The sequence below is a fragment of the Bos javanicus genome, chromosome 1 (assembly GCF_032452875.1).
Source record: "Bos javanicus breed banteng chromosome 1, ARS-OSU_banteng_1.0, whole genome shotgun sequence".
Classification (NCBI taxonomy): domain Eukaryota; kingdom Metazoa; phylum Chordata; class Mammalia; order Artiodactyla; family Bovidae; genus Bos; species Bos javanicus.
Genome location: NC_083868.1, coordinates 142,974,559 through 143,035,506, shown reverse-complemented (window position 1 = coordinate 143,035,506; position 60,948 = coordinate 142,974,559). Strand labels below are relative to the sequence as shown.

General features: G+C 48.5%; 1 protein-coding gene and 1 long non-coding RNA gene across 8 annotated transcripts; one reads left to right on the top strand and one right to left on the bottom strand.

The window, feature by feature from the left end:
- Nucleotides 1-2,358: 2,358 nt before the first annotated feature.
- On the bottom strand, nt 2,359-46,664 carry PKNOX1 (PBX/knotted 1 homeobox 1). 7 transcript variants are annotated; one of them, XM_061422650.1, is made up of 13 exons: nt 46,575-46,664; nt 31,162-31,239; nt 25,855-25,923; nt 24,815-24,921; nt 22,551-22,678; nt 20,366-20,537; nt 18,514-18,684; nt 14,952-15,051; nt 13,867-13,964; nt 12,435-12,563; nt 8,434-8,510; nt 6,187-6,359; nt 2,359-5,461 (listed from the first exon to the last, which is right to left on the bottom strand). In XM_061422650.1, exons 4-13 carry the CDS (start codon nt 24,863-24,865, stop codon nt 5,250-5,252), a joined length of 1,311 nt encoding a protein of 436 aa, XP_061278634.1. In that variant the 5' UTR covers nt 24,866-24,921; nt 25,855-25,923; nt 31,162-31,239; nt 46,575-46,664; the 3' UTR covers nt 2,359-5,249. The 7 variants fall into 7 exon arrangements, with proteins under 7 accessions (XP_061278634.1, XP_061278652.1, XP_061278643.1 ...); XM_061422668.1 differs by having other exon boundaries at nt 31,167-31,239; XM_061422659.1 differs by lacking the exon at nt 46,575-46,664 and adding an exon at nt 31,468-37,358.
- On the top strand, nt 46,642-48,445 carry LOC133250899 (uncharacterized). Its single transcript, XR_009737452.1, has 2 exons — nt 46,642-46,732; nt 47,558-48,445. It is a non-coding gene; the product is annotated as an uncharacterized LOC133250899 (long non-coding RNA).
- The last annotated feature ends 12,503 nt before the right edge of the window (nt 48,446-60,948 follow it).

Sequence of the window (60,948 nt, the reverse complement as noted above, 5' to 3'; positions counted from 1 at the left end):
CCACTCCAGTGTTCTTGCCTGGAGAATCCCAGGGACGGCAGAGCCTGGTGGGCTGCTGTCTGCGGGGTTGCACAGAGTTGGACACGACTGAAGTGACTTAGCAGCAGCAGCTATGATCAGCTCCCACGTTACCTTCTGCTGGCTTCACACCCCCACTCCAGGACCCCTGCATCTGGCTTGGCCCTGGCCCCGCTGCCGTGACGCTGCTCTGATCAAAGCCGCCCTGGTTCCCATCCAGTGTCCTCCACACTCAGCTCCTCCTCTAAACTTTCCCCTCTGGCTTCACTTCCTGCAACATTTCCTCCAGCTCTATGGCTGTCCTCCTGCCAACAGAACTCTCTGGCTGGAAAACTCAGGTCCACACTCACAGAGCATACACTACTGAGGGCTTCACCTCTCATCTCTGACACGGACTGATCGTGGTGTTAATATTGGAAGGAAACTGAGTGAACGTGAAGCAAAATGTTTAAAATATACCCGATTTTTTTCTACCAACCATTTTCTAAAGATGTGTAAGCAACTAAAGCCACTAATTTCATTAAAATGTTCCTTTTCAGAAATACTGCAATCAAAGAATTCCTGCTTTATCCCTATATATTAAACCCATCATTGGCTTTTACAGATTGCATTTTTTAAAAAATGTCTCTTTTCTCCTCCATTTATTTAATTTTTTGGCTTCACCTGGTGTGGCCTGTGCGATTTTGGTTCCCTGACCAGGGATGGAGTCTGGACCCCGGGCAGTGAAAGCACTGAATCCTAACCACCGGACCCCCAGGGGTTCCGCCCAGGGCCCAGTTCTGGGTTGTTTCAACAGAGACATAAAAAGTGGGAGCACTTGTATGAGACAATGCCTCAATACCATTTGTATGTAAATTTTTCACCAAATCATTTAGTTAAGAAACACTAACTAGTTATTTTTAGACCAATTAGAGATGAGACAGACCTGGGCCCTGCTTTGCTGAGGCCGGCCCTGGGCCTGGGGGTCAGTGTGATGCTCAGAGTGGTCACTGGAGGTTGGCCGTAGGTTGAGACGCCTGTCCCCTAAGCCGGCATTCATTGTCATTAAGCAATAGCTCTACTGTTTAACGAATTTTAGTTTAAAAATGGTACAGAGATCTTAGGTCTTAGTGAAAATAAGAGGGTCTGTCCGTAAAATGGCAAAAATAATTTGTGCAAAGAATTTCTTCTTAGAGGGTATAGAGCACAGCATGTGGGCTAAACATAATGTACATTATTTAGGACATCTGCATAATGCAACAGAATGCAAAACACTGAATATTTGGCCCAAGTACAGTTATTTTCAGGATTTGCCAGGTCACTGCTTTTTAAAAATGTTGTTTATTTTTGGCCATGCTGGGTCTTTGTTGCTGCGCTCGGGCTTTCTCTAGTAACAGCTGTGGTGCACAGGTTTCTCATTATAGTGGGTCCTGTTGCAGCATGGGCCCTGGGCACACGGGCTTAGCTGCTCCTCGCTATGCGCAATCTTCCTGAACCAGGGATCCATCCCAGATCCCCTGCATTGGCAGCCGGATCCTTAACCACTGGACCACTGGGGCAACCCCCAGATTGATATTTACTCATTTTTCTTTTTAGAGAATATTATTAGTCAAGTATTACTTTGAGCTACACTAAATCTTGTAAACCAACTTCTTCTTGATATGAAGGAAGCACTTAGGGGCTGAAGGCTGGGCCAAGGTCTCACTGGGTAAAATTTCACGCCCACCCTCTCACCTCTGACCTGAAGGAGTTGGAGACAGAACAGGGTGACTGTCTTCTGCCAAACCCATGAGAAGCGTGTCTTAAAACAACACACTTCACCACGGTCATTCCTCACTCCAGCCAAGTCCACAATTTTACATGCACTTAAAAACAATACTTTAGTCTGCAGACTTAAGCCTCTACGTACAAACGTTAGCCTCTACGTATAAACAGTTTGGCAGCTAAAACTCTCTGACAGTGGTTTAATGGACTCTTCAGCGCACCTGGAAATTTACTGGCAGGAAATTTCACATTATGAACTACAAAAGGTAATACCTTACTGATGAATTGTTTTCTTCTCATTACTATCAGAATAATTAGATTTAGGGTGAACTACAATAAAAAACAAACTGAAGCTTTCCATTTTTTTTTTTCCTGGAAAACCAGTGACTACCTCAAGAAACTTAGAAAACATTCTTGAAGATGCAAATGGGCCTGAGTGCTCCAGGGTGGTGCAATCCTGATTTTTTAGAATCTGTGGGGGTCACGACAAACCCCAAGTGTCACCAGCAAACATGTCAACATCTGAATGTTGAATGTCCTTAAAATGGAAAAGCATCTGTGGTGACATGAGTTTTAGAAAATAAAACGTCCATGAAGCATGTTTCTGTTTTTAATTTTTTTGCTTTGATAAATCAGTTGCTTCACAAAAATCCCTTTCAAAGACAACAATCCAAGAAAACATTGTTACAGCATTCACATTTAAAGATTGTCAGTTCACAGACCAGACAGAACTAAATTAGGGGAGGGTGGCGGGGTTTTTTTTCTGTCCCTAACTACCAGAGGCGGGCCGTTCTCACTTTCCCCGGATGTCTGAGCTTGTCTAAAAGAAAAGGTGCTCCCCCACTTTCTCGCCCCAGTCAGAGTCAGGTCAGGTCGTGGGCAGGTTATGTGGAGAAGACTCTGGGACTCGGGCCACGGCGGCTCCAGCATCAGGGCCCTGTGGTCTTTGAGCGAGCTGGGGCTGTGGCCCACCGTACGTTGCACGCTGGACAAACACTTACACTGTTTTATTTCTGGAATCAGAACACGAAAGCTGCATTACTGCAGCAGCTGGAGTGTGGCTGGACATGGCCCAGCCATCTGCTACCCACTCAAGAGCTGAACAGCAGGTAACTCGACACGTTCAACCTGGGTTGCAAGACACAGTCAAAACCATCCTTCAGGGAAAAGAATTTAACAAGAGCAAATTCCTTTAAGATGAGAGCTCAGCAGGGTTGTGCTCTCACAGATGCTCTTAAAATCCCAGGGGCTGGAAAATGGGTCTTTATTAGGTGCCAGCTAACTACCAATGCCCCAGACAGTGGCTTATGAACCAAAACAGTCTGCCTGTTGGGTTAAGATCCCATTAGTTACTCATGGGAAGAGCCTGAAATGCCCCCTCTCGAATGATCTTTATCCTAGTCCTCTGAATGTAGCGACCAGGATGCAGACTCCAGCTGCAGGGAGCAGGGACTGCGACCCCAGGCACCGACTGCCAGACCCCAACATGTCCCTGATGTGGCCCCATGTCCACGCTGCTGCAGCCTGTGCAGCCCGAGCCCTGTACCCAGGCTCCAGGGAACAGGATTTCTGCTTGGGGAAACTGACCAGGAGTGACCACCAACCTGAACCTGAGGTCAGAGGGACAGAGGGAGGCGAGGGAGGGAGAAGGTGGCTGGCCAGCTTCCACAGGGTCTCGTCTTAAATCCTAACTTTGTTGGACTTAAAACAATTTTTCAAACTGCTATAGTTTAAAAGATGTGACTTAAAATATATAAAATTGTTTAAAAGGAACACAATAGCTGCTTAAAAATGTTATTCTCTCCCCCAAAAGAGAGTCAAGTTTTTCTTTTAAATCTCCTGAAATATTTTAAAAGAAATTCCTCTGTATTTCTTGCTTCCTTCTAAGTTATCCACGAAGTACTCTCCTATGACTAACTTTAATCATTAATAATTTGGGAAGAAAAAGTCAGTTCCAGAAAAAAAATCTGCACTTGCTCAGAACACTCCTGGGTAGCCTTGGTCCACAGCCAACTACTGTCGCTGCTTTTCAGGAGCTGACGACCATTAGACTGTCCTTCAGGGCTTCCGGTGTCCCACTGATGGTGACGCAGAGACGTCTTCTGTGAAACCAGGTCCTGCTTCCTCTCTGAGAAAAAGCCTCACTTGAAAGTAAACTGGCAGATGCAAATCCAAACCCAGAGAAACAAACCCAGTCTGCTCTGTGGTCCATCTGGTCACCAGGAGCCGAAGTCCCACCGTTATCCAGATGTGATGTGATCAAGTCAGAGGAAGAACCACCGACCGAGTGATGACGAGCCGCCGGCACCCCACCCCCAGGCCCTGCCGGTTCCTGTCCATCCTGCAGTGGACATGCACTAATCGTGTAACAAAGCCAAGGGTCTGCTCTTTGCCTGCTCTGAGCCAACAGGATGGACACTTTATAGTAGTTTGTGACACACGTTCTATGCATAACATACGCTGACCGAAAGCTCCTAAGACAACGCCCAGCTAACACGGCACATCACCACTCAACCGTGGTCAGACTTAAATCAGACGGAAACAGTCAGCAAAAGCTTTTAACTGACCACCGGCTACCACTTAACTTAGCTAAGCCCTACTTAGCAAATACCTTGAGACGCACGTTTAGATAAAGTGTAAATTGCAATCTGAGCAACATATTGACTAAAATGTGAAGATATCAAAATTTCATTAAATAGATGTTTCTTTTATAGTAGAAAATGTGAATTAATACCCTGGGAGAGCAGAGAACCAGAATACTAGCTAACTGGGGGCAGGTTCATCAAATTTGGCCAATTCAGAACATTCCAAATTGAGACAGTCAATAAGTGTGTACTGTTTCTCCTCTAGAATTTACCCTTGACATAGTCATAATCCAATTCATACGGAATTTATAAAAATAGCTTTTTATCCAATAATTCCAGCAAGGTAAAAATAGGAGTTTCTTTTCATATATAGCAAATGACACAGGCTCACGGAACATGAGAACGGAACCACATCTGAGTCACCAAACATCCACCACAGGTCACACGCGGTTTATTGTGCTGTCACCCGCCTCGCACGGGCGGTCTCCAGGTGCAGAGGCTTCTTCCTAATCCTGGGGCTGACAAGTAAACCAGCCCCCTGAGGCCTGCCTTACCCACAGAACGAAATTAAAACTGCGTAATCGCTCAGAAAATGGAAGCACTAGTCCTTAACCTAATCAGGGGCTCATGGAGGGGCGGAGGTGTTTGTCATTCATCACATTTTTAGCGTTAAACCTTTAAAGAATTTCCTTAAAAACTCACGCACACACGCACACACACACACATGCACACACACGCACACACACCTTGAAAGAAGTCGCTGCACCGGCAAAGACGCCCTGGAAGCTTACTATGAAATACAAAAGTGCACTCTTCTATGCCTACATATAAAACATATTAGAAATAAAACTGTGTAAAATGTTTGCTGTGCAAACTATAAAAAGGGGCGCCGGCGGCCGGGCCCTACTGCAGGGAGTCGCTGTTCTCCAGGACCAGCCCGCCCAGGTGGCCGGGCGCCAGCGCCGCCCCGCCGTCCCCCGTGCTGTCCACGGAGTCGTCCTCGCTCTGCTCGGCCATCATCACCTGCTGCACCGCCAGCGTGGCCCCGTCCGATGACAGGGACTGCAGGCTGTCCACGTTCATGCTCACGGGCGCGGTGATGGTCACGACGGCCCCTGTGGCACAAAGCGGCGTCACCGTGCCATCGGGGTTCAGCCCGCTGGGCTGCGCAGCCTGGCTTCCCCTGGCTGTGTTTCTGGGACCATCCACAGGGATTTAAGGAATGTCTCTACTAGGATCGTCCCAGACCCTGCAAAGCTAAGCTCTCTGTTTAGAGAGGGTCTGAGGGTCAGGATGGTAAAGGGGACAGACGCCTGGGGTGGAAAGCAAGCGTCACACAGAGGAGAAGGGACCCAGGACACAGGGGAGAGGCCTCAGAGGACAGGCAGGGGTGGGGGGACTGAGGTCAGAGGACGGCAGGCCAATCTGCGAGGGAAAGTGGACACCCGAGACACATGCTCCTGTGCTCCAGCCCAACAGCGGGGAGTGGGAACCACCAGGTACCCGTGAGCGGGACGCGGACTAGAGATGCTAGGCCGTGAAGGCTCTGTGCCAGGAAATCGCACAGCTGGATGAAGCCTGGGGGGACACAGGGTGAAATACCAGGCAGTGGGCGCATGACACACACACACACCCTGCACTGAAGTAGGAGGGGCAGAGAGAGACAGGAGCGGCCTTGGGCGTCTGGCCACGCACTCCGCTCTCCTGGGCACACCTATACTGCTGACGGGCACCTGGACCAGCACTGTCCCCACGGTCAGACGCAGCAAGACTGCTGCTTGCCCCTGGTTTACCACCTCACCCGCACCTGCAGGACAGGGTCTCCCAGCCCGGTGCCCACCTTCAGACACAGTCAGCTCACTGGCAGCTGGCTGTGCTGCTCCCGAGGCAATGGAGTCAGGCCAAAACCTCTGGACGGGTCTGTTCTGAGCAGTCTTTTTCTTTGTTTTTGGAGTTTCTGAGCAACTAGAATCCAACATCGGCTGTAGGATTCGTCTTCTTGCGTTGATGAACCTGCGTGAAGGAAATACTCATGTCAAAATGGCCTTTCCAAGGCCCTGTGGCCTCAATGACAGGCCAGGTGCTTCACAAACCACATGAATGTGACCACGTATTCCCTGCTGTAAGAAGTGCTTAAGAGTAACGCCAAGCATCTCATCTAAACTTCCAGAGAGTAGGGCTGTTTTTAGAGTAATTCACTTGAATAAAGACAGACTGTCCCACAGCGTCTTTTCTCCACTCTGATTTATCCACCTCTGTGAACTGGGTATTCACGATGACACAGAGGATGCTGTTCAAACTGTGGATGTGACATGCCCTTCTCTAAGGAAGTGGCAGGGTAGAGCAGCAGAACCAGGCACCCTGCAGCCTCCGACCCGAGGCCGGAAGGCGGTGCATCTCCGAGCGCCCACCCAGTTAGGCCCTGAGTGTGGACAGATGTCCGGCTCTGAGGCTGTCTAATTGTGAAATACTAAGATTCAAAAAATCTCCAATTGCCCAAGGACACATTCTAATAATAGATATGAACAGGCTGACACTACAGAGCTCCGTTCAGAGACTCTCGCTGGTCCCTGCGGCTGAGTGTGAGCCGGACTGAAGGGTCACAACAGCCCCTCAGCACACCACAGACCCCAGCATGACCTGGGAGATAAGCCTGCTGCCATCTCTACGTCTGTCCATCCTTCTCCGTCAAAGCTTCTACAAGGCACAGGCGTGAGCTAATGATGGGTGTGTCCAAATTCACTCCAAAATACAATTTTTGCAAATATAAAAGGAAAGTCATAAAAGGTAAAAAATAGCCACTAGAAGACTTTAGAAATTTTAGAATTTATAAAAGACATGTATCAAATTGTTATTAATTTTAAAATGAAAAGCTGAGGTCAAACCTTCTAGAAAAGACAATTCTGTTAATAGCACAGAGGAGCAAGTTAGGAACAGCAGGGGCCCACAGGTGAAGAGGCTGACAAGCCGCCAACCATCAGCACATCCAGAGACATCGCTCTGTCCTCTGTCCGTCACCCATCCGTCAGTCACTGAACCAAAACACAGTTTCTAAATGGGATGCCATGAAGACAGTGGAGACTGTGACAGAGAAAGACTCAAAACTCACAGCAACGAAACACTCAAAGCCTTTCAACTCTTGTTAATGCTCTGTTTAAAAGATCCAACAGGAAATAATCCAACACCATGGCTTATAGTTGCCACTTAAGTCAAAAATAATAGCTCAAAGGCAAGATAGGAGAAGTACTTAATACAGTGCCAAAGCATACCTCCCGCATGTATAACTGCGCAAAATGGAAAATTTTTATTGTTTACACTGGAATCTACCTGATCTTCAAATTTAAATTTTAACAGTTAAAATGAAAATACAGCAATGTTAATAAGTGGTAGAAGCTGTGTCTTCTTTTACGCATGCCAATGCTATTAAGCTGAAATCATTTCCTACGTCTGACTGATGAGTAAAATAGTAAAAAAGAGGCCAACGACTAACAGCGCAATGCAAGCGCACGTTCAGAGCCCACCGCCACTTAGTGACATCAGTGCCTCTAATTTAAGGGGAAGCGGTCAGGATCCAAGTGTCCACAGTGACGCGTGACGCCAGAGCCACAACAGGGTGCTTCCTGTAGAAAGTACACGTTTCCTTCTCAGGACCCCTTAGGCCTGCTGGGACAGGGCCACTGTGGCCAGCCAGCTCGGGGGCTGCCTCCCCACATCACTGCTGAACAAAGGATACAGGGTCTCAAAAGCAGGGGGTGGGGGCTACCAGTGATCAGGTGAACTCACCTCGGCTGTTCATGGCCCATGGAAACTCGTCCACAAAACATCACGGTTTAAGGGGGGTCGGGGGAGGCCCTGGAGAAACGCGTTTCTGATTGAGCGAATATATCATAGTGAAAAGTCCTTGGGCATCGGTCACAAAACTTAGGTGAAAGTGTGTGCGATTTATGCTTAAGTGTCCTGCCGCCAATCCCAGACTCTGATAACAGAGGAATGCTTGTGTAATTCACCCAGACTGTACTATTCACTGGTGTCAGGATTTCCAGGTGTGCTGTTGACAGCAGAGTCTCAGAAAGTGGGCGCGTCTTACCAGTTGTTAACTTGGAGTAGTGTCAAGTTTGTCTGAGCAGCAATCTGTTTTTTCTCATCTTCTGTCGGGTATGGATGCTGAAAATAAAAAGGAGTGTCACCGTGAACTTTAGTGTTTAAAAAGGAATTCAAGACCATCCTGGTGAAACAGAAGCACACAAATAATTGTTAGTAAAAACTGGTATGAACAGTGCTTTTAGCTAAAACTTTAGTCTTATATTTGTTTCCAGAAATGCCTAAAACAGAATGAAGCCTTTTTCCCAGCTGCCCAAGAACACAGGGGCTGCACAGCTGGTGGAAGCCCAGGCAGAGCTGTCGTCCAGACGGAAGTCTGGCTCAAAGGCCGCGGGGAAGGTAAGAGATGAAGGTAAGAGCACTGGAAGTGGAGGGACTCCGGGGGCTCTGCCAGGTGCTGTTCTAAGCCCCCGATACAACCTACGGTTCTTCTATCAGCTTCACAGCTGTCATTTCAGAACCGTAAACTGTATCCATTTAAAGCAGATAAATGGCTGTGTTTTGACCCACAGCACAACAGATAATGTGATCACCTGTGTACATCCTACATAGGAATCCACTGATTCTGCACACTCACAGACGAGGAACCCAAGCAGGGCAGGGCACACCCTCCCCATCCTGGGCTGGTGGAACAGGAGGCAGCAGGAAGAGGCCCGGACAGACTGCCCCAGGCCATCACGTCCAGGTGACACGTTCTGTCACGGGAACTGTGAGCATGAAGTGGACCGGGATAAACTGCAGTCACCTAACAGCGTCTGCTAGGCTAACGAGCGCTGTCGGCAGAGAGCTCAGCTCGGGGCTGGGGAAGGGGTGTCTGCTATTTCCTCTTTCTTTCATGGATGACTGAGATATGTCACTTAGAAAAAACAGAATTAAACCAGAAGTAAATACAGACACACCTAGGAAATACTGCAGGTTCAGTTCCACACTACCTCATTAAATCGAGCATTGCAATAAAGTGGGCCACAAATTGTTCTGCTTCCAAAAATGTATATAAGTTGTGTTTACACTATACTGTAGTCCAGTAAGTGTGTAATAAGCATTTTTGTCCAAAAAAAAGTACACACCTTAATTAGAAGAAACTTTATTGCTAAAAATCACTAACCATCATCTGAATCGTCAGCGAGTCATGATCTTTTCACAACTGCTAAGTCACTTCAGTCATGTCCGACTCTGTGCGACCCCATAGACATCAGCCCACCAGGCTCCCTTGTCCCTGGGATTCTCCAGGCAAGAACACTGGAGTGGGTTGCCATTTTCTTCTCCAATGCATGAAAGTGAAAAAGTGAAAGTGAAGTCGCTCAGTTGTGTCCGACTCTTAGCGACCCCATGGACTGCAGCCTACCAGGCTCCTCCATCCATGGGATTTTCCAGGCAAGAGTATTGGAGTGGGGTGCCATTGCCTTTTCACAACAGTCACATCAAAAATGATTGAGCACAGACCATCATAACAAATATAATAATGATGAAAGAGTTTGAAGTAAATATTGCGAGAATGACCAAAACATGATCCAGAGACACAGAGGGACCACATGCTGTCAGGAACAGCACCAACAGATCTGATTCATGCTGAGCTGCCACAAACCTTCAACTCACAAAAATCACGACATCTGAGAAGTGTGATATGCTTGTATCAAAATTCACAGAAGCACCAAAGGAAGGTAATTTCTATCTACAGGAATAACATGTCCAGAGGTGACTATTGCCCGCATGGGGGACCAGAGAGACACCTACTCTAAAACCTACATGCACTCAAGTCCCTCATTTTCCACCAACCAGGACCTCAGAGAGTGGACAGCGCCAACAAGAAGGAGGTGGGAGTGTGTTTCAGTTCTTAAGTGAGCATCCTGTGTTGGAAAAGTAACTGTGTATCCTGGGGACAACAGAACAGCAGCAGATTCATCTCAGCAGCGCTCCATGCCTCACACTGACTGATAGTAACTCACTTTCATTCCACAGGAGCACACACGGAGCCAACTGAGAGCTTCTGGGAACAGAAATATCATTCTTGTCCTCTAAAAAGCTCATAAAATAAAAAGGTGACAGGAAGCAAGTACACAAACCAGGAAAAAAAAAAGTAACAACTTCTGCCTAGAGTGTGAGGAAAAACCACAAAGGGAGGATAATATTTACAGGCAATGAGGGAAAGAAGACATAGAAAATGTTTACACGGGAAAAAAATTGGCGTTTTAAAATGAACCTATGAGCAAGGTCTATTTTAGAAATGATTAATACATTAAAGGAAACAATAGGAAAAAACTCAATTCCATTCTGTGTGTAATAGTCCAATCACTACGTTACAGACGTACTCACCAGCTCTAATAACCACAGTGTATTAGAAACACGTTCGATCTGCTTTCTCACCAGGTACCTAAGCTTCTGGTGCTTTGGGCCCTCATTCACCGTGTTAACTAGCTGGACAACCTTCCATCAAATCTATGGGTCCTGATTCACACACCACCTCATTCCCCATTATTATAATGAACATCACTGTGACACTCAGCCATGAAATCTCCATTTCCTTCTGACTCTTTCTAAGACCAACTTCCCCATGAGGCTGTACTGCAGCAAACAGCAGTGTTCTCCTTCCACACAAGTGCGTGAGCTGCGCCCTCCCACCGGGGCCCAGGGCGCAGAGCCTGACCCAGGCAGAGGAAAGAGGCTTAGCAGGGACCAGGGCCAAGCCCCAGAGGGACACAAGGCGACAATCGGGTGCTGGCCTTGGGGATCCCAGTCAAGGGAGGACAAAGAAAACGCCGAGGAACAACCTTGGCCTTAGCCCAGGCGGCGGGCACCTCTGGGGGGTGAGGGGGACTGTAGAGACCTGAGGGCACCAAGGCGCACTGGGCAGAGGCAAGGAGGCAGGGGCAGTGAGGATGCGGCTGCAGGGGTGATGACTGTCGTGATGCTGAGGGGCAGGTCTGGGCCCACCGGCTCAGCTCAGGAGCAGCCCCGGGCAGGACCGTGGAAGGAAAACCTCGTGGACGGAAATGCCTGGTGGAGAGGGGCTTCCTGCCAGCCTTCCTGGCCTCCCGCCCCTCTGGATGCCAGAGGCAGCCTCCGCATCTGCCCACAAGCCCCCCTGCCCCATTCCTCCACCTGGACAGGCTGTAACTTAGTGGGTGAGCACTTTCCTACCCCCACCCCCTTCCACCTACCCCCACCCCCCAAAGGTCAGCCTGTCCTTCCCGACCCAGCAGCTAGACCACTGTCATCCCTGAAAACTACTCGGGGTCACCCCCTCTCCTGAGTCAGGGGTGTGAGGACTGCAGCTTGGGTGGGTCATGAGCGAGTCTTCCTGTGAAATCAACAGACCAAGCTCTGCTTCACAGTCAATAGCCCATCTGCCAATCACTCTGCCCACAAGCTCAACTCCCCACCTCCCTTTCAAATCCAACATACATAAAGTGTTGAAAGTGTTAATTGCTCAGTCGTGTCTGACTCTTTGTGACCCCCATGGACTGTAACTCTGCCCATGGAATTCTCCAGTCAGGAATACTGGAGTGGGTTGCCATTTTCTTCTCCAGCGGATCTTCCTAATCCAGGGATCGAACCTGGGTCTCCCACATTGCAGGCATTCTTTACAGTCTGAGCCACCAGGGAAGCCCATAACATACATAAAACATAACTATTTTGCAAGGTTTTGCCTGAGAGCACCATTTCTCTGCCCGCTTCTCTAATCAGCCTCCCCTCCCCCAGGTACGTTCCCCAGGCAGTTCTCTCAGGCTCAGGCACTGTTAATGTCGGCTGAACTCAGGGATTCCCTCTCACTAGTGGTATCCCTGGTTGATTTCCGTTTCCTGAAGCCTTTCCTCCAATTCTGGGTAGCCCCACTTCTGCTCAGGGTCTATGCACTATGGGCAGTCAGTAAAACACCGATTCTTACAACCTGGCCTACCAGCCCATGTAAGTCAATGTTTCCTAGACAATAAGCAGAAAGAAAGCATCTCGAAGCTGTGCTAACGGGGCAGTCACGTCTGTTCTCACCCCAATGTGCTGAAAGAGCCAGGACCGCATCACGTTGGTGGCGTGCTTCGGCAGGACCCCCCTCTTGTTCTTAGATGAGCCGTCATCTTGATGCAAGATGCTGAGATCTTGGTTTAACTGTAACTGAAGCTTTTAAACAATTGAAAATAACGTTAGACAGCATAGTTAATCCCAGCACACCCCACCAGGGCCCCCGTCAACTCTATTTACTCTTCTGTGAGAAACCCCACGGGGCTTGTTTCTCTGCTCCTAGCCCTGATGCCCTGGAAGTGGCAGACACCCGGGACATGGCAGGGAGGGGACAAGGGCGGGGGAGGGCCTGTGGGGCTGGCCAGGACTAGGGCAGAGGGGGTTTGCTTGTCAGCCATGCTGCATGTTAGAAGGGGCTCCACTGACCCAACCCACACTCTGCACGTCTGCTCTGTAAACCAGAGGAAAATTCATATTCTCCCTTAATTGACAGCACGAATGAACCTCTACAAAACAAATAAGCACGTGATTTAAGAGTGCGCTTCCTCTAATTCTTCGCTATGATGCTAGGAAATGCTCTGCAAGCCAGCTCTATGTTCAGAGCCGCTGTAAATGGAAAGCTTCAGGGAAAGCAGGCTCGTGGCGGGGCGGTGGAGGAAGGGCTCTAGGGGCCTAGCCCCACCCTCCCCACTGCTGGGCCTGGGCAGCCACTCGTGTTGTGGGCCCGTGGGCCCAGCAGGCCCCTTGCCCAGGCCTTCTCATATCTGCTTCTGAGTTAGGAAAACGTTGACATGCCTAGGGCTGGGTCTCAAAGTGGCCAATAAGGATGTAGAAGACACCCGTGCAGGCCAAAGAGAACTAATGTAAACAATGGTCTGAAATAAGTACTGATAACAGAAACACTGCTTCTGATGTAAACCCAGCAAAGTGGTGGTGGGGGTGGGGAACAACTGAGTGTGTGTCTAGAATAGAAAGGAGACTGGCCTTATTTCACCACAAAGGCACAGAGAGGGCGGGAGGACTTCAAGGTGGGCACACCACAGCATTTTAGCACCGTCACTACTGCAAGCCCAGCCCCACACCCTTAGCTAGAAGCCTGCAGTCTGCCGTGAACCTCCAGGGGTCTGGGGAGGATGCATCTACACAGCCTCCAATCTCCAGCAGTGGAGACAGCTGCACAGCCCACGTGGTGGGGAGGGGTCCCGAGCGACCTTTTCCTCCTTAGGCTTCTCTGAACTTTGCAACAATAAGGCAGATGAAAAGTGAAAAAGACAGGCAACATGGACATTCGGATTAACTGGGAAGTACCTGAGGAAGCAGGTCTGGGACAATGACCTTCACACAGAGGGCAGAGCTTGAGCCCAGCTCCACCTGTGCCCCCACACTGGGAACACGCGCCCCACCCGCCCCCTGCACTGTGAACACGCACTCACCCGCACCCCGCCCAGCCCCTTCCACGCACCTGGGAGTTCTGGATCCGGATGGTGCCAGGCGACAATGCCTGTGTCACCACTTGGCCTTGGGGAGTGACAACTGTGACAGGCTGATAGACTGTACCCCCTGGAAAGGACAAGAGAAGTTAAATCACCCCAAGCCTCAACAGTGAACACCATGCCTCAACGTACTCATAGAAGAATAAAGTCGTAGCTTACGGGCTTTGAAAATCATTTCAGACGGTCACCAGCACCTTGCTAGTGGACCTGTCACTTCCAGGGTGGGGCGGAGGGCAGCCAGGGCTCCTCATGAGACAGTGTGGGGGGTGGCTGGGGGAGGTGGGGAGTCCGTGAGCCCCTTCCTTGGCTTGCCTCTATTTCCTGGCACGTCTTAAAGGACTCGAGCAAAGGTCTGAGATCACATTTCTTTTTACTCTAGTTGTTTCTTTCATCCAATGTGCTTTCATCTTCCTGGGGAGGTTTCCTTTTGTGCGATTATGTGGGGGGTTCAGCATCAATTTCACTCCCTCCTTCAGCGCGCTTGCCCTTTTCATGATGGTTCTGATGTGCAACGTCTACTAAAAACCATCACAGGAAGGAGGACAGTCTACAGTTCCTTGGTGTATCAAGAACAGGTAATCCCAACATTAAGACTGCATTTTCACTCCTTGTCATCAATTAATAATACGACTTATGGAATTCCAGCTGAGATATTTCCTAAAAGATAAATCCTAAAAGATGATGCCATGAAAGTGTTGCACTCAATATGCCAGCAAATTTGGAAAACTCAACAACTTAAGATTTTCCAGGTGCTGCTAGGAGGACAACTAAAAACTGTGCTATTTAAAAATTTCAGGTGGTTTTGGTATGTATTTTCAACTTCTACATAAAACCTTTCCTTCCCATATTTTTTGACAGGGAAACACAGTTTGCATAATATATTTGTTACTGAGAATTAACAAGAACCAGACATTCAAAGAGATAGAGATGCTGGTGGTCCTGTACTGGGAACTGGCATTAATTAGAAACCTTGGTTATGTGCTGCTTCATTCTAATATGAAGGACTTTCTTCTGCAAAAGCTCAAGGAAAGTGTCTCTTTCTCTATCATCGTACCTGCCACTGTTGCCATGGTGACATTCCCCTGCTGCAAAGCGGATGCTGGCACCACGATTCCTTGGGGGCTAAGAGTGCCTGTGATGGCACTTTGAATCTGCTGCAAGTCAGAAACACACAGTGAAGAGGTTATCAGAAATCAGAAAACCTATGGTTAACACTTCACAGCAAGTGGCATAAAGGCATCATTAATAAGGGAAAGATGCTCGAGCAAAGAGCATCATCAGATGACAAGTCTTCACAAGGCAAGTGCTACATCCGTATCTGGAAACCAAGAGATGCAAAACTGACTGTTAAATATGATGATCAATACTGAGACAGGACTTTCAATTTAGCTTCCAAAGATTATCTTTCACCTCATCAGCATACTAAATACATCCTATGGCCCTGGAGATATAATTAGGAAGACAAAAATTACCTGATCTCATGACACACCTTTTCCATTCAACTTAGCTCAGAGTTTTCCAAGAATCAAAGCCTCCTGGACAAGATGAACTATTCAGAAGACGATGCCACAGGCTGGGGCTGTGGCAGGGGGTGGAGGGTGGGGGCGCACCCTGGGGCAGCAGAGTCTGTACCTGCCCTTCCCACTGCGCAGAGCACATCAGAGCCCCCAGGGTTCAGGTGTGTAGGGTGCTGGGTCTGCACCTGGCCGACTGCAAGAGCCATGCAAATATCTGTAACACCACACTGGAGGATCTACTCATCTGAAGTCAGATCCAAATGGGCTAATTTATCCATTTTCTGTGATGGCTTCCCTGGGAGTTGACAGAGGACAGGCTCTTGGCACCTGGCTTCCAGCACTGGTTTGGCACAGAGAAGGCACCCAGACATTTGAGGGGTTGAACAGCCTATGTGGATATCCTTCAGAGATAATTCCTCTGTGTGCCATCGCATCGATTTGAACATAAAAGCTCTGGTCAGTCTACATCAAGTTTGCTACATAAATATAAAGCCATCTAAGTCAGTCATCTAAGCTCCCACATCAGGAACATAGAAAAAGAGGAGCCAAATGAGACCAAAGCAAGCAGAAGGAAGGAAACAATAAAGATGAAAACAGAAACAATGAAATTGAAAATAGAAAAACAGACAAAGCAGAGATAAGAGCTGGTTCTTTGCAAAGATCAATACACTGACAAATCCCTAGTAAGACTGACAGAAAAAAAAAAGAGAGAGACAGAAAAAACAAATTACCAATATTTGGAATGAAACAGGGCCTAAAAAGACCCTAAAGACATCAAAAGATGAAAAAGGAATACTACTGTAAACAACTCAACATACATAAATTTGACATCTGCAAAGTGCAAAGTGCAGCATGAAACAGATAATCTGAATAGCCCTATAACTAATGAAACTGAATTAGTAATTTTAAAACTCCCCAAAAAGAAATCTCCAGGTCTAGGTAGTGTCACTGGAGAATTCTGTCAAGCATTTAAAGAAGAATTAACACCAGTTCTACATCTCTTCCAGAAAACAGAAGAGGAGGGAATACTCTCCAATTCATTTGATACCAAAGTTAGCCAGACTGTACCAAAAAAGATAACTAAAACTAAGATCATGGCTTCCTGTCCCATCACTTAATGGCAAATAGAAGGGGGAAAAATGGAAGCAGTGACAGACTTCCTGGGCTCCAAAATCACTGCAGATGGTGACCACAGCCACAAAATTAAAAGACACTTGCTCTGTCTAGTCAAAGCTATGGTTTTTCCAGTAGTCATGTATGGATGTGAGAGTTGGACCATAAAGAAACCTGAACACTGAAGAATTGAAGCTTTTGAACTGTGGTGTTGGAGAGGACTCTTGAGAGTCCCTTGGACGGCAAGGAGATCAAACCAGTCAATCTTAAAGGAAATCAACGCTGAACACTCACTGGAAGGTCTGATACTAAAGCTGAAGCTTCAACACTTTGGCCACCTGATGGGAAGAGTCAACTAACTAGAAAGGACCCTGATGTTGGGAAATACTGAGGGTAGGAGGAGAAGGGGGCGACAAAGGCTGGGGTGGTTGGATGGCATCATCGATTCAATGGACATGAGTCTGAGCAAACCCCAGGAGATAGTGAAGAACAGGGAAGCCTGGAATACTGCAGTCCATGGGGTTGAAAAGAGTCAGACACGACTTAACAATTGAACAACAACAATTATAAAATTTATAAGGAAAGGCAAAGGAACTAGAATACCAAAAATAATTTTGAGAAAGAATAAACTAGGAGAAATCGACCTACCCAGTTTTGAGACACATATAGCAGCAGGAATCAAGACTAGACAGTCTAGATACACACAACAGAGAACACAGAAATGGGCCCTACTAATATACCCGACTAAGTTTTGACAATAATGCACAGGTAATTCCATGGAGTAAGTACAGCCTTTTCAACAAATGGCGCTGGAGTGAATAGACAAACATCGGCATAAAAACAGACCTCAAAATGGGTCACAGGTTTAAATGTAAAATATAAAATTTTTAGTAAAAAAAAAGTAAGAGAAAAAAATCTTTGGAATCTAGGGTTAGACAGAGTTTTTAGACTTGGCACTGAAAGTGTGACTCATAAAAGGAGATTCGATAAATAGGACTTTATCAAAATTTAAAAGGCTTGCTCTGCAAAAGACCCTATTAAAAGGATGCAAGATAAGCTACAGACTTGGAGAAAATATTGGCAAACAATATATCTAATGAAGGACTTGGATCTAGAACGTTCAAAGGTGAACAATTTTTAAAAAATCCAGTTGGAAAATAGGCAAAAGACGTGAGTAGACATTCTACCAAAGAGGATACACAGATGGAAATCAGCATATGAAAAGATGGCTGTTGTCTCCCTGATGGTTAATGCGAAAGACAACCACAATGAAATGTTAGCACACCCTTTCAGTGGCTAAATACAACAGTGCCTCAACGTGGATGAACTCTAGAGGACATTATGGTAAGTAAAATACACAGAAGGAAACACGCGGCATGACTGCCCCCACACAAGGCACCTAGATCATTCAAGTTCCTGGAGACATAAAGCAGGATGGAGGGGCCAGGGGCTGCGGGCGGGGAGGGCGAGGGGTCAGCTTCACAGGGACGGGGCTTCAGGCTGGGAGGGGAGGGTGAGGGGTCAGTTTCACGGGGACGGGGCTTCAGGCTGGGAAGATGGCACGTTCTGGAGATGATGGTGAGGATGGCTGCAGAACCCTGTGAGGCTGCTTAATGCCCGAGCTGTGCGCTCTAAAATGGTCAAGGTGGTCAATTCTGTGTTGTGTGCTTTACCACAATTTAATACATTCATTTACAAAAAGAGAAACAAAGAAATGACTGGTGCTCCACCTTGGGCTCTGGGGTAGGACGCAGTCAGGCCCACTTGGTTCACGGCGTGGAGCCCAGGCGGGAGGTCTCTCTGGCCTGAGGTGCCGTGTGTGTTCCCAGCACAGACCATGTTTGGAGACCTGGGGGCTCCTCAGAGCAGGACAGCCAAGTACAGCCCCCACCCACCCCAATCTTGACAGGGCTAGTGGCCTTGGATATGATTCACCCCTGCCAACACCGCAGTGCCCCAACAGGCGTGCAGCCCTGACGTAAATACCTGGGACTGGACGGGGGAGTATGGGCTGCCGGGTTCCCCACTCAGGAGAGTCTCGCTGTTCATCTTCGTTTTTAGACAAGCAATATAGCGACTGCAGAAATCTTTGCAGAGTTCATTAACCTTTTCCAGCTCAAGAAGATGAATACGCAGAACCTGGATGGCTTTTACCATCTAGAGGCAAGAAAATCGAAACTTTCAGACAAGAACCAGGGAGCACGAGGGTAAGCGGCCATCATCACCACACAAGTCTCCTGTACAGACACGGCCGCCTGGGCTGCCAGGACCAGGAAGAGGAAGACATCAGAGCTGCCCCGCGGCTTGGTGTCAGGCTCAGCGTAGTGGGGGAGACAGCAAGCGCAGGCTGGGAGCTGCCGGGCTCAACCTTGGTCCCCTTGGTGACTCACCCTCAGTCTGCTCCTGTTCCTTCATCTGTAAATGAGGAGGAACCTGTGCCCACCTCCCAGGCGCTTCTTAATTTTGAAGAAGTTCAACTTACCAACTCTGCTTGCAATGGATTCTGCTTTTGGTGTCAAGTCTAAGAACTCTCTGCCTGGCCCTAGATTAGCCCCAGATCCTAAAGATTCTCTCTTACAGTTTTCCTAAAAAAATCTTCAGTATTATACAAAGGCACTAAATTTGGGAGTAATTCGCCTCCCAGTAGTACATAACGTGGACACTAGTGATGAAGCAGTACCACAAACACCACTTCCTGTGAACCCACAACCTAAAACTCAGCTCCATCCCCGTGACCTTGGTGGCAGCGGTTCAGGCATCTCCGAGGAACGAGCCAGCCAGCCAGCTGATGCCAAGAGTGACCGTGTGCCAGCCCTGCTGGACCTGTGTGGGGCATCCAGCAGGAGGGCCCCGGTCCCTGCCAGCCTGGCCCACACTGGCACTCCTGCTCCCTCCTCACTGATGGCAGCACATGGAGGGCCAGAGGCAGGGAGCGCACATGGCCTTCATCCCCAGAGGGCGGGTGCTGTTGGTTCCAAGATGAGGACTCAGACTCAAAGTCAGACGCCTCATCTAGAAAATCTATCTAGCTGTAAGGGTGAATACATACTGAGAAGTTAAAAACTACACCTAAGACCAGTGCAGTTTACCCAGCGAAGTTTTCCAAAAGCTCTTCCCTGCTGATGAGGGCCCTCGGGCTGTGGTCTGAGAGCTGGCTGACTCCAGGGAGGATCTAGTGGAGGAACACGTCCCAGACACAGGCTGCCAGAGCTGCCAGCGCTGGAGGGCACTGCTCCCCTGGGGCACCGCAGAGATGTCACCCCAAGGAACTCTCCGCGGCCTTCAGAAAGCACAGAGAACCCAGAGCTTGGGAGCACTGCACCTGGGAGGAAGGCGCCCTCATGAGCCAGGCTGGCTCGGACAGAAAGGCCAAGGAGGCCATGAGGGGCGCCAGAGGCTCTGTTAAGCCGGCCCCTGCTCTGTGCTCATGCCCTGGCCCGCTCCGCCCCAGGTCTTCACACAGTCTCACCTACCACCAGTGCTGGCCTCCAGAGCAAAGCCAGGCTCCACAATGAGGGAAGAGCTGAGAGCTGAAGCTGGGCTCAGACACACTGCCTGGGAAGCAAGGCAGGGGGCATGACGATCCCAGAGGACCTTCCCAAACACTCGGGAGGGACTGAACTCCTGGCCCACTCAAGTCACAGGCTCAAGCCATCTGGCTGCATTACTACAGAAGGGGTCACCGGAGAATGCTCAAGACCTGGCTGATCTCAAGAAATAGAAAATTCCTCTCTTCAGCAAAACCAAAAACAATCCAAAGTTCTAATTAGAAATGTACATTTTATTGAACAGGTTAAATTTAGAAGAAATAAAAATGAAAACCGCAAATTTCACTTACTAAATTGTCAGTTTCTGGATCTTCACAGAAGAAGGGCTTTCCCTCCTTCTCCTGCTTCCTCACAAAGTTCTCAATGTCCACATCGAAACTGGCAGAAGTCGTGCCTTCTGAGCCCTGTGTAGACTGTTCACATTTTTCAAACAACAAAGCTAATAATGGAAACAGTGGATGCCTGGGGGAAAAATGTTAAAATATGTGTTCTACATTATCATGAAAACACTTTAGTATGTATATACGCACTGTTCTATATAAGAGCTCTGCTGAGATACAACTCACATGCCACACAATTCACCCACTTACAGTTCATAACTCAGTGGATTTTCATATATTCACAGAGTTGTGCAACCACCACCATAGGCAATTTTATAATATGTTCACCCCCCCAAGGAAACCCTGTAGCTGTTTGTAGTCACTCTCCCTTCTCCACCAAACCCCAGCCCCAGGTCAGCACTAATCTGCTGTCTTACAGATTTGCCAGTTCTAGACACTTTATACAAATGGAGTCATATATTATGCAACCTTCAGTGTCTGACTTCTTTCACTTAGCATGATGTCCTCAAGGCTTGTCAGTGTTGGAATATTATCGGTCAGTACCTCGTTGTTTTTTCTGGCCACATAATATTCCACTGTATGGTTAACACCAGTTGCTAACTCCAGAGTTTACATTAGATCTATATTCCATTTTGAGTAGATTTTTGTGTCGGATGTGAGCTTAGGGCAAGGGTCTTCTCTCTGCTCATCGCGTCCAGCTGCTCCAGCGCCATTTGTTGGAGAGTCTACCTCTCCTCCACTGAGAAAATCAAGTAGACAAATTCTTCCAACTTCATTCTTCTTTCTCAAAATTGTTTCAGCAGGTCTAGTTCTTTGACTTCCATATAAAATTTACAATCAACTTGTCTATATGTATAAATACATCTTGCTAAGATTTTCATTGGAACTGCTGCAGAGCTAAAGATCAATTTTAGGACATCTTTACTATGTTGAATCTTCCAATCCATGAACACGGCATGCTCTTTTATTAAGGATTTCTCTGATTGCTTGCATGGGCGTTTACAGTTTTCAGCACAAAGTTTCTGCATGTGTTTTGTCAGATTTACACCAAAAATTTTTTGGAGCTCTCATAACGGTATTATCTTTTAAACTTCAGTTTTCAATTGTACACTATTGGTATAAAAATAGGACTGGTTTCTATGTGTTGCTGTTGCAACCTGTGACCTTATTAAACTCAATTGTTTCATTCTGGAAGTTCTTTGGTAAATTTGGGGATTTTTTTGGGGGGGGGGATTTTCTATACATAGACAATCACGTCATTTGTGCATAAAGCCAATTTAATTTCTGCCTTTCTAACTGGATATGTCTTTTCTTTGTCTTGCCTCACTGAACTGGCTAAACTTCTGTCACAGAGATGAACAGGAGTCAGGGTGGACACCTCTGCCTTGTCCCCAGACTTGAGGAAAACATTCCATCTTCCACCATTAAGTATGATGTGAGCTATAGGTTTTTTTGTAGTTTCCCTACATCAGGTTAAGAAAGCTCCCCTCTGTGACTGGTGCACTGATGGGTTTTAGTTATAACTGGCTGTTGACTTCCATCAAATGCTTCTGGGCATCACTTGATATGATCATGTCATATGGCTCACTGGTTGATCTCTGAATGATGAACCAGTCTTGCTTCCTGGGATAAACTCCACCTGGTCACTAATATTCTTCTCTTTCCATGCTGCTTGATTTTGTTAATATTTTACTAATGATTTTTATGCCAAAGTTCATGAAGCATACTGACTGGTCTTTACTTTTCTTTTTCTGTATTGTCTTTGTCTGGCTTTGGTAGCAGAGTTGATTCTCCATTCATAAGGTGAGCTCAGAAGCACCCCGTCTTCTGTTTACTGGGAGAAACTGGGTAGATTTGCTGTTTTTCCTTCTTTGTGGCAGAAATCTCTAGTACAACCAGCTGGGCTTAAAGACTGCTTTTTGTAAGGTTGACTAAAATGTAGACTTATATTCCAAAACTTTTTTTTAAAAAGTATATTAGCAATAACATGGTAACCTGAGAAAACTTTCACCCCAGCATTATTACATTCCAGCCCACTGCTCTGCCCATCCAACAGCTCACTTTCGGTTTAACAGGCCTCCATCCTCATCACTCCTCTGAATGAACACCCACACACTTCACATCTCACCACTACCTATAAATGGCCTGCTTGTCTGCATCCATCGGCGTCTGGGACCCCACTGGGGGAGGGCTCACTCCTTCCACATCTGGTTCAGAGCAGTTGGGGTCTTGCTCCGTTTTTAACTCTGTGACTACCTGCATCTGTGAGAGGAGGGAGAGTATTTTTGTTACTAAAAACAAAGGAACTTGCTGCTAAGTATTCTATTCTCAAAGCAGTGGAATGGCAAACTGCCAGGTGGTTATATAACTGGCAGCAGTAGGTAAGGAATATCACCAGCAAAGCTCCTTCGAATGTACTAATAATATGCTTTTAAATGGCTAAAAAAAAATAAAAGGTCAGATTTCCAAACCATTTAAAAATGGAGAGGACTGATGTGTGAAACACTTATTATTTTCAAAACCTCTGAAGGGAACCAGTCCACATGAGATCTGACCCGTCCACCTCTCCTTGCTGTAACATCCTCACAGTGGGTAATGCTGTGGGTGGAGAAGGATAAACAAACAGTCCACGCTCTCTTATCTTGTCACAAAAACAACTCAAGCCTAAGACACTCCATATGTGTGACAGGGCTGGAATTCTCCCTTACCAGGCCTTAAACTCAGGAATACACAAGGTATAAAACTTTAAGGAAAGTCACTGCATCTAGAAAGCAAAGACTAGCTGTGTTTAAAGAAACAGTTTTAAACAAAAGAGGAAGTCTTAAAGCTATTATCATTGAAATTGCTTTGGCTGGCTGTGCTATTTGGAACTTAGATGAAGAATATTTAAATCCCTAAACATAAAAGAAATCAATTTACAAATAAAACAAAATCACTCCATTAACTTCTCTTATCCCGGAGCAGATCGGTGCCCTGGCTTCTTCAGGGCAGGGGTGTCTGGGATCTACCTGCCCCGCCCCCAGCTGCTACCCCTTGCCCCTCAAGGAGGTAGACTCTTGGTGGAGCCTGGGTGGGGGGCTCATCCTCAGTCCATAGAAGAACCTGAGTCCTGCCAGGAGGGCAGCCTGGCGCTCGGGGCCACAGCCCTGCAGCCTGGCTTGGGCTTTGTTCTCGTCTCTCCGACAGAACAGAGCCAGCAGGTCACTCCATGATGCCTCTGGATGAAACGGCATACTTGGGAATAGTTTCTCTCTTAAAAAATAAACCAAAACCGAAAGCAACTGACTAAAAAAGCCCAATCAAACACAGTATTTCTGGAGAGAAGTCTGACAGGATTATTTTTTAAAAAGCTTAAGATTTATTTCAGGATTTTTAAAAATGATTGTGAAGAAAGAGCAATCTAACTGCTCGCCCTCAGAGGGCTGTCTAAGTAGACGTGGTCGGTCTATATTGTAGAAAATCAAATGCTTACTGGAAGGAACACTCACAACGGTTTTCCACATCCTGGGAGGTGCGGAGCTATTACAAGCACGGGCCCAGCCCTCCCTGGACTCACTGCCTCAGGGCGGGGGTCAGCTGCAGGGCAGCAGAGGTGAGAACATGTGAGGGTCCAGGGTCCCCAGGGCACAGAGCCCCAAGAAGCGGCCACAGGGACACCATTAGATGTGCCTCTGAGAAACAAGATCGCTTGGAAACAGCAGAGGACTTCTGGTGAAGACAGCAGCCTGAAACAGAATTCCCTATCTCTGAGAAGTAAAAACACTTAATTTAAAAAGTCAACAAAGTTGCTGCAACGGGAAACATCCCAAGAATGGCACGAAACTGTCCATCAAGGAAAGACCTAACTTGGAAAGGGAGGGGCACAGCCTCCCAATCTCACCACAAGGGGACTGACAGGTGGGTGAGGCGCCCCAGGCTTGGGTGCTCTCTAAACCCTCAAGCAGGGAGCCGGGTATCGTGACTGCCTCCTGCAGGGATAGGAAAAGTACAGACAGAACCCATGTGTCATCAGACGAGTCCCCTCCACCGCCCACGTCCGGGGACAGAAACCAAGCAGGTGGTCCAGCTCCACTCGGACCAGCAAGCGGGCAACACAGGAGTCTGCGATCATCACCACAACCAGCTTTTCTGTAAAACCGACATTTACTAACATTAAAAAGGTAAATTCCCAAGAAACTCTGATTTAGGGGACTCACAATTACTGAATCTTGGTGTTATTTAGGAAACAACTTGAACAATTCTACAGCTAATCCTTCGGGGCACCAAGATGAATAAATGCATCGAGCGTTTAACATTGAACCTGCCCGCAGGGAGACGTGTGTGAACACACAGGCACTGCTGGTGCTCCAGCGCCAGGTCGGTGGGCTGCTCAGGGTGTGGGGAGGGTGCAGCACTCACTTGTTGCCCATCTGGATAGCTGTCTATGCTCAGTGTCTGTGTTGCCATCATGGTGAATGAATTCCTTATAAAACATCAGATCGTCTTGAGTCAAACGCAAATGGTGTCTGGGAAAACAAAAGCAGAGAAGCATCAGCCACTAAGTCACAGCGTTGCTGTCCCCTTACTCCATAGCGCCCATATACCTTTTAAAATACGTTATTTCCACACGGAAAGTAAAAACCGCCCTTCACTACGGTCTAAGACAAACACTACGCAGCACTCCGCACCTGCCTGGTATCACACCTTAGCACCTGCCTGGCCGGCTGCGTCAGCTCGTTGGCAGGCATTTGGGTCTCTTCCTCACTCACCGAGCAACAGCTAGGAAAGTCTACACGTGCAGGACACTGTCCTGGGCCCTGGGGCTTTCCCAGGACCACAAACAGGAGGGACACCAGGCAGCACACGGAGACTTGGGCAGGGTAACATGACAGAGGGCGAGCGTACAGCTGGCGGGTCCCCGGGCCGTGTGACACAGCCTGCCAGGAGGCCAGTCTTAGGCAGGAAAGACACAGGAGGGCTTGGAGGGGCGGCGCCAGGCACCGGCTCACATCCACATGCAGTGCAGAGGTGGACACTGTCATCCACCTGTCAGTGCACACTCAGGTAAAGGAGATGAGGGAACCAGGTGGGGACAGAGGATGACGGGGGCAGGGGTAGCTGCCCATGCCACCCACAGGCAGTAGGACAGTGGTGCTGTGTGCAGAGGGACAGCAGGGTGGGGGGGGGTGTGGCAGTGCGCCGTGGGGCACAGAGCAGGTCACACTGGCTCACGGTCCAGGTGAACACGGTGGTCTTCCTGGGGGGCAGGAAGTCCTGGGAAGGTGAGCAGGAGGGCACAGGCTTCAGCTCAGGACAGGCCCTCTGATGGTGTGCAGGGCAGACTGAATGACTGTGGTGCCAAGGAGGGCGGGGGTATATGCACAAGAGCCTCGGGAGCACAGGCTGTGCAGAGGGTCTGGCTGGGCGTGGGAAGGGTCAGGAGAGTTGACGGTTCTCACCTGAGCAACCGGCCAAGCAGAGCCGCATGTCCCGAGGTGGAGCCGAGCGTGGGGAGCAGGTTCTATGACCTGGGGGGAGAGAGCAAGAGACAAGACATTGCAAGCTTGAGACGCTTCTCAACATCCACAGGGGAACCTGAACAAGTGAGGCTGGGCCACAGGGACAAGCCCGGTAGCCATCATGGCGTGGCCAGCACATGCAGAGGTCGGACGTGTCCTCTAGGAGGGCCCAGGTCCTACCCCAGGCCTGCACACAAGGCCTTACTTAGACACAGGGTCTTCACAGATGTCATCGTGTTAGGGGTCTCGAGAGGGGTGTTCTGAAAAGGGGGGAGTGGAGAGGCTCTAAGGGGCAGCCAGGTGAACCCCTGTGAATTGGAGGCAGAGACTGGGGTGACTGCGACAAGCCAAGGACTCCTGGAGCCAGCCGGTCCTCAGGGGATGGAGCCGGGAGGGGCCTGAGCCACTCACTGACTGGTGTCCCCCTGACACAGCTTCTGGGCAGGTCTGCCATGCTCCCTACAGCAGACCCGGACGAAACACAGCAGAGGCCCCAGAGAGTTCCAGGCAGACTACCAAGGCCACAGCCACGTCGGTCTCGGCGGGAAGCCAATTCTCCAAGGTCTCTTTCAATGACCCACCAGCGGGGTGGAACACACTGCAGCCAAGCCCACTGCTGCCTGATCCAGGTCGTGGGGGTCACGCTTCCACTCTTTCAACTTCGGGGGCTTTCAGAATGCCCGCAATGAATACCAGGGACAAGTCAAAATTTTATCAACAGAATATATAGATGTGTAGTCCTTCTCACTACCAAATCTGGTTAAACCTTCAATATGGGACCTAACTGGGTACAACTGTTCTAAAAGAGAATTTTGAAATTTGTGTCAAGAGTTTTGAAAATACGTGCACTGTCTACAATGGAAGAAACTGGAAGAAGTGGGGGGTGGGGGTGGGCGAAGCAACTCCATGTGACCAACATTTCATTGAGTAAAGATGGGGAAAGACACAGATGTATAGAACAGTCTTTTGGACTCTGTGGGAGAAGGCGAGGGTGGGATGATCTGAGAGAATAGCATTGAAACATGTATATTATCATATGTGAAACAGATCGCCAGTCCAGGTTCGATTCATGAGCCAGGGTGCTCAGGGTTAGTACACTGGGATGACCCAGAGGGATGGGATGCGGAGGGAAGTGGGAGGGGGGTTCAGGATGGAGAACACATGTACACCCATGGCTGATTCATGTCAATGTATGGCAAAAACCACCACAACATTGTAAAGTAATTAGCCTCCAATTTAAAAAAAAAAAAGGGGGTAAAGAGTGCCAAGGTGACCGACACTGCCACAGGACACCCAGAAAGCCAGGAAGACCAGCCAGCAGGTGGCGCTGTCCGCGCGAAAGGGCAGTCCAGGTCCAGGCCAGCCCGCGGCACTGAGGCGGCAGCAGCAGAACGATCCTCCACCTGGGCAGTAACACTGACTGGCACCTGCGGGCGGGCAGCGGAATTCACGGGGTTCACGCCAGCAGAGCTGCTTGGGCATGGGAGGAAGGGTCTGCTCTGGTCAAGGCCTCTGCCAAGCTGCTCAGCTACAGGCCCTCCCAGATCACAGATAGGCCCTCCCCTATTGCACAGAAAAGTAAGTTACTATTATGTTCAAACTCAAACAACAGTGTCTTCACTTCTTTTTGGAAAATATCATACTCCATTTATAGTTACTTAAAAATATTGGCTATATTCCCTGTGCTGTGCAAGATATCCTTGAATCTTACTTTATTTAAAAAAAATATTCATCTATTGCTTATTTGGCTGTGCCAGGCCTCAGTTGCAGGATTCGGGATCTTTAGTAGTGGCACACGAACTCTTAGTTGCAGCACGTGGGATCTTGTTCCCAGGCCAGGGATTAAACCTAGGCTCCCTGCATCAGGAGAGCAGAGTCTTAGCGAAGACAGGGAAGTCCCTATCTTGCCCATTTTACTCCTAGCAGTTTGTGTCTCTTAATCCCCTACCTCTGTTTGCCTTTCCCCTCTCCCTGCTGGTAACTACTAGTTTGATCTCTGTATCTGTGAATCTGCTTCTCTTTTGTTATATTCACTAGTTTATTTCTTAGATTCCACATATAAGGGAACCATGCAGTATTTGCCTCTTATTTCACTAAGCATAATATCCCCCATGTCCACCCATATTGTCTCAAAAGGCAAGTTTTCAATCTTTATGGCTGAGTAATATTCCATTGTATACATGTACCACTTCTTTACCTACTCATCTGCTGAAGGATGCTTAGACTGCTTCCACATCTTCGCTACTGTACATAGTGCTGCTATGAACATCTGAATCAGTGTTTTCGTTTTCTTCAGATACATGCCCAGGAGTGGGATCGCTGGATCACACGGTAGCTCTGTTTCAGTTTTCTAAGGAACCTCCATACTATTCTCCACTGTGGCTGCACCAATCTATATTCCTACCAATAGTGCCCACAGGTCCCCCTTCTTCCGAGTGTCCTCACTACTTACTGTCATGTGAGGCTCCAACTCATTGGAAAAGACCCTGATGCTGGCAAAGATTGAGGGCAGGAGGAGAAGGGGATGACAGAGGATGAGATGGTTGGATGGCATCACCGACTCAATGGACATGGGTTTGGGTGGACTCCGGGAGTTGGTGATGGACAGGGAGGCCTGGCGTGCTGCGGTTCATGGGGTCGCAAAGAATCAGACACGACTGAGCGACTGAACTGAACTGAACTGAGGCTCCAACATACAAGTTGGAGAACCACCAGCCCAACAGACATACAACACCCTGGTGTTCAAGGGCAATATGACATGGGCTTTGTTTATTTTATTCTACAAGTTCCATCCAGTTAAAAAAGGACACATTAATGAAAACTGTCACTTTGATACCCTTTCAAGAGTCCAGCCAGACTAATACAAATGAAGAAAATGCAACTTTCCAAACTTCATGTACAGAAATCTTAAAACTAATTTAAAAAATACAAAATTTAAAACAATACATCCTTTTTCAGCTGGCAATTATTAAATCTAAAAGAGTGGTGCGTTACTTTGCTAGCAAAGATGAAGTGAAACCTGCTGCTCTGAAGGAGTCCCAGGTCCCACTAACAGCAATTTGTCAGAAAGCAATTTGACCATATGTATTTGAAGGGCATGCTCAATCACTAACTCATGACCGACTCTTTGTGACCCAATGGACTGTAGCCCACTAGGCTCTTCTGTCCATGAAATTTCCCAGTAAGACTACTGGATGGGCTGCATGGGTTGCCATTTCCTTCTCCAGGGGATCTTCCAGAACCAGGGACTGAACCCATGTCTCCTGTACTGGCAGGCAGATTCTTTACCACTGAGCCACCAGGGAAGCCCCAACCACATGTATGCATACTAAATCACTTTAGTCATGTCCGACTGTTTGCAACACTATAGACTGTAGCCTGCTATGGTCACCTATCAAAAAAAGTTACAATCTTCTCAAAGTCAGCTAAGAAGACAGCATTAGTGTTGTGACCTTGAAGGCAGACAAAAATATGAAATGTGAGCCAAATCTGACAGGCATTTTAACATTTCTGAGCATTCTAGTCCAGGACAACTGACAAATCAGGGAAGAACCAGAGGTAGACAGCCTGGCCGAGTCCCAACAGGTGGACAAGACCTTCCTGCTCGGAGCAGATGGGAAGGTCTGAGCTGGCTCAGTCCACAGGGACTGGAAGAAGAGGTGCGGCATGTGGGTCAAAGGAGGCCCTGGCTTGGCAGCACCCCAGCTCCCCACATTCCAGCCCACATGATAACCCCCAGATGACAACCCCGACACGCCTGAGATGACCTCCCTATTGCCTCAGTGGTGTCTCTAAGCCCTCAGGGAGATTTAGATTTTGATATTATTGTGTTTAGCTTCACAGAACAATCTGTGTATTTGCCACTTAAGTTGTTGGCAGTATTTAAGAAAACTTGGCAACTTTATCTTAGACATCAGCTTTGGTTCCAATTTAAAAGGTGTACTGAGTTCCTGAGTTTACACATTTCTTTTTTAGGGAAAAGGTATGAGAAAGTTACTAAGATTGCAAACATTTCTTCCCTTATGCAAGTTTACTGACTGCCAGGGGCGATTCTAGGTCCTAAGGGTACAGCAGTAAACAAAATCAAGTTCCCCATCCCATGGAAGCCACTTCCTGGCAGAAGGCTTGGGAAGTGTGGTAACTTGAGACTTGCCACATGTGTGATTTTGGGTGACTACATCTACTAGAGAAAGTTTGATTTAGTCAGATAGTTAAGATGCTTAAAATGAAAAAGGTCTCTACTAAAAACTAGGTTTTCAAGCTGCATAAGGAGATTAAAGTTGTATATGCGTGCATGGTACATGTGAAAATGGTACATGCAGTCTGACCATCTTGATTTGACCAAAGGCTGTCTTGTAGGTGAAAGATCAAAACTGACTAAACTGATAAGAGAATAATAAAAATTGTACATAAAAGCATAGAGAAAAAAACAGGCCTGTAGCCTCAATAAACACTGATTTTATTTTTTTATTTTTAAAAATAATTTTGTTTATTGGCTGTGACGTGTCTTCACTGCTGTGCAGGCTTTTCTCTAGTTGGAGCGAGTGGGGGCTACTCTCCAGCTGCGGTGTGCAGGCTTCGTGTTGCGGTGGCTCCTCCTGTTGCGGAGCACGGGCTCTGCAGTGCTTGGGCTTCAGCAGCTGCCATCCTAGAGCACAGGCCCAGCAGCTGCAGCACACGGCTTAGCTGTTCCAAGGTATGTGGGTATCTTCCCGGATCAGGCATTGAATCTGTGTCTCCTGCATTGGCAGGTGGATTCTTTACCACTGAGCCCCCAGGGAAGTCCATAAATGCTGATTTTAAAATACCGTCAAATAAACTCTTCTATGCTCTAAACTTCATTTCAAAGGGCATTAAAAACTCTTGGAAATGTATCCCATTGTTCATTGCAGCACTATTTACAATAGCTAGAACATGGAAGCAACCTAGATATCCATTGACAGAGGAATGGATAAAGAAGTTGTGGTACATATACACAATGGAATATTACTCAGCCATAAAAAGGAACACAAATGTCAGTTCTAATGAGGTGGATGAACCTAGAGCCTATTATACAGAGTGAAGTAAGTCAGAAAGAGAAAGATAAATACTGTATTCTAACACAGGCATACGGAATCTAGAAAAACGGTAGTGAAGAATTTATTTACAGGGCAGCAGTGGAGAAACAGACATAGAGAATAGACTTATGGACATGGGGAGAGGGGAGGAGAGGGCGAGATGTATGGAAAGCGTAACATGGAAACTTACATTACCATGTGCAAAATAGATAGCCAACGGGAATTTGCTGTATGGCTCAGGAAATTCAAACAGGGGCTCTGTATCAATCTAGAGGGGAGGGAGATGGGAGGGAGGTTAAAGAGGAAGGGATCATATGTATACCTATGGCTCATTCATGTTGAGGTTTGACAGGAAACAACAAAATTCTGTAAAAGCAATTATCCTTCAATTTAAAAATAAATAAATTAAAAAAAAAAACAACTCATGGCAAAAAAGCCAGATGGAAATGATGTGTTTTATCCACATTCATAAAAAATGGAAACAGAACCTACACACCAGCCACAGGGCAGTGGGAGAATCCACAGTGGTCCCGACCATCAATCATGGACACGAAGGTTAATCATGGCAATAGGCTCATGGTGCTGTCAGGAGGAAAGGCAGGGCACCGAGTCTGCTGGGCACATGGCTGGGCCTGATGCAGCCCACAAACACCTACTGAAAGTCTTCTCTGAGCCAAGCTCTGTTTTCAACCCTGGGGATGGGGCAGCAAACCAGACACGGTCCCTGCTGTCAAGAGACAACTTCACAACCATGTTGAAAAAGTGTCCAGGATTAATTTGGGAAGAAGAGACATCTGTGAGCACCGTGAGCATGTGGTTCTCTCCCACATCCTTTATTAACTGATGTTCTTCTCTGTGGAGGTCTTCTGTACTCCTGGTTAATTAATCCTGAAACATTTTACCATTTTTCTTGCTACTATCAAAAGTATCTCGTTGTCACTATACTTTCTGGTGGACTGCTGGGTAAGAAATGCCCCCAGTCTGCAGGCTAACCTCATGCCTACCAACATTTCTAATGGTTTATGAAAAGTCTACTGGTTTTTCTCAGCACATGCAGATAAAACCCCAATAAACATTTCTGTTTTTTTCTTCTTTAGAGAAACTAAAAAAATGTCAAGCTATCCTGCAAGGCCATAGTAACAACAAAGAAGAGGTGATGGCCCAAGAGCAGGTAAACAGGCCGGCGGGGCAGCAGAAACGAGACATCAGACCTGCCAGGGCCGGAAGTAGAAGTACCAAAGATGCAAAGAGCTTTGGAATCTTGATGTGTTTACGAAAATCTCTCTGAACTCAATCACTGCCTGCAAAGTGCGAGTGAACCCGGGGTTCTGGTGCTGCTCCCCAAAGGCACTGTGGTGGTCAACCACGTGCTCCCACTCAGCCTCGGGCATGTGGACTCTAGGGGACCTGGGCTGGCAGAGCAGAAGCCCCTCAAGGTCAGAGCTCCGTGTCGCCCTCCTGTTTACGTAACCCACACAACACAGAGACTCACTGAGCACTGGCCCCAGGAGGGAGCGTCTCCATTGTACCGCCAGCACCACAATGGGGCCTGGTGAGGGTGGGAGGGAAGACAAGGCAGGCAGCCCCTTCCTAGGGTCTACTTGTGTCCAGACCCACACAAGCACTTTAGAACACATCCCCAAACTCTGACATGCCTTCCTCCTAAGAAGAGGGTCTTTGTCCCCGCCTCTTAAAGCTGACCCTAGTGACTCACTGGGAACCAGGCATGAGACAGCATCCAAAGCGAGGCTGCGTGATTCCAGGCCTGCAGCAGCTCTCACCATTCTCACTGGGTCACTCAATCCTAGAGCCCTGAGCGTCCCCCCAACCCCTGCCAAGTAAGAAGTATGACTAACCAGAACCCCACCTCCCCCGCCATGAGGAAGCCCAGGCCACAGGGAATGTCCACACAGAGGTCCACAGCCCAGCTCATGCCCCTACTGACAGCCAGCACCAAGTTTCTGATTTGAGAAAATCCCTCCCCAAGACTCCAGCCCTCAGACACCAAGCCACTCCCGGGCCTCCTGGTCCTCCCAGCTGAGGACCCCAACCTGTAGGGCAGAGACAGGTCACTCCCACCACACCCTTTCCAAACTCCTGGCCACAGACCCAGGAGCAGAACGAACAGGTCATCCTGTGCCCGCACCAGTAGGGACCAGGACACTTGGCATTCTCTGCAGCCCTGCCTGGCCTCCTCCTGCTCATGAGGCTGAGTGCCTCTGAAAGAGTCTGGCTGCCAGGCCCGGCCTTTCCCTCTACATGCTATTTCTAAGAGCACAATAGACTTTGTTTTGTGAAAATCAGTAAACAGAAACCTCAATGAAACAGAGTCAGGAGGCCAGCAGTGGTAGTCTCATGTCCTGACAGTAGGGACAGCCAGACAAGAAAGGGACAGACTCTTCTCCCCACTTCCCCAGAGTTCAGCCAATGAGGCAGTGTCCCAACCCAGCAATGCGAAGCCACTAGAGGAACCCTGGATTCCTCCAGTGGACTCTCTCAACCCCAGCTCGCCCAACCTCCCCTTCTCCTTTTAAAATGAGTTCTCCTCTCCTGGCCAGCCAGGGACTTGCCCGGGCTCCATGTGGTTGCAGACCTGAAATTGCAATTCTTTGCTGATCCAGAATAAACCCAGTTTTGCTGGCAAGATAACTGGCAGTCTATCTGTGTTAGAGCAAGTGTTTCTAAGATAACTATAGAACTCCCAAGGAAATCAAGAGAGTATTTGACAATCTGACAATTTTGATGCCTACAAATATCAATTTCATCAATTCAATCTATGAATTACTGTGTCATTCAAAATGGGAAATGCTAAGAGAATGGATGAAGAAGGTACACAGCACGACCTTCAGTTATGTGATGCTCAATGCTGCACAAATGTAACTCTGCACACACTAGTGAGTCTGAAGAAAGTGTGACCTGGTTCCAAGTGGCATCTCTCAGCAGCAGTCAAGGTGTGCAGTCATACACTTCCAGAATAACCCACCACACATTCCTGAAGAGGAAAGAGACTCTTCCTGCTCATCAACACCTATAGGAAATACATACTGGAGCCATGTTAACAGCACATGAAGGACTCTTGACACTACCTGTGAGCATCTAAGTTAAAACACTGGGCCACAAAGACCCTGGGGCTTCCCAGATGGCTCCTAGGTGGTGAGGAATTTGCTTGCCAATGCCAGAGATATGGGTTCGATCCCTGAGTTGGGAGGACCCCCTGGAGGAGGAAATGGCAACCCACTCCAGTATTCTTGCTTGGGAAATCCCATGAACAGAGGAGCCTTGTGGGCTCTAGTCCAGGGGATCACAAAGAGTCAGACACGACTGAGGGACTAAACAACAACATGCCCCACCGCCATCACAATGTCTGGTACACAGGAGGTGCACAATAAGTTTGTGTAGTGAATGGTTGCTCCATTTAACACAGGAATTATCTGTTTCATGAAAGTTTGCTGTAATTCACCCCAGTGCCTCTTTAAAAAAAACTTTTGTATTTAAATTTTATTTATGCACTGGCTGGCTCTTTGTTGCTATGAATGCACTTTGGTTGTGGTGAGCAGGGGCTACTTTCCAGTTATGGTGGGCAGGCTTCTTCTTGTGGAGCACAGGGTCTAGGGTGCAGACTTAGTAGCTATGGCGCATGGGCTCAGTGGTTTTGCCACATGTGGGACCTTCCCAGACCAGGGACGATCCTGAGTCCCCTGCATTGGCAAGCAGATTCTTAACCACTGGACCACCAAAGAGTCCAAAAAGATAAATCTTGACTTCCTTCTCCATCTCATCTAAAGTTACTGGTCTGTGCAAGTTTTCTACCTCCAAGGCCAATTCTGGTCATTTATGCCTTCTTCATAAACGACTCACATCAGATACTTGGTCTTTTTATCATCTGCTCTGGAGAAGGAAATGGCACCCCACTCCAGTACTCTTGCTTGGAAAATCCCTACCAGGAACCTGGTAGGCTACAGTCCATGGGGTCGCAAAGAGTTGGACACAACTGAGCAACTTCACTTCAAATTTGCCACCATCAAATTGTACATGCATGTTATTATTTGTAAAATTTTCATATCCATAGCCACATCCCTTTTAAAATACTGTGTTCTCATTTCCTCATAATCAGATTCGCAAAAAGCAAAAATAGATTTGCCTTAACTTTATTTTCCTGGTTTCTTGAGTTGAAAGCTGAATTTATTTCTTTTTCTTGTTCTCTAATAAATGGGTGAGTCTACACACTTTGTTCCTCCTGAGAGCTGGTTTCGCTTCATCCCGTGGGTAGTGTTCGGCCGTCTTCTTTCATTCACAGAATGAACGCTGAGCTCTTCAACCAGCATTATAAAGAACGGGGCCCTAGCGTTTTCCGGTGGATATTTTAGCTGTCTTTTCACTCTTAGGTTCTGTCCAGGTTGCACTGGGGTCTGAGAATCTGGTCTATAGAATTGACTTTTCGAAACTTGGGATTTTTCTTTGTGGCCTAATATGTGGCTGGTTTTTGTTCAATGTTCTGTGTAATTGAGAATCTACACTTTAGGTTTGTTGGGCACAAATTTCTGCACATCCATCAGTTCTAGCGTTTGAATCCTTTCTATCAGCGGTTCTCTACTGGGGGTGATTCTGGCCCCCAAGAGACGTTTGGCAACTTCAATTAACATTCTGCTTATCACAGTGGGTAGCGGCTGGGGATGCTGCTCACCCTACCACAGTGCATGGGACAGCGCCCACAAAGGTGCCAGTGGCACTGAGTTAAGAAGCCCTCCACACCTTCTCTTCTCTCTGGTCTAACCTGCTTTGTGGCTTGTTCAATGGCACCCCACTCCAGTACTCTTGCCTGGAAAATCCCATGGATGGAGGAGCCTGGTAGGCTGCAGTCCATGGGGTCGCTAAGAGTCGGACATGACTGAGGGACTTCACTTTCACTTTTTCACTTTCATGCATTGGAGAAGGAAATGGCAACCCACTCCAGTGTTCTTGCCTGGAGAATCCCAGGGGCAGGAGAGCCTGGTGGGTTGACGTCTATGGGGTCACACAGAGTCGGACACGACTGAAGCGACTTAGCAGCAGCAGAGGGCCCCTCTGTCAACTTCTCCCACTTGGATCAACCTTCCAATTTTTCTACATTTTGATACATTGTTGATACATTGCTACATTACTGATACATTAGCTTATGATAGAAAGAACTGCTCTTCTCATGCTTTTGCCCTGAGTTCAGTTGACACTGGTATTGCTAAACCTTTCTTTCTGTAGGGCTGACAACAGTTTTCTATCCCTTGTTTCCCACCTTCTTGTTTTAGCTTTAGATAAAACAAGGTCACTTGTTTAGGTCGCTCACATACCGCATCAGCTAGATTTCATTTTTCTACTAAATCTGGAGTTTTTATCACTTGGGAGAGCTAACCCTTTTACATTATTTGGTGTCTCTGGGCTTGTTCATGCCATCTTACATTGTTTGCTTTTTAACACACCAAGCAAACCTCATTCTCCTCTTTTTTCTGAATTCCTTTTTTTGAGATGATGAAACTCTTCTTTGCTCCACTCTCCCCTCAGGTACCTGGGAGTCACATATTCTACCTTCAGTCTCCTACTGGTTACCTCACACCACCTCAACACTAACACCTACATCCCAATCTGCTTCTAGAACAAGCCTTGCTCCATCGACAAAACGTCAACCTGCATTATCATTTCACACTTGAATCTGTGCTCCTTAGCAGCAGGGACTCAGCGCTGGCAGTGAGCACACAGCAATCTGCGAAGGCAAATGTGTCTAGGACCATTTCAGGATATTTTTTTAAACCTTTAAAATGAATTTCAGGGCATTTAAAGGTTACACTTATAATCTGGGGTTTATCTGACTATAATGCTAGTAAAGTAATGCTCAAAATTCTCCAAGCCAGGCTTCAGCAATACGTGAAACGTGAACTTCCAAATGTTCAAGCTGGTTTTAGAAAAGGCAGAGGAACCACAGATCAACTTGCCAACATCTGCTGAATCATGGAAAAAGCAAGAGAGTTCCAGAAAAACATCTATTTCTGCTTTATTGACTATGCCAAAGCCTTTGACTGTGTGGATCACAATAAACTGTGGAAAATTCTGAAAGAGATGGGAATACCAGACCACCTGATCTGCCTCTTGAGAAACCTATATGCAGGTCAGGAAGTAACAGTTAGAACTGGACATGGAACAACAGACTGGTTCCAAATAGGAAAAGGAGTACGTCAAGGCTGTATATTGTTACCCTGCTTATTTAACTTATATGCAGAGTACATCATGAGAAACACTGGGCTGGAAGAAGCACAAGCTGGAATCAAGATTGCCAGGAGAAATATCAGTAACCTCAGATACGCAGATGACACCACCCTTATGGCAGAAAGTGAAGAGGAACTAAAAAGCCTCTTGATGAAAGTGAAAGTGGAGAGTGAAAAAGTTGGGTTAAAGCTCAACATTCAGAAAACGAAGATCATGGCATCTGGTTCCATCACTTCATGGGAAATAGATGGGGAAACAGTGTCAGACTTTATTTTTTGGGCTCCAAAATCACTGCAGATGGTGACTGCAGCCATGAAATTAAAACACACTTACTCCTTGGAAGAAAAGTTATGACCAACCTAGATAGCATATTGAAAAGCACAGACAGTACTTTGCCAATAAAGGTCTGTGTAGTCAAAGCTATGGTTTTTCCAGTGGTCATGTATGGATGTGAGAGTTGGACTGTGAAGAAAGCTGAGTGCCAAAGAATTGATGCTTTTGAACTGTGGTGTTGGAGAAGACTCTTGAGAGTCCCTTGGACTGCAAGGAGATCCAACCAGTCCATTCTGAAGGAGATCAGCCCTGGGTGTTCTTTGGAGAATGATGCTGAAGCTGAAGCTCCAGTACTTTGGCTACCTCATGAGAAGAGTTGACTCATTGGAAAAGACTGATGCTGGGAGGGATTGGGGGCAGGAGGAGAAGGGGACGACAGCGGATGAGATGGCTGGATGGCATCACTGACTCGATGGACGTGAGTCTGAGTGAACTCCGGGAGTTGGTGATGGACAGGGAGCCCTGGCGTGCTGTGATTCATGGGGTCGCAAAGAGTCGGACACAACTGAGCGACTGAACTGAACTGAATGCTTCGTTCTCATGAATGACATGTATGTAACCTGTCTAATATCATTTATACCCATGCACACGTATATTTGATATTCAATTTGTTCAGCAACACAGAGCTAACAACATTGCCTCCTTCTAATGGGGGACCAAGTCAAACTTAGCAAAGCATCTTACAGTAAGTAGTTTTGAACAGTGGGTTATTCTGACTTGTCTAGACAAGAATTCAGATTATTTTAATGACATTCTAGCTAAAAGGAGAAAATATTTAAATGTTTTGTCTGCACTATAATCATCACCTTCAATATTATTTATTTTATGAGAAAATGACATTAGAAAAGCATTCCTTTAAGTTTTGATGGCAGAAATACTGGGAATATTCCATAATATGTATTTCACTCCATGTATCAAATTCAACAGTTGATTTCTCCACTTGGAATTCACGTAGAAAATCTTTAAAACAAAAAAAACAGGAAAAATAACATACATAAAGATGGAGAGATTTTTAAAGTTTAAAATAGTTACAGGTTATAGTCTTGGGATATACCGGAAAGTGAAAGTGTTAGTCGCTTAGCTGTGTCTGACTCTTTGCAACCCCATGGACTGTAGCCCGGCAGGCTCCTCTGTACACAGAATTCTCCAAGCAAGAATACTGGAGTGGGTAGCCATTCTCTTCTCCAGGGATGTTCCCAACCCAGGGATCCAACCTGGGTCCTTCTTTACCAGATTCTTTACCATCTGAGCCACCAAGAAAGTCCCAGGATATACTGGACTAACATTAAAATTGAAACTGAGTAATAGGGACTTCCCAGGTGGTCCAGTGGTTAAGAATCCGCCTTGCAATGCAGGGGATGCAGGTCCAATCACTGGTCAGGGAACTAATACCCACATGCCCTGGAGCAACTTAAGCCCTGTTCCTCAACTAGAGAGTCCGTGCAACAAAGATCCCCCATGCTACAACTAAGACCCAATGCAACCAAATAAATAAGCTTAAAAAAAAATGAGAAATAAACATCTAAATAAACAATAGGTAAAGTAAGTATGTCCTCAGGCAAGTTAACTAAACATTAAGTCCCCCCGCCAGGGGACCTTCCTGGTGGTCCAGTGATTAAGACTTCGAACTTTCACTGCAGGGGCATGGGGTCTGATCTCTGGTCTGGGAACTAAGATCCCACATGCCACACAGCATGGCCAAAAAATAAAAAAATAAACATTATCAAGTCAAAAGGGTCCATAAGAAAGCAAATCTCAGAAAAGTACTCAAAAAGAGTTGAGAATTATTCCATCTCCTGTTTTCATTCCTTTCACATAAGAATCACCCAAAGAGATATGAAGATCAAGGGGAAAAAAAAAAAAAGATTCTAGAAAGAAAAAAAGAGGCCATGAATGAGGCTCCGGTCCTTTCCCCACCCTGGGTTCCAGGCACTCAGGAGCTTAGCTGGCCTGCTCTCCAGCCAGGAGCTCCGGAGCTGGCAATGTAGAGGCCTCTGGCATCTAGGGTCTCAGAACAGGGGGTTCTGGGCAAGGCAGGGGCATGCATGAGAGAGAATTCGACACTCTACACTGACTCCATTGGAGAGCATGGATTTTTGGTGCTCAGATGACAGAGAAAAATCAAAGAGCAAGGAGGCACTGGGAACTACCCACTGGAACAGAAGTTTCTAGATTTAGGCTTCCAGCATTTATTCCCATGGATCCCTTTAGAATCTAAGAGTTAAGAGCTATTTACATAGGCTGTGTTGATACCCATCACACTACATACTGGTCATCACAACTGGACATGGAACAACAGACTGGTTCCAAATAGGAAAAGGAGTATGTCAAGGCTGTATATTATCACCCTGCTTATTTAACTTATATGCAAAGTACATCATGAAAAATACTGGACTGGAAGAAACACAAGCTGGAATCAAGATTGCTGGGAGAAATATCAATAACCTCAGATATGCAGATAACACCACCCTTATGGTAGAAAGTGAAGAGGAACTAAAAAGCCTCTTGATGAAAGTGAAAGGGGAGAGTGAAAAAGTTGGCTTAAAGCTCAACATTCAGAAAATGAAGATCATGGCATCCGGTCCCATCACTTCATGGGAAATAGATGGGGAAACAGTGGAAACAGTGTCAGACTTTATTTTTTGGGGCTCTAAAATCACTGCAGATGGTGACTGCAGCCATGAAATTAAAAGACACTTACTCCTTGGAAGAAAAGTTATGACCAACCTAGATAGCATATTGAAAAGCACAGACAGTACTTTACCAACAAAGGTCTGTATAATCAAGGCTATGGTTTTTCCAGTGGTCATGTATGGATGTGAGAGTTGGACTGTGAAGAAGGCTGAGCACCAAAGAATTGATGCTTTTGAACTGTGGTGTTGGAGAAGACTCTTGAGAGTCCCTTGGACTGCAAGGAGATCCACCCAGTCCATTCTGAAGGAGATCAGCCCTGGGATTTCTTTGGAAGGAATGATGCTAAAGCTGAAACTCCAGTACTTTGGCCACCTCATGCGAAGAGTTGACTCATTGGAAAAGACTCTGATGCTGGGAGGGATTGGGGGCAGGAGGAGAAGGGGACGACAGAGGATGAGATGGCTGGATGGCATCACTGACTCGATGGACGTGAGTCTGAGTGAACTCCGGGAGTTGGTGATGGACAGGGAGGCCTGGCGTGCTGCGATTCATGGGGTCGCAAAGAGTCGGACACAACTGAGCAACTGAACTGAACTGAGAGAAAATACCCTACCCTTCCCCTTTTATTAGTCATATTTCCCCAGCAGTTACACTGTTTGATCCAGCTAGATCCAGACCTACTGGTTTCAGGGGAGCTGCTGAGTCGGCCAGCACTCCTCCTGAAGAGGGCCCTCTGGTCACCGTGTGCGGCTTTGCGGCCACACACAGCGTGTACCACGTCTTCTTTTCCTCTGCAGTATACCAAGGATGGTTCCAGGACTGCACAAAAAGGGCCACAAACCCCAGCTACAACGTGCTCTAACTCAGCCTCAGTGACGCAGTCTCTTGCATTTTTCATTTAATCCACACACATGCTGAGGTGTCCAGCAGCTCCCTCCCTTCCTGGTTGCCAGGCCCACCCAACAGAGGCTCAGGTCTCCCAGCAGGGAGGGTCCTCAAGCCACTCTCGGAAATTGCTCTATGAGCAGGATCAATTCCATCCACACAGAAATGCAGGAAATTCTGGGGTAATTTCAGTTTTAGTGGCTGTGAGAACTGGTAATGAAGCCAGAAGACGATGGAAAGACAGTACAAACTACACCTTTAGACTGGGGGTGGGGGGATGCGGAATTGATGATCCTTCTCTAAACCAAACTGGTGCATTAATAAAGCTGAGACAGCTGTTAAGGACCCCAAGAAAACTGTCAAAATTCTATATTCAAAACAAGAGACCTTTTCCAATGCCCTTGGAGGATAGCAGCTGTAGGTCACTACAGCGCCATCAGTCTTCATTCCTGTATGGGAAGGGCTGTGACTGTGGCCAGAGAACCAGCCACCTGCCCCCCTCCCACCCCGCCGGGCGCCCCCTCCTCCCTCGCCTTCCATCTGCCTTCATGTCCCTCTCCGTGAGATGGTCAGTCAAGAACTCATTCTGAGGAGAAATGTTTGTCAAGAGATCACTTTATTTTTCAAGCAAGGTTTTGAGAGGCACCACTTGAAGTTTAACATAATATTCGAATAAAATCACAGATGTTAAATCCTGTCAAAACAAAATCTAGCCCCCAAAAGCCAACCACATATGTTCAAGAGAGACACAGCAAAATTCCAACCACAAAGGTGTTTAATGGTTTCAGAATCCGTTTCAGTAAATTCTGAGCTGGAAGGCCTATCACAGCTGGTAGAATTTAAACTCAAATCACAGCTTTGTTTTTAAAACCATGACTACCACTCTCATCATTAAAAACAGAGATTTAAAACTTTCATGATATACTTGCTATTAATGGTCAATGAGTATGTTTTAGGTTCAATAGGAACCCCAACCCTTCAAGGCAAGGGTTATATCATGGTACCATCTTTCTCCCAAGGGCACCATCTGAGCTCAGCGACAGAACACTGTGGACCTGGGCCTGGCAGCCTTGTCCCTGCCCTGATCCGGCTGGCGCTCAGCCTGGCAGGCCAGAGGATGATCAAATAAACACAGGAAACAACAAGACCCACGTGCTTGAAAGGCTCCATCTACACCAGCAGGGACAGCCACACACACGAAACCAGAATCACAGAACTGTATTAAGACCATAGATAAATGCTGAAAATGTGAAACACGTCAATTATGTAAAACATGAAACTACACATAACACTGACTAAAAATACAACTTAAAATAGCTGCACTGATGAATATGTAAAAACTTACGCCTATCCCATTAAACTTGGGTTCCACACAAGGTGGTTTGGAAAATGCTGTTCCAGGGCATTACTTCTCAACCAGGGGGAATTTTTGTCCCCCAGCAAATGCTTGGCACTATCTGAAGACATTTTTGGTTGTTACACTTGTTGGTGGGGGTCCCGCTGGCATCTGCTAAAATCCTACAATGCACAAGACAAGAAGTACCCAGCCCCAAAAGTCAACAGGGGCCCAGCTTTGAACCCCTGCCCCAGAGGATCACAGGGGTGTTTCATTTATACAGCAATAAACTGTTATCTTGTTTTTAAAAAGATACTTCGCATAAACACATAACTGAATTTATAATAACACAAAATTAAATTCCTGATTTTTTAAAGCAAAAAAAAATTAAAAACCTTGATAAAATGTCTCAGCTATAGTATAGCATATACTGAGGGCTTGCCAAGCTCTCATGAAGGTACTTTCTGCAAATCCAACGAGACTGTTGAGGAAACTGCAATCACAGTTCCTACCACCTACAGTCCCTTCCAAGTGACCCACCCCACTGCAGTGGCTGTGAGCTGGCAAAAGCCCACCCCTCCTTGGGGAGAGCTTGGGGACCAGGTGGGCACCTGGGGGACACGGTGGAGGCCGAGACAATCGTCACCCTGTCTCTGGGGTGGGCAGGGTGTGTGAGGAGAACAGAAGAGGATAAAGCAGGCAGAGTTGAGGAGCAGAGTGTGCAGGAGCAGCAGACGGTCGAGATCAACAAGGGAAGAGCAAGCCGGGAAGGTCAAGGCCGGGGTGGCAGCCAGATCCCGCCAGGCCCCAAGCTGCAACTCCATCCACCCCCAGGCCCAGCACTACCTGGGTCACTGGACTCCACTAGGTTCCTTTCTCCCTTATTCCTGCGTGACCTGCCGGTGAAGTCAGCCTGCGGCCTGCCACCCCAGGGCCTGAGTAAGGCAGCCGGGCATTAAAGATGCAAACACCAGAGGCATTTCCCACCACATGCCCTGCGACCTCTCCCCAACAAGGCTGGAGGCTGCGCCAAATGACAGACACCTGTGGGGTGGCAGGGTCGCCCTGAGTAGAATAATCCCCAGACAGGAGTGCATGACCCCACACTGGGCAGACCACCCTGAGGGGAAGGGAGGGCTGGGGGGCTGCTGGCTGGACCTGTCCTGATGAGTGCATCCTAACACTGAAGAGAAGGCTCAAGACAATGGGAACTGAAAACGTTCACCAATGCACAGGCCCTCAGTCCCAAAACCTGACTGATCAGCGCTTTTCAAGATTCTAGAAGAGCTGGAGGACTTTCCCCCAAGGAAGCTGAGATGGAATGAAGCAGCCACTCTGTCCCTTCCGCAGGTCCCCAGAAGTGACCTCAGAGCCACAGAGCTTCCACATCCAGAGTCTGAAACCACCTCGTCACACACAGAGTTGGCTGGGCCGGCATCCGGCACAGTCTGCAAACCTCCCAGAAACAGTGAGTAGACCAGTGAGGCTGACACACCAAGACGAGGACAGTTGCCAGCCAAGGGCACCCAGCAGCCGGGTACTCTGACCATTCACTGGCCAGGTGTGCAATAGAGCCAGAGGGGCCTTATTTGACAGTCTCTACAGCCAGGTCTTTCCAACCAAATGCCCCTGCCTCCCAGTCCCTGAATGTTGATTCCAACAATTTCTCAACTGAACCCTTTCAACACTATACTCCACCTTCCTAAACAACTTGTACAAGACAGAACTGTAACCCATCCCACGTGTGAGTCATCACTACTGGTGTCAGACAGTTACTCCAATGACTCACCCTGCTGTGACCCCAGACAGTTCAGCTCTGGTTCCCTGAGTTGTGCTGTTTCTACTTCCTCATCGCCCTTGCCCTCAGCACCCTTGCCCTCAGCACAAGCACTATGAGGAAGAAAAAGGGGGGTACATACATATTCCTAGTAAAGGATGCACTGGGAGCAAATTGACTGCTAGTGCAGAGGCTCTTAGTCTCTGTGAACCTGAATGAGAAAAAAATCACATCTTTATAACGTCTGGCTGAAATTTAGCACTCATTCAATTCCACAGGTAGTCACAAAATCCTGGAATTTGCACAGCACCTGTGACTTCTTCACCAACAGAAACCACAGATATTTTCACAAAACATTAGCACTGTACAAAAATCCCAAACTGACGCTTATACTCATCAATACTCAAAAAGAATTAGATTTGGTGTTCCATCTGTTACTACGTGAGCTAATAAAAAGCAGGTCAGGAAATTCATCACAAGTTTAGTTCAATATTTTTGATAACTGTATTTCAGTATAATAGGTTCTCTTCCTGATCCTATTTTGTTTTTTTAAAAACGTTTGTGCCAGGAGGAGGAGGAGACCAGAGATCTGGGGAGGGCAGGAAAGGCCCCCTGGGGCGCATGATGAGCGACTGAACTTAACTGAGAGGTTTCAAAGTGTTCTTCTGAACAGTTTCAATTAGTTGCAACAAAAGTGGAAGAGTTACGCTAGAATGTTACTATTTGCCCAGTACCCTTCATTGATCCTAAGTGGTACTTTCCTAAAGTTACCACACTGAAACAGACATGTAAATATCTGTGCCCTAGAGGACAGCGTTAACACCCAGTATCGCTAGTGTCCGCACTTAGATTGTTAGCACGGGATGTTCACCTTTTCAGTCTTAACCTCATACGATATTTCACCAACTCTAATCCCCACTTGTAAATCTCTGAAGTAGGAAGGGTCCTTCGGAAAGCCCTATGTCCTACAACTCTATTCCACAACCGTGCTGAACGAAACGCACGACTCTGTCCACGCTGGGAAAGTGAAGGAAAAAACCGATGAAAGGCAAATTGGAGTCAGTGGGCCACCTTCCAAATCCACGTACACCTAGATTTGAGAGCATCACCAGCAACTGTACTGGCAGAATTTTCACATTTCACTTCGATTTTTCCACACAGTATTCAGAAAACACTGCATAAAACATTATGCAAGTACATAAGCCCTTTCTTAATATGTCAGGAGAAATCATCCAAGTATATCCAACGAAAGCTGAGGGTTTCATTTAGCATAAAGCGGTAAGTATCCCTACCAGTAGCTTCTACTGAAAACTAAGTCTTAGGATCAAAATTGTTAATCACAACCTCCTTACAAACGGCAAATCTACCCTGGATGGTGCAGGTCTGCGATCAAAGTTACCGAATGCACATTCGCGTCAGTACAGGTACTCCCCTCCCCCTCCCCAGCATCCGCCTTCCGCCCTCACCCCGGGACTCCGACCCGGGCAGCACGCACTAAGACGGATTCAGGAGTCATGCATCACAAAAGGAAAGCCTAACGGGCCCAGCCTCTGAACCACTAAGGACGCCGCGTCCCAGCAGCCTCTGCGCTGAAATAAAGCAGACTCCTCTTTCCCTGCCTCTCCTGAGGTGACTCACGACCTCTCCCTCAAGGAATGTGGGAGCCAGCGGGCGGCCGGGCCGGGCCCCACACCGCCGTCCTCTAGTTCTAGTCGGCCGTTTACCACCCGCGACGCCTGTGTCACTCGTTCCAGACACCGCGCACCCCGGGCTCCCTAACAACCCGGGACCCGCCGGCCACCGCCCGGCCTCTGGGACCCCGGAAGCCCGAGGAGCGCGACGCCCCCGCCTCACGGCCGCCGAGCACCCCCGCCGCCGCCTCGCGAACGTCCGCCCCGCGCGCCCCCGCGCGGCCCCGCCCCCGCGCCCCGGACGCCGGCCCCGCCCCCGCCCCGCCCCCGCGCGCCCCCTCAGCCCGGCCCCCGCCCCCGCCGCGCGCCCCCGCGCCCCCCGCCCCGCCCGCGCAGGGGCGCGCGCCGCGCTCCGAGAGGGACGGTTAGGAGCGCGCGCTTCGCCGCGGGCCCCGCGCGGCAGCGGCGGCGGAGCCTTCCAGAAATTTCCGCGTCCCTAAGCCCACACCGAAAAACAAGCAGGGCGCGCCCCCGCGCCGGCCCGGCCCTCAGCGCCCCTCCCCGCGGCCGCTGCTCCCCTCCCCCACCCGCGCCCCCTCCCCGCCCCCTGCCCCGGGCGGCAGGTCCGGCGCGGCCCTCCCGGGCGGCGGCGGCCCGCGGAGACCCGGCTGGCGGCGGCGGGGCGGCGGCCGCGGCGCCGGCGGGCCGGCGTGATTGATAGGGACGGGGCGGCGGAGCGGCGGCGGCGGCGGAGCGGTTGAGTGACAGCTTACCTGGGTGCCAATCTTCATCACACTGACAAGCGGCTGCAGCAATCGGGACCCGCAGTGCCGCGCCCGCGTCCAACCGTCACGCCGACGCTGGGCCACGCGACACAGTCTCGCTCAATGGGAGGAGGGCGACGCCGACGCGCGCCGCATCAATATTCACAGTGAGGGCGGGGCCTGAGGGTCCCGGGCCCCGCCCCATCCTTGCGCTGCGGCGGCTGGAGGCGGGGCCTGGGCTCCGGGGGCGGAGAGTGAGCCGGGGGCGGGCGGCGGCCGGCCCCGCCCCCGCCTAGCAGTGGGGACCCGCCCCCAGACGCTGCGCCGCGGCGCGAAGAGCGTCCCGCCCCGCAGGCCGCGAGCCCCGCCTCACTAGTATGCAGCTGAGGGCGTGGCCTACTACCGTCACGCCCCCTCCGCTCTTTCCTCAGAGACCCGGGGAAGTGTGTGGAGCGGGCTTGGGTGGGCGAAACCACCCGCGACGGTCAGGCGGGGAGGGCGGGCTGTACCATCCGCGGGAGGAGTCCTGAATGCGCGCCCGGGAGATGCAGGGCAGGCCAGCCCCGGGCTGTCCTCGGAGGCCGGGCCGTGCGGGCGTCTGGCGCCCAGGCCCCTACTCTGCGCGGCGCCCCCTTGGTGTGCAGGTCCGAGGCAGTCCCCTGATTTCTTCCCGGAGGTTGCACACGTGCGCCCCGAGAGCGGCGGCAGTGGCCAGCCACCAGCCTGACCCCCGGCGCTCTCAGCCGCGGTCTGGGCTCCAGCCACCGCTGCAGGCTCGCCTCTGGTACCGCGCTCTGCCGTCAGGCACCTGTCCCCCGGTGGCCCACGCAGGCCCCATTTGCCAGTGAAGTGGCACCCCTTAGGAAGACGCGGAAAGTATGGTGTATCTCAAGGTGGACTTTCAGACACGGTGCTGCAGCAGGCCCGCGGGTCCCAGCAAGGCCTTTCCTACCGCAGAGGCATGGGGCCCGAACGGCTGTCCATTTCTACAGAAACGTTCCTCGGTGGGATCTCTGTCTGGAGAAGGGCTCGCACACTGCCCCGGGACCCAGGACTGGAACTCGTGGAGGATGCCTGGTGATTCAGGAGGGAGTCAGTCAGGAGCCACCAGGAAGGACCTCCCTGCTAAGTCTTCAGGACTCCACCACTCTTCGTGGTCCTGCAGAAATGCTCCGTTTTCCAGAGAGAAGGCTGTGATAGCAGCACCTGGGCTAGGGTGCAGTGAGCCACTGACCAGTGGAGAGTTGGAGGGAAGGGACCCCCACAATTCAGTGGTGCAGACCAGCTACCTGTGTTTGCAGGGCCCAGTGCAAAGTCGGAATGAACGGTCCCTTGTTCAAGAGTCGCTAAGAATTTTAAGGCAGGGACGGGAGGTTATACCCGGCTGGGGCCCCAACTGATGGCACTGCTCACAGGCACCATGAAGCAGCCCTGGCCTGGCTGGCCTCACCCTCTCCCCACCTGGGACTGAAGCTTTCACCCGGTTCCCATCAAGTGTGTGAGGCGGCAGAGGTCTCTGTCCAGGAGAACCCGGGAGTGTGCTGTCCCCTGATGACCTGAAACAAGTCCCAAGGCAGTTGAGACCCAGGCCCTGCACCCCTGTCTGGCCTCTGCGCCTGGCCTCCTCTACCCGGGCCCCCCATGATCTGCCTGCCCTTCCTTTCCTTCTCTTCACGGGGCCAGCTCCAGAGGAGAAAGGGCTGGAAGCATCGTCAGTGACACTGGCCCAGAGGCTCACACATCTGGGAGCCCTCTTTAGGAAAAGTAAATGAAAATGAGGTAGAAGTGGGGCCTTTGCTTTCCTCTGCCTCCACCCATGGCCTCCCCCCAGTGGTGGCACGAGGGTGGTTTATGAACAATAAAGAAAGGTTTGTGTACAACGGGTGCGTCTGCCTACTTTCTTCCCAATTTCTTTGTTAAAGACTTGCTGCTATTTCCCCAAGGACCACATTTAGGTGTATGAAGTAAAAAACCACGTATAATTGTTCATAGAACTACCTGGATGACAGCAGGTGCTGTGAAGCCAGGAGGGGAGGAGGGAAGGTGGGAGCAGGCAGGCAAGTGAAGGAGCTTTGCAAGACCAGTGGGGAAGGGTAGAAAGAACTCTGCTGAGGTGCCAGTGGGACAGACAGAGCCCCGCTCCGTGCAGCCCTATCTCAAGCTGGAGAAGGTGGGGAAGAATGTAGAGGAAAGGTGAGCCTTGAACCTTGCCTGGCAGAGTGTGTGAGACAGTGCGCAAAGCCTGTGACAGCCAGGATGGGGTGCAAGATGCTGTACTCGCAGGGGAGATTGCAAGGTGAAAGCTGGAGGAGGTGCGGGGAGGCAGGATTGGGGCCATCTTTAGAGGATGGCTGGGATCTGGGGTTTTGGTAAGAAAAATGAGTGAGAAAAAAAGCCTACAAATAGGGGTGAATCTCGCGGCTTGTCAAGGCAGCCGGCATGGCAGAGAATAAGCCACTTCGGTTTGCACAGGTGAACAGGAGGTCACCAGCAATGAGTCAGACCACATTACTGCTATGCTCAACCCCTGCAAGAGTTCCCCATCTCATTTAGAGCAAAAGCAAAGTCCATGCAGTGCCTGTGAGGTCTCTACCATCCCTCTCCCCTCCACACCTCTGACCTCAGCTCCTGCCACCCTTCCCCTCACCTGCTCTGTTCCAGCCAGCCTCCTAGCTACTCCTAGCTCACTCCAAGTGTGATTCAGCCTCAGGGCCTTTGCACTGCTGATTTCCTGTGCTTAAAGTCCTCTTCTCAAAGGTATCTCCATGGCTCTCTCTCACTCCATGAAGTCTTTCTCAACTTCACTTTCTCAAAAGAGGTTTAAAGTTGTAAACTCCCAACCCATTCCCTACCCTGCTTCCTCCTCCTATGGTATTTCTGTAGATGCATGTAGCTTGCAATGTAGCTGTATAACCACGTAACTTATTTACATGTAACATATGATACAACTGTATAACCATGTAGCTTACTTACATGTAATGTACAATGCAACCACTTAACCATGTAACTTTTACTGTGTCCATCCTCCAATACCCCTGCCCCCTGTACACACACGTAAATAATAGAATCTAAACTCCAGAAGACCAAGAATTTTACTCTGTTTTGTTCACTGATGTATGCCAAGCACCCATGCTAGTACCTGGCAAATAATTGTTGAATGCACGAACCAGTGCTTCTAACACATGGTGTATTGGCTATCTATTGCTTTGTAACAAATTATCCCAAACTCAGTGTCTGAAAACAACATACATTATCTCACAGTCTCTGTGGGTTGGAAATCTGAGCATAACTTGGCTGGGTTCTCTGCCTCAGGGTGGGTCATGAGGGGCCTCCAGGGCTGTGGTCTCACTTGATGGCTTGACTGGGGAAGGATCCATTTCCAACCTCACATGTTTGTGGGCAGATGGACTGAGGGCCTCAGGTCCTTGCTGGTTCTTGGCTGGAGGCCTGTTCAGTTTCTTTGCCACATGGACCTCTCCAGAGAGGAGATGGAGAGAAAAACCAGCAGCTTGCTTCATCAAAGCCAGCAAGGAACAGAGTCAGCGTGGAAGACAGAAGTTGCAGTGTTGTATAAAGTAATCCCAGAAGCATCTTCCAAGCACCCTTGTCTATTCTGTTGGTTAGAAGCATGTCTCAGGTCCTGCCCAAATACAAGGGGAGGGGGAACCAGGAAGACACAAACAGCAGGGAGAGAGAAACCCCCAGGACCATCTTAGAGCCTGCCCACATGACATTTGTTTTTCTGTGTAAAAGAGACACTGGTGTCTCTTTTACAAGAGACCTGGGCTTGCAGTCTACAGTCCTGAGTGTGGACAAGTGGCTTTGCCACTTGTCACGTGAATGTGGATGAGATCCAGTTCCCTACTTTCTATGGGGATGGTCATGAATCTCTCAGGGATTTCTGCAGAGGAGGCAGTGAGCTGTGTAGGAAGGCCTCCAGCATATATGCGGATGTCCATGGTTCTTCAGGCTTGAGCCCCTGTTTTCTCCAGAAGACAGTTCAACAATGAAGTCCCTAAAAGATGAGGGCAGGAGACACTGCCCTCACCTGTGACACAGCCTCCTTGAGGACCCCAGCCCAATGCAACAGGAAAATGGCAGCCATGGCAGTGTTAAAGCATGATGTTGGCCCAAGACAGAATCATGACTCTCAGGCAGACATGCAATCAATGGGTGGCAAACAGCTTCCTGAGCTCATTGATTGATTGAGGGAACAGTAAGATGTCACAGCCTGTTCAAAGGAAAATGCGAAGAACAAACACTTCAATAGGCTGGAATATTGGCATGAACTCACAATTTGTGCAAAACTGGCTTTGAGGGGAAGGATTTGAGAGCCATGGGGTGAGGGTTGTCCCTTCATCACATAGTCGGCAACGGAGGGACATCTGCATCGTCACCCATTCCTGACAACTTAGACTATAGAGTAGCTCAAAGACAATGAAAAACTAGAATCAGAAAACCCAGAAGGTTGAGCTCTAAAGAGAGCAGTTTCCCACTGGAGATGCCCAGCAAATGTTTCACTTGTTCCAGGTCTCCTTATACTAGTAATACCCTAGTGTATTACTTTCCTGGGGCTGCTGTAACAAAGTGCCACAGACTGCGTGTGAGTGCCTGTGCTTAAATAATTTCATATATGTTTGTATTTACTGGCTGTGCGGGGTCTCTGTTGCTGCTTGGGCTTTTCTCTAGTTGGGGTGAGCAGGGACTACTCTCTGGTTGTGGTACACGGGCTTCTCATTGGGGTGGCTTCTTTCGTTGCTGAGCACGGGCACATGGGCTTCAGTAGTTGCAACACATGGGCTTAGTTGCCCCACAGCACATGGAATCTTCCCAGACCAGATGGAGCCAGTGTTTCCTGCGTTGGCAGGTGGTTTCTTTACCACCCAGCCACCAGGGAAGCTCCAGACTGCATGCTTAAACAACAGAGTTATTCTCTCAAGTCTGGAGGCCAGGGGTCCAAGATCAAGGTGTGGACAGAGCTGCTTCCTTCTGAGGCTGGAAGGGAAAACGTGTCCCAGACTCTCCCTGAGTTTCTGCTGGTTTACTGGCCACCTTCAGTGTTCCTTGGCTTGTAGAAGTATCACCCAGATTTCTGCCTTTGTGGTGTTTTCACTGTGCACCTCTATAGGCCCAGTCTTCCCCTTTTGTAATGATCCGGCTTACTTGGGTAACTCTCTGTCAATAACTTAAAATCTGATCATCAGGAAAATGCTTACTGAGGAAGCATTCTGGGGGTGGGGGTGGGGGTGGGGGAGCGGTGGGAACACCGTGGCGGACCTTGTCTCCCAGGCTTGCATGCTGGCCAGGCATGCTCCCCTGAGATGAAGCTGAGACTATGAAACATGAGTCAAAATATTTTTGGTTGTTGTTCAGTCACTAAATCATTGCCAACTCTGTGTGACCCCATACGCTGCAGCACACCAGGCTTCCCTGTCCTTCACTATGTCATGGAGTTTGCTCAAATTAGTGTACATTGAATCAGTGATGCTACCTAACCTTTTCATCCTCTGCCACCCTCTTCTCCTTTTGCCTTCAATCTTTCCCAGCATCAGGGTCTTTTCCAATGTGTCAGCTCTTTGCGTCAGGTGGCCAAAGTATTGGAGCTTCAGCATCAGTCCTTCCAATGAATATTCAGGGTTGATTTCCTTTAGGACTGACTGGTTTGATCTCCTTGCTGCCTAAGAGACTCTCAAGAGTCTTCTCTAGTACCATGATTCAAAAGTATCAATTCAGTGCTCAGCTTTCTTTATAAGCCAACTCTCACATCTGTACATGACTACTGGAGAAAACATAGCTTTGACTATACGAACTTTTATCAACAAAGCAATATCTCTCCTTTTTAATATGCTATCTAGGTTTGTCATAGCTTTCCTTCCAAGGAGCAAGTGTCTTTTAATTTCATGGCTGCAGTCACTGTCCATAGTGATTTTAAAGCCTAAGAAAATAAAATCTGTCATATATATATATATATATATATATACACACACACACACACACACATATATATCAGCTGCTACTACAAAAAGCCGACTTTCTCCCAGTTTTATCCTGACCTTTTATTAACCAAGTTTTTACATTAAGTCTTCTTTATATAAATAAGTTCCCTGATACAAACTCATGTTTTTAGGCTGTGAAACCAATTTTCTTCTTACATTTTCAGGCACCCAGAGTCTTAACTGTAATGCTGGATCTTCACCTAGATTTTTGCTATGTAAACTATATTGTTCAGTTAAAAAAGAAAGAAAGAAAGAACACGAGGACGGCAGTAGCGGTTCCCAGCTTTTCCCTGTGTGCACAGCCTTTGACAACTTTGCCAGTGAAAGAGCTTTGTCCCGGCCATGCCCCAGAACAGCTGTGCCCGTGGCACAAAGCTTTGCCTGCGGCTCCTATTTCACAGCAATCATGTCTCCCTGGTCTCGTCGCGGTCACAGCACGACGACTGCCCACCTCTCAGACCGACCACAAGTTTCGGAAACTGGCTGCTCCCGATGAAACCTGGCTGGTGACCTTTACAGCGGGACCCCATCAGACCTCCTTGGGCCACTCGGCTGCCAGTGACACAGTGACCTGGCCGCTTGTTGGCAACCAGCAACTTTCCAAACCCAGCTGCTGCCTCAGCTTCCTTTGCGATCGGGCCAGTTTCTAAATTAGGTTCACAGTCAAGAGGCATGGTCTGTGATGTCATGCATGTGAAAATCTGTTTCTCCTTGAAGTACAAAAGTAATACCAACAAAAGCTTTTGCAGGGCTGAGCTCACTTTGTTCTAGTCTTGGCCACCAGTGTCGGGGGTCCAGGGAGGTGGATGGACAAAACCCACCTCTGCCCAAAGCATCCAGCCAGGCTGTGCACCCATTTCTTGGTCTGAGAAATGGAACCAATAAGCAAAATTCAACCTCTTTTTGTTGTTTGCTATAAAGAGTGACCCAATTTAAACATTACTCAAAGGTCCCTGGCTTATCCACTGAGCTCAGTATCTTCAGCATTCCTCCATGTTGTAGATCGTAACAGGAGTTCCTTCTTTTTTTAAGGTGGACTAGTATTTCATAGTCAGAAGAGAGCACATCTTGTTTATCCACTCACCTGTCAATGACACTTGGACTGTGTCCACCCTGTGGCTACTGTGAATAGTGCTGGTGTGAACACAGTGTACAGACACTTGTTTCACGAGTGGAATTGCTGGATCATATAGTAATTTTATTTTTAATTGCTTGAGGTATCGCCGTACCATTCTCTACAGTGGCCATGTAATTTGACATTCCCATTAACAAGGCCCAACGACTGCAATTTCTCTACATCTTTGCCAAAAGTTATTATTTTCTGGTTTTTGATAGTGGCCATTCTCGTCGGTGTGAGGTGCTAGCAATGATTTTTAAGACTCCTTTGCTTTCAAATTTCTTTTGCTGTCTTTCCCTCCCCTCCTACCTTCTGAAATACAGTGGCATGCTTCATATTTCTGCAAATCTTTTTAATGTCTAGCTTAACAGAAGATAGCTGGATTCTCGTGTCTGCTTCTGTGTTCAGTCTGTTGTAACGTGATGTTTCAGCTGATGTCTGTGAAGATAGTCTGGCCTTGCAGAGATGAGTAGCAAGATAATGGAGGAGGGTTTACATGGATTCTCCACCTGGGATGAGGACGTTTCTTTCAGGTTCATTGCCACGTGGACTCCAGCACCACAGCAATGAACCTTTCTTAGTGTTAGACCAAACCCCACCGGTCTCTCTGGCTGGTTGGATGGATCTGTTTCTCACACATGATTTTGTAACATGGCCATTTAGTCATTTGGAAAATATTAATTCCCTGAGTTATGCACTTATTCCAAATGTTGACCCATTTCAGTGTGTCTGTGCTCACTCACTCAGTCGTGTCTGACTCTTTGCAGCCCCATGGACTGTAGCCTACCAGGCTTCTCTGTCCATGGAATTTTCCAGGCAAGAATACTGGAGTGGGTTACCATTTCCGCCTGCAGGGGATCTTCCCTACCCAGGGATCAAACCTGCATCTCTTGCTGCTCCTGCATTAGCAGGCAGATTCTTTACCACTAAGCCACCTGGGATGCTTGACCCATTTCACTAGACAATATAAAAATCAGAGTTGTAGGGAATGTAAATTGATGCAGACACTATGGGTAACAGAAAAGAGATTCCTCAAAAAATAAAAATAGAACTACCATGCTGCTGCTGCTGCTGAGTCACTTCAGTCGTGTCCGACTCTGTGCGACCCCATAGACGGCAGCCCAACAGGCTCCCCCATCCCTGGGATTCTCCAGGCAAGAACACTGGAGTGGGTTGCCATTTCCATCTCCAATGAAAGTGAAAAGTGAAAGTGAAGTCGCTCAGTCGTGTCCGACCCTCAGAGACCCCATGGACTGCAGCCCACCAGGCCCCTCCATCCATGGGATTTTCCAGGCAAGGGTGCTGGAGTGGGGTGCCACTGCCTTCTCTGTAGAACTACCATATGATCCAGCTATTCCATTTCTGGGTAGTTATCCAAACACTATAAAAACACTAATTCAAAAGATATATGCATTCGGTGTTCACAGCAGCATTATTTACAACAGCCAAGACATGCAAACAACCCAGGTGTCCCTCAGTAGATGAGTGGATAAACAAGGTGATTTATATAAGGGACGTTCGTAGTGACACTGTCCTTCCTTTATGGTGAGAGTGTGGCAATGAGCTGCCCAGGGACAAACAAGCGGGGGCTGCTGCCAGGTCTTCACCGGGGGCCCAGAAAAATGCAAGGTACATCTTAGTATTATCAGATAAGTACTTTTATGTATCATTTATTTTTCAATTGAAGTATACAATGTTGTGTTAGTTGCAAGTGTACAGCAAAGTGATTCAGTTATAAATATATATATGTACATATGTTTTTTTTTTTCAGATTTTTTCCATTATAGGTTACTTACAATTCCCTGTGCTATACAGTGGGTCCTTGTCGTTTACCTCTTTTATGTATAGTAGTGTGTATCTGTTAATCCCAGACTGCTAATTTTTAAAAGGAGTGTTGACCATGCTGATCCCTGAATGGGTCTGGACACCCTGAATGGGTCTGGACACCCTCGCTTTGAGAAAAGCTGGTTAGGCGTGTGTGTCCCACGGGAGAATGCTGTTCTTGGAATGGTTTCTAGTTAGTTACCTGCCAGATCTCTCCAATATTGTCCTCTCCTTTCCATCTTTTCCCTGCTTTTTGTCCTGTAGCTGGAAGCCAGCACAGTGCGAGGTCCCAAGCGGGTGTTCAGTGGTCCGTGTGACCCTTCCCCTTTTTCTTTGGAGCAGAACCCTCATTTCACACACTCCCCCTGGCCGTCTCACTCCACAGGAACCGTGCAAATATCATCTGTGCCAATCATTGCAAATCGCTCGGTTCTGTAATCCCGTAAGAGATCCTTTGCGAGGAGGTCGCCAAGCAGTGGACATGTGACAACAGCAGCAGGAGGGAGCAGCCAGCACGTGCGCCCGGGTGTCCAGGAATCTAACAGGATTCAAGTCGTACAAAGCACATTCTCACACCGGGTGAAACTTACCACGAGTCAGTAACACAGGTGACAGGAACCTTCCCACCACCACCCCAGTATTTGGACCCTGTATCACACGCCCTTGGGGCAGAGTACACAGAACACAATATTTGCCCTTCTGATTATCCGCAGGCATCCAGGTCACGGTCTTGAGCGCAGGTAGCCCCACCATCCCCTTCTATCCGCAGTGCTGCATCATCTTGCAGAGCTGAGGCTCTGGGCCTGGGACGGCAGCTCCCCGCCCCTGGGGGAGGGCGGCGAGGGGGTCACAGTTCTGCCTTCTGTCTCTGCCTCATTGGAGAGGAGTTGGGCAATGTTTGTCTTTCGGTGATTGGTTTATGGCACTGGGCACAGTGTCCTCGGGGGTTCATCCATGTGGTGGTGTGGGGCTGAATTTCCTTCCCTTATAAGGCTGAATGATAATCGTGCTGTATTCTGAAAGAGAGAGAGAGAGGATTTCTTGACTAGGTCAATGAACAGTGAAAACATGATAATCATCCAGAGGGTGGAGTGAGGCAGCAGTGGAGGGGAACAGACCACACAGCAGGAAGGAGAAGGCTCGGGGTTCTGGGTGGACAGGGGACTGGGCCGGAGCCAGCACCCAGGTCCTGTTTTAAGGGAGGTGCCCACTCTGACAGGCTGGAGGAGACACGAGGCCAGAGCTGTGAGGTGACCCAGGGTGTGCGGCTGTCACTCGGCATGGTCTAAGCCACCCTGGGTCTGGACGGGATTCCTGGGGCTTTGGGATGGTTAGTTTCATGCATCTGCGGGGCTGGGCTGGGGTGCCCAGTTGTGTGGTCAAACATCAGTCTAGGTGCTATCACAGTCCAGATGCTGATGTTTGAGTCAGACTTTGAGTACAGCAGGTCTCCCTCTGCAATGCAGGTGGGCTTCACCCAGCAGGTTGAAGGACTTAAGAGGAAGGATTGACTTTCCCTAGGGAAGGAGTTTTCCTAGCACACTGCTTACCTGAACTTCCAGCCTGCTAACCTGCTTGCACGCTTTAGGCTTGCCAGCACCGACACGGCACGAGCCAGTTCCTTAAAAGCAGTCTCTGTCTCTGTGTCTATGTGTGTGTAGTGGTCACGTCAGTCCCTCAGTCGTGTCTGACTCTTTGTGATCCCCCTGAACTGTAGTCTGCCAGGCTCCTCTGTCCATGGGATTCTCCAGGCAAGAATACTGGAGTGGACTGTCATTCCCTTCTCCAGCAGATCTTCCTGACCCAGGGATCAAAACCCAGTCTCCTGCATTGCAGATGGATTCTTTACCATCTGAGCCACCAGGGAAGTCCCATGTGTACGTACATATATCTACGTATCTTTCGTCCTTTTATACAGGACGTGGACATGAACTTGGGCAAACTTTGGGAGATGGTGAGGGACAGAGTCCATGGGGTTGCAAAGAATCAGACACAACTGGGTGACTGAACAACAAAAGCAACAACAGTCTATCTATCTATCTCTCCATCTTGCTGGTTCTGATTCTCTGGAGTCTTCTAAGACAGGACCCCTTTCTGTCCCTATGTAGGTTCTTTTACACTGAGGCCACAAGGAAAGCAGCGGGTTTCATTTTTTTACTGCACCTTCCTTCCTTTCCTACTGTGGCCAGCAAGGTCCCTGTGGGAGGACCCTGGAGGGCTCGTGTCTGGGTTCTTCCTAGAGGGATGATACAGTTGGGGGCTCAGCCTCACAAGACATGCTTTTGAGTCCCGCTTCCTCTCTGCCCACAGCCATCGGGGTCCTTGGGAAGGGTGTCCTGCCTGGAAGGGCTCACCTGCCTGGCTCAGGAAGAGTGAGTAAGGAGAGGGATCAGGGAGGACGCACAGACAGGCGGATGGCTGCCAGCCTTTCTCTCAACCCTGCCCAGCGGCTGGCCATGCTGACATTTGCAGGGCCTGGGGTCTCTGTGGTTTGCCGGGTAAGGCTGACGATGGAGGTCCAGGGGAGAAGGAGGAGGAGCTGGCACACTGTCCTCCTGCCCTTGAGATGGCTCAAAATTAGCACAAAAAGGAGCATTAAAACAAAATATTTTTTTCTTTTCTTCTTGCCCCCTCATTCTTGGCTGTTTCCCGAATCTTGCTAAAATGAATGTTTACCCTCTCTTGAGAAATCAGGGAACAGAGCTGCTGTTTGTACAACGTATTTTCAGTGAGAAGGAAAGAGAGAACCAAGTCTGGGTGGGCGGCGGGCTGGCCGGCAGCTGGCCGTCCTGCGGGCTGCACCGTCCTCTCTCTGCCCATCCAACTGGGTGGCCTCTCGCGTGTTTGCATTTGCACAAATTACGTGATCCAAATGCAATTTTAGATAATGCAGATCAATATACTTCTCTTAGGTGCAAATATTAGGGCCAGTAGAAAGATTAAAGAATAGACTTATTACAGGAAAACAGTATTCATGCAATTAGAGACCTGGAAGAAAACTCTGGGTCCCTTTATATGGGGAGAAAACTGTCCGGACAAGTTGAAGGCTCTTGGCAGCCCCGAGGGGCCATGAAGACAGGCTGGGCCCTCATCCTGCTGGGGCTCTTCAGCCTTAACTACCTCTCCAGGGCACCGTCTGTGACTGCCTTCAATGTGAACAAAGAACGCAGATGCTTTCCTGGTCAGGATTCAGACGTCTTGTTTAACAATGAGATGGAACCCTGTATAATTAGCTAAGCGGTTGCCAATTACATATAAAAGTTTTCAAAGCCTTTTAAAAAGCATTTCTCACTTATTCAGATTCCCCTGTAAGCTTATTTATCTCACATCTTATTATCTCACAGCCGGAGTGTTTGCTGACAAAGATGTTTCCACTCCTGGCTTGTTCTAACCCTCAGCCATCCTGAATTCCTGAAGACATGTTTACTCTCTGTTTTTAAAAATTAAGGAGGCCTTGAGCTACAGAGTAGTTTGGGGTACATTTTTGGTTCGTTTTTAGCAAGGTGTGCATTGGCTTTCTCCACGATTATCATTTCTTGAAACAGCTGTGGGGCCCTGTTTCTGAGGCTGGGAAGAGTTCCTGCTTCCCCCTCCTCCATCAGTCACTTCAGCGGCTCAGGAAGAGAAACACACACCCTCACCTGGCAGGAATGATCTTATTTTTTTTAATGATTATTATTATTTTAAACTTCCTTCTTTTTGGCTGCACTGGGCCTACTTTGCTGCCCGAGGGTTTTCTCTAGTTGCAGTGAGCGGAGGCTACTCTTCCAAATGAGGGCTTCTCGGTGCCATCGCTTCTCTTGCTGTGAAGCATGGGCTCAGTAGTTGAGGTGTGGCAGCTTAGTTGCTCTGCAGCATGTGGGATCTTAGTTCCCTGACCAGGGATGGAACCCACACCCCCTGCATCAGAAGGCAGTTTCTGAACCACTGGACCACCAGGGAAGTCCATGGGAGGGATGCTCTTGATAAAACCCTGAGGCATTCTTTTCCTTTCAGAAGGTTTTTTTGGCACCAGTCTTTAGCTAATGCATTTTGTCTTATTACAGAAAGCTCAGGCGTTTGTAAGAAGCCCACAACATAGTCTCAAGCAGGGGCAGGTTTGCTGGTCTGCAACAATGTAGCATGAACTCTGATGCTTCCCTGGTGGCTCAGTAATGCAGGAGACCTGGCTTTGATCCCTGGATCAGGAAGATCCCCTGGAGAAGGGTATAGCAACCACTCCAGTATTCTTGCCTGGAGAATTCCGTGAACAGAGGAGCCTGGCGGGCTACAGGACCCAAAGAAAAGGACACGACTGAGAGACTCTCACTTCTTTTCAAGTCACTAAGCACACTTCTTCCAACATAGCCCCAGTGTTATGATGGGTACAGCTTTCCTGGATGAAGCAGCCCCTCCCTTCGGCTCACAAATTCCCCACACTCAGGGCATCCCCTCATGTCAACATGAGTTGGGTTGGTGGGAATTAACCAGCTCTGCACCTCCTTTTTTTTTTTTTCCTTTTTTTTGGAAAGTGAAAGTGAAGTCACTCAGTCGTGTCCGACTCTTTGTGATCCCCCTGGACTATAGTCTGACAAGCTCCTCTGTTCATGGGATTCTCCAGGCAAGAATACTGGAGTGGGTTGCCATTTTCTTCTCCAGGGGATCTTCCCGACCCAAGGATTGAACCCAGGGATTGAACCCAGGTCTCCCACATTGGAGGCAGATGCTTTAACCTCTGAGCCACCAGGGAAGCCTTTTTTTGGGCGGTGGGGGGTGATATAATTGCTTACAATGCTGAGTTAGTTTCTGCTGTACAACAGAGTGAATCAGCTATACGTGTATATATATATATACATCCCCTCCCTCTTGAGCCTTCCTCCCACCCCCCATCCCACCCCCCTAGGTCATCACAGAGCACTGAGCTGAGCTCGCTGGGCTACACAGCAGCTCCCACCAGGCGTCTATCTTACACACAGCAGTGTGTACATGTCAGTGCCCTCTCCCCGTTCACCCCACCCTCCCCTTCTCCCTCAGTTCTCTTTGTATGCACCTTTATTCCCTGCATCTTGTTTTTATTCACTGTGCTCCTCTGCCTTTGGAAACCAGTGATTTGTAAATAAATATTTATTATTGATCATTGACAAGATGGGAAATGTTATGCATGTGGAACTCACAAATAAATCATCAGTGACTGGGCAACCCATTTTTTATCTATTGCAAATATATTTCCTGCATTAACAGTTTCCCCAGATGGCCTTCCAGTTTGTCATATGAAGATGAGATCTTCCCGTGGAGCAGATGATGCTTTGGAAGTTTAATCTTCCTCTTTCGTGGCCTTGCTTCCCCTGGGTTCTAGTCTACTTTCTGTCTCCTTGTCAACAATCCCTCAAGGTGTGATGCAATCATTTGAGGGCTATGGAGTCCAACTCGGTCTTGTGTTGTTTACGAGCCATCCTTCTCCACGGAC

Coding starts and splice junctions, on each gene's coding strand:
- PKNOX1 (XM_061422650.1), bottom strand. CDS start 24,865: ATGATGGCAACACAGACACTGAGCATAGACAGCTATCCAGATGGGCAA. Junction 20,538..22,550: donor GACAAGCAGGCCATTTATAG/GTAGTGGTGAGA, acceptor TTTTTCCCCCAG/GCATCCACTGTTTCCATTAT. Junction 8,511..12,434: donor GGCTCTTTCAGCACATTGGG/GTGAGAACAGAC, acceptor TTTTATTTTCAG/CATCCATACCCGACAGAAGA.